The sequence below is a fragment of the Sarcophilus harrisii genome, chromosome 2 (genome assembly GCF_902635505.1).
Source record: "Sarcophilus harrisii chromosome 2, mSarHar1.11, whole genome shotgun sequence".
Lineage (NCBI taxonomy): Eukaryota > Metazoa > Chordata > Mammalia > Dasyuromorphia > Dasyuridae > Sarcophilus > Sarcophilus harrisii.
The window spans coordinates 75,960,025-76,032,113 of NC_045427.1; the positions used below are offsets into that span (position 1 = coordinate 75,960,025).

General features: G+C 36.9%; 1 protein-coding gene across 1 annotated transcript; it reads right to left on the minus strand.

Moving 5' to 3' along the window:
• Positions 1–25,606: 25,606 nt before the first annotated feature.
• CDC42EP3 (CDC42 effector protein 3) lies at positions 25,607–57,559 on the minus strand. Its single transcript, XM_003758352.4, has 2 exons — positions 57,483–57,559; positions 25,607–27,685 (listed from the first exon to the last, which is right to left on the minus strand). Exon 2 carries the CDS (start codon positions 27,431–27,433, stop codon positions 26,666–26,668), a length of 768 nt encoding a protein of 255 aa, XP_003758400.1. The 5' UTR covers positions 27,434–27,685; positions 57,483–57,559; the 3' UTR covers positions 25,607–26,665.
• Positions 57,560–72,089: the final 14,530 nt, after the last annotated feature.

Sequence of the window (72,089 nt, forward strand, 5' to 3'; positions counted from 1 at the left end):
AGTTACAAGGTGGAAGATTCAAGAAAATTAAGTTTTGTCATCTGAAATGTCCAGCCTTTGACACAAAAATGTCCGAGAGGCTGGAGTTGGGCCAAGTAATTTTGAATTACTGGCCATTCTAAAGTCACTTTGGGGAACAGGATTGCTTATGATCTGTTTGTTTTTCTTTCCATATTTCTTTATAGCAGAGGAGTCTCCTTGAGCCTTATGGTTGGCAGGCATGTGGGCAAATGAAATACCCCAAGCAATAGCTACAGCTGTGAAAGCTGCTGAGAGGATTAGACATTTGTCCATTTCTGTGAGGGTAGGTGGCAGTTTTCTGCCCCCCCCCAGGGCATTTTCTGACCACCAGAAACAATGGAGCCTCTGACAGAAACATAAATCTGCAGCACCTGCCTTATGAGTTGGTTGATTACAGAAAGGAGATATTTCTCTGTGGTCCAATGAAACCAAGATGGTTGAAGTATGTAAAAATTCACTAAACAGGAATGAATAGTGTGAAGTTTCCTCTTGCCCCAAATGTATGGATTTCAGGATGGAACCCTTTCTCTGTCTCTGTGCCCCTTCCCTTAAGGTTAAGGAGGAGAAAAGTGTTCCCTAAGAAACTTCTGAAAACTGGGTCCTTTCCCCATTTTCTACCTTCATATTACAATGTGTAAGCATTGCCCTAACTCCACCTCCGCTAAAGCTGGCCCTGCCAGCATACATGTTAACCATCCAAAATCAGCTCCCCAAATGGGGAAAGGAGCAGGAACTCTGTGTTCTGTGCCAGCACTGTGGTTCAGCTGTGCCAATTACCACAGGCTCACATGCCCAGGCCCTGAAGAAATCAGACTGGGCCCAGGACTCTGCCTTCCTACTCAATGAATGTTTTGTTCAGTTTTCATGGGAATGTGTGTTTGTGGAGAAACTTGGAACACAGAACATTTCTTACAGGAGATACTCTTGGTCTCTTACTGAGACTCATAGCATGAACTTGGATTATATGCAGTTGTTCAACAAATACTCAAATAACGACAATGATAACAATAGTAGCTTGATGTAGTTCTTAGAAATTTGTAAAACACCATATTATTTCATTTGATTCTCACAATAGTCCTAGATTCTTCTATAGATGAGGAAACTCAGGCTGAGAAAGATTGAAAGATTTGCCTAGAATCATACAGCTAATAAGTTTCTGAGACATCATTTGAACTCAGGTCTTCCCAATTCCAAGTTTAGCACTCTTATCTAATCAACCACTTACTAATTATGATAATAATAGCTATGATTTATATAATATTTTGACATTTGTAGAACACTTTAGATTATGATCTCACTTGATCTTCCCAACTATTTGAATTAGTCTTTATTTATTTATTTTGTTATTATTATTATTATTATTCCCATTTTACAGATGAGCAAACTGAGACTAAAATAGATTAAGTGACTTGTTCTGATGCAAATTACTAGTAAGCATTTAAGGACTGCAATTCAGGTCTTTCTGATTCTAGACCTCTATCCATTATAGCTCTTGGCATCTATTATATATGTGCAAAGCATTGTACTAAGTCTGGAGAAAATTCAAAAATGAAGAGGAAGTACCTGGTAGGGAAGATAAGACTGATATTGAAATACAGAAGACTATAGAAATAATACAGGATACAGAAATACTGAATAATATGGAAATATAGAATAATATGAAATGAATGCCAGAACAATACAGAAATAAATTCAATAAGTCAATGGTAATGAGAAGAACATAAAGTTTTCCGACAAGACCCTGTGTGTTGTTCTAGATGGGAGTCAGGCTCTGGGAAGAGAGTGACTTTTAAAAATCAATGCAAAAATTGAACTTAGCCCCAGGCACATTGTCCAGAGGCTCCCCCTTCTCTGCCAAAAGACTCCTGTTCCATTCTTTAAATAGAGTGAAATGAAAACATGTGTTGGATTTGGAGCTCCACTCTGCTACTTGATCAACTCTGACCCTAGTGAAATTTCACTTCATTTCTCTCCTTCAGTTTCCTCATCTGGAAAGGAGAATTGTGATGGATTAAGTCACTTAGGCATAGATGATTTCAGGGAATAGTTGGAAAAGAATGACAAAAACCACACAGCTATACCTTGACAAATAGTAGGTGTCTGCTGTCAGATGGAATGTGGCCCATGGAATTGTTAAAAAATTTCTATTGATATCTTTGGTTTCAAAAATCATCTTTAGAGCCCTCCCTTTCCCTACTCTGCAAGCTATTCATCATAACAGAGAAAAAAGGGAAGAGAAAAAACAAAGCAGTTCATCAAAACTAACCAACATATTGAATTGAGAAATTCTATGTGTATGTTTGTAATATTTCATACCCATAATCCTTCATTGGTGCAAAAAAAAAAAAGGAAGGGGGAAAGAAGGTAGAGATGTTCTGGAGCCAGCAATAGAGGCTCCTGAGAGCTGATTGCTAAATTTTCAGGGTGAGTATTTACCTGGAGTCCTGAAAATACTACAAATTGGAGCTTAATTTATGATTTTTGATGTCTAGATTTAACAAAGTGATGGAGAATATATATTAATGATGTAATTTAAACTTAATAGTGTGTTGGATACAGTTTTTATAAGGAGGGAGAACCACTGGTTACCATTTATCAGCACCCCACTGGAGAAAGATACATTTTTTTATCTTTTCTTTGGGACCAACTTTGTTACTATTATAACAAAGGAGTGGCCCCCATGAGTGTAAAGAAGTATATTTGTAGCTAGGATTCTGTCCTTATATGCTTTCAGGGAGGGAGGATAGACATCTCTAGCTTCTTCTCCTTTATCCTTCTCAAAGGGAAACTTTCATTCCTTTATTTTTTTTTTTTGAGGTTAAGTGACTTGCCTAATATACAACTAGTATGTTGTGTCTGAGGCCATATTTGAACTCAGGTCCTCCTGATTTGAGGGAGCTGGTATCTACTGTGCCACCCTCGTTGCCACAAACATTTCCATTCCTTCCATGAAGAGAAGCAGAAAGTTGGTGCTGCAGGTCATAATTCTCCTCAAAGAGATGGGGTATTAGGCTAGAATTATATGTTTCTACTCCCTTGAATATTATTAGTCTAGAGGAAAGGATTTGGATTGAGATAACTTCTGATCACTTTGTCATTTGGGAAGAAAGGAGGGGTTGGGTTTGAAGCCCTATATTCAGGATTTGACCTTAATGAACAAAAATAGAGAGTAGCAAAGAAAACCATTCATCCAGTTATTAGCAAACTAGAAATAGTAAAGGTATACATAAGAGAATATATACTAGACAATCCAGAGAAAGAACTCTCTCATTGGGAGTTCAACCAACTGAAATTGTCCTTGATCTTATCCAAGAGGAAATTTCTGTATTTGTGGAGTGGTAAGCTAGAAATAGGTGCTTGATAGAGACTAACTGCTCTTTTCATGTACTTCTCAGCCTATTGAAGTGAAGTCGATCCTTTCTATCTTCTTAAAGTTTGCATGGAGAATCCCCAAAGAGACTGGCAAAAGCTGGAGGTCTCTCATGTCACATGAGCTTTGCCTCACTTCTTTTATAAAGTAGAACTTTCATCTCCACCAATATGGAGAAAGTCTCATACCCATGGACTTTTGGATAGGGGTTACACAATAATTATACAAGGTTCTATTTGTGTTGTTTTTCTTTTTCTTTCTATTTATATTGCTTTAGTCATTGTGTATATAATTTTCTTGATTCTCCTTACTTTATTCTGCATCAGTTCATGTCTGTTTTCCCAAGCTTCTGCTTTCCCTGTCTCTGAAATCTGCATGCCCCTGTGACTTAAGGGGTATCTGACCAAGCTCACAAACTGCCTTTTGCTATATATAGCTTATGCAGTGTCCTTGATCCACAAGTGTGTCTGGGCTGCTTGATAGGTGACCCGGGCAGGTCTTGAGTGGGGAAGTGGGAGCAGGGCTCTGGATAAGTGTTCTGGTCAGTCCTTATGAACTACAAAACCTGGGCAATCTGCCCAGCACAAATCCTGGGATCTGCTTATTTTCCTTTCTACTCCCTTCCCTAAAGCATAAAACCCAAGGGAATTGATGACCTATGAAAGTGTGCAAACATAATTCAAAAAAAATCCTTTGCACACACACAAAAATAATCATATTCATTATTTCTTGAGTGAAATAATATTCCATTATGTCAATGTATCACAATTTATCCATTCCCCAGTTGATGTCACCCATGGATTCTTATTTTTGGCTAAAATATAGGACCTTGGAAATATTTGACCCCTAAACATAGTAAGGTCATAGATTTAGAACTAAAAAGAACCTTAGATTTCTCCTAATCCTAGACTTCATTTGACAATTGGAGAAACTGAGGCCCTGGGAATTTGTTTCTTGCCCAATTTGAAACAAGTCATAATTAATAGAATAGATTTCTTCGACTTTAAATCTAGTCTTTTTTCTTCATGTCACAAACAATATAATAATGTGAGATAACAAATTCTTTCAAATGATATCTTGTATCTCACAAAAGATCTCTGACTAATAATACTGTGAAAAAAAGGTTGTAAATAAAGGACACAGTAACTAGGAGAAGATAGAGTTAATACATGTTTAGTCACTTTCTCTCTTAAGGACTCAATTTCCTCCTCTGTAAAATACAAGGTTTGACCTGGATAACTCTCAAATTTCTTATTCTCTAACATCTTATGATTACTTGAAAAATGATCTCATAAATAGGATAGTATTTAATAGATTATAATGCCATACACAAGCACCAAGGTGATAGAAGTAATTGTGATTGTCCTCAACTTTTGAATAAGTGCTTAAATCATTTGGTCAAAAAGTATCATTTTAGCATTGTCTGTGTTTTATCCATTGGTACTAATTCACTTTCTTTTTTCTTCCTTTCCTTCCTTCCTTCTTTTCTTCCTTCCTTCTTTCCTTCCTTGCTTCCTTCCTTTCTTTCTCCCATTAAAATGAAATATAAAATGCAAAATTGCCAACTATTTCTGATTTGTATTTGAACTAGTTATTAAAATGGCAATGAATTTTTTAAATGAACCCCAAATTTTTAGAGAGTAGATTTCAATGGGTTTAAAGAAAGGAAAGGGAGAATTCCACAGTCTAAAATTTTAAATGAGAAAATAGCTTAAGAAGGATGAGAAGCTCTTAGGAATAAAATCCTGAAGATACCAAGAGAAATTGTCTCAGTAAGAAGAGAAAAGGGGAAAATGTCCAAAACACCTGATCTAAATTCATATGGAGCTTTTAGGCCAAGATAGATTTTTTAACAAACAAGAAATAAGATGGAAAAAATGTGCTAAAAGCCCAAAAAAAGCTAAAATTAGACAAGGAAACTAGGAAGAGTGTATGTGGGGGGGGGGGGAAGTATTTTTTTTTTGGTTGTTAAAGACATAGAGAAAGAGGAGATGATTAAAGAAGGGATAGTATCTCATTCTGCTTAGAAGAGATGGAGTGATGACAATAGAAAATGGTACTACTCAAATCTTATTAGGCTTCTGTTCTCCCTACTAATGAGAAGGAGCTTTGAACTGGAAGACCGACAATTAATAAAGGGGAAATGATAGTAAGAGTGCAGTGTACTGCCTTTAATCAATCAGCTATCATTTATTAAGTGTCTAGAGCCAATCTCTCTGTTTTGCTCCAGTCAACTAACGTATTAGACTCTGGGTATACAAAAAACAAGGTAACCCTTCTTAAATTAGCCCCTGTAGAGATCAGGTCACCCAACTTCATCCCAGAGTTAGTGAGTAGGAATGCTGAACCATTTTTTAAGACTGTGAAAAATGAGAAAGTTGTTGCAGGATGGAAAAAGGGCAAATGTTCTATTGTTCAAAAATAGAGATAAGAATAGTTGACAAAATATGGACTAGAGAGGTTGATTAAAATTCCTGGCAAAGTTCCAAACTCTATTATTAAAAGGTTTGGGGACCTATACCCTTAATCTCTTTAGAAAAAGAAGAATCGATCACAAAAACAAACAAACAAAAAAAAAAAAAACTGATGAGTCGCCAACAAACATAAATCATGCCTAACTAGGCCCATTTTCTAATTTGACAAGATTGCTGGATTAGTAGATGGAGGGGGAGGGCATATCTTGGGATGTGGCTTATCTGGGTTTTAGCAAAGAATTTGACAACATATTCTTCTCATCAACTAGATAGAAAGGAGTAGAGTAGTCATTAGTACAGCTAGAAGATTTAGAAAAATGACTAGAAACAAAGTGCAGTTGTTAATGGCAACTTGATCTCCAGTAAGCTTGAGATTGGCTCTGTGTTATTTAATGTATATATTTTAATGTATATATAAATGTATATAAAATAATGTATATATTTTAAATCTATGACTTAGATAAAGGCACAGATAGAATGCCTGTCCAATTTGCAGATGACATCAAACTCAGAGGGATAGCTAACATGTTGGATGGTGCAGACAGGATTCAGAGATCTCAATAGGCTATAACAAAGCTTTTTAAACTTTGGGATCTTAATAGACTATAACAAAGCTGCTTAAACTGTGGGTTACAACTCCATATGGTAGTCCCATAACTGAATGTGGAGGTTCATGACAAATTTGGCAACAGTAAAAGGTTCCTGAATGCTCTATATCTTGGAACATCAAATATTCTGTCAAGATTTAATTCTTTATATAAAAATAAACAAGCATAGCTATATCATTACTATACAAATCTGCTTTTGTCTTTAATAAATGTTTAAATTATATGTATACGAAAGAATTGTTTTAAAATAAGTTTCCTTGTGGTTTATTTTCAGTAAATGTTTGATCTATATATCTACTTCATGTACCTCTATGCTCAGATCACCTAAAAATTTCTTGGGTAGAAAGAAGAAAAAGTGTAAGAAGCCCCAGAATAGAACACCCAGGCAAAGATACAAGACAATATTTAATAGAAATAATTAAAAACTAATTTGGGGGGTTTTGATGAACTGCAGTTAGAAAAAGTTAGGAAGGAACATCAAGTTGCTAAGAAATAAATGTAGGGAGGATGAATATCTGAGAAGCAGGAACACCTGTATAAAGAGCAATAATAGTAATTAAGGTCCACAGTTTCATTTGCTTTATTTCTAGTCCCTATAGTCCTGAATTTTAGACCACAGTATGCAAAGAATGCCAAGATGACCATTTCTGCACAAATGGAAATTCTACTACCAGAAATGTACCCTTCAAGACCTAAGGTTAGTACTGAGCCCATCCCATTGTGGCTTTCTTGATGACCAAGTGAATTGTGACTTGTGACAGCTGCAGCTCTGAGTGAGCTCATGAGGTGCTGTGTCTAATATGTGGCTTTGGACACAGTCTCCATTCTGTTCTTAAGTTCTTTGTACTTGAGATCACACAGACTTTCAGACCCAGCTTGTAAATCCCAGCAGGAGAGCTGTAAGAGAAATTTCAGTTCCTTCCCTAGTCCTGTTTTGTAGGAGTCTTTAAAAAAGGTCTCCACTGTTTCTTCTTCCTGGAAGTGATTCACATTTCTCATCTGATAACAACTTGCTGTCTTAGAGAAACTCAGAGTCATTTTAGGGAAAAAAAGATTAACATCTGCAGAATTCAAGGTCTGGAAGATAACATAAAGGTCAACTAGGTTGCATCAGTGCAAAAGGCAATAGGGGGGTGCCACCATAGAGCTGGGTTTGGAATCAGAAAGACTCTTCTTCCTAAGTTCAAATCCAGCCTCAGACACTTACCAGCTGTGTGTGATCCTGAGCAAGTCACAACTCTATTTGCCTGAGTTTCCTCATCCATACAATAGGCTGGAGAAGGAAAGGGCAAACCACTCTAGTAATTTTGCCAAGAAAAATCTCAAATAGGATTACAGAGAATTGGACATGACTGGACCAAACAAGGAAAAATATTACAGAGGAATAAACTGATTCCTAGAAAAATGAAGTAACTTCTCTAAGATTCGTTAATTAGTGTTGAATTTAGAACCATACCATAGATAGATAAATATATATATATATATATATACATACATATATATATGTTTTGTTACTCAGTAGTTTCAGTCAAGTCCGAGTCTTCATGATCCCATTTTAGGGTTTCTTGGCAAAAATGCTAGAGTGGTGTGTAATTTCCTTCTCCAGCTCATTTTACAGATGAGGAAACTGAGGCAACCAGGATAAAACAACGGCCAAGTTCACATAGCTAGTAAATATCTGGGGCCAAAAGTGAACTCAGGAAGGTAAGTCTTCCTGACTCCAGCACCAATACTCTACTCACTGTACTACATAGCTGCTCACATATATTATATTGTATTTACATATGCATATATGCTTTCATTTGCTGCTTTTGTAGTCTGATGGCACAGATTATCTCTCAGACAGGAAGATGTGGCTATGCATGTGGGCATCTACATATATCCTTGTATAAATATGTGTATATGTATGTGAGCATAAAGGCAGTACAAATGTATATCATGTATTATAGATACAGATTTAGGTATGTGTATATAAATATGTATATAAATGTATATGCATATATTGCATGCACATATAAACATAATTCTTGCCCAACTTAAACATAACAGTATGTCCATGAGCAGACAAACACAATTCTTGAGTGTGCATTGCTTAAAAATATTTGTTTTAGCTCATGCTAGATTCTAAGGGCTGCAAAAGTAAAAAAAAAAAAAAAAAAAAAAAAAAAAATGTTCCTGCCCTACTTTAAACAAGAATACATTTTTTAAAGTCTTGATGTAATGTTTTCATATACCATTAGAACACCATTAGAACATAATAATGATTTCATATAGGAATAGTTCATTTTACAGCAATTAGTAAAAAATTTATTAAATGCTTATTATGTACATTTGCAAAGAAAAGGAAGAAAGAAAGACAGAGAGAAGAAAAAGGAAGGAAAAGTAATAAATTCATCAAAATCTCCTTTGAAGAATTCTATTGTAAAAGATATTAGTCACACTTGTCATTTTATTTTTTTTTAAAGGAATGCAAAGTACTTTTCTCTTTTTTCAAAAATTTTCATGCCAGAATTTATGACATTTGTAGATTAGAGTTAGATATCTAATAAGCCCTTCACTCTGGACTACTGAAAGATCTTTTTTTTTTTTCTTTTACAATTGGCATTCATTTCTCTGCCTTTACTCTGAAAAGAATTTAAGTAATATTGAAACTATGTTAGTATTTCTTAATAATAGCTTATACTTACATAGTACTTTAAGGTTTAAAAATGTTTTATTAATTCTTTTTGTTTTTATCAAAATTGTCTTCTTTCTACCCCCACATTTGAACTCTTTCTTGTGACAAAAGCAAACAGAACCAAAAATCTTGTCTAGCAATGTATGTAGAATTCTGTCCCAGTAGACTACTGGGACACACTCCTTTTAACACACACACTCTGGTATAAGAAAGTAAATGTTCAGAACCATCAATGGCTTTTTCATTACTCAGAATTCAATTTCCTTTTGGTGATTTGTTCATTTGTATTGTGTTTATTGTACATATTATTCTCTTGTTTCTGTTTATTTCATTCTGCATCACTTCATAGACACCTTTCCAAATTTCTGAGAACTCCTTGTATTCACTATAGTACACTATTATGTACTCTAAATATAAATCAAATAAATAAGGTGACAACATACAGCTGTGTCATAATCCCTTCCCAATCTTAAACCAGTCACTTGTTCTATATATGGTTCTAACTGTTGCTTCTTGGCCCACATATATGTTCTTCAGGAGAAAAGTAAATTGATCTAGTACTCCCATCTTTCTGAATATTTAATCCCCTTTTGTTGTGATCTGCATAATCAAAGATTGTAGTTTAATCAATGAATCAAAAGTAGATTTTTTTTAATTCTCATTTTTTCCATAGTCCAGAAAATTTGACAGTTTGAGCTCTTGTTCTTCCTCATCAAAAATGAGTCTGCTCTTCTGGTAATTCATATTGTTCACATATTGCTGAAGTCAAATTTGCAGAATAGCAAGCATAACCATGAAGTCATGTGAAATGAGTGCAATTACTTGGTAATTTGAACATCCTTTGGCATTGTCCTTCATTAGAATTGGATGTAAACTGATCTTTTCAATCCAGTGGCCATTGTTGAGTTACTCAAATTTACTAGTATATTGAATACAGCACATCTTTTGAATTGCATCAAATTTTAGGATTTTAAATAGTTCAGCTGGAATTCTGTCCCATCCACTAGGGACTAGCCTTATTGTTAGCAATCTAACCTAAGGACCATTTGACTTCATTGTCCAGGATGTCTGGCTCTAGATCAGTAATTATTATAGTTATCCGTAACATCACTGATCTTTCTGATGTAGTTATCCTATATATTCCTTCTTGTTTAAAAAACAAACCCAAACCCCAAAACTCTCTGTTTAAACTCCTATCATTTTTGTCTTCATGTCCATTTTTACATGAAATGTTCCCTTAATGTCTCTATTTTCTTGAAGAGATAACTCATTTTCCCCATTGCATTGTTTTCTTTTGCTTCTTTGCATTGCTCATTTAAGAAAACTTTCTCCTTTCTATTGTCCATTCTCATTTTAATTGGGTATACCTTTGCTTTTCTCCTTTCCCTTTCCTTCTTTCCTTGTTTGCTTCCTTGATCTTCTTTTTCTTTGTAATGTTCTTTTTTATTGCCTCCTGTACAATATTATGACCCTCATAATTCTTTAGGCACTCTACCAGATCTAATCTTTTAAATCTACCATTTTCATTCATAATAATAATTTTGAGTTTCAGGTTTTATCTATAATATTAAATACAAATATTTTCCTGTTCTACTACTTCTCTTCCAATTCTATTTTCATTAATTTTATATGTGCAAAAGCTTTTTTATTTTATGTAATCAAAATTGTCCTTTTTTAATCTTTAATGATCTCTCTCTTATTAAGCCAAGTTCTTTCTGTAGCTTGCTTGTTTCTAACTTTTTTTTATCAAATTCAGTTTGAATATTCATTTTGATTTCATTTTGGTATATGATATAATATTTTTAATCCCAAATTCTAGCAGCTTGCTTGCCAGTTTTCCCAGAAGCTTTTGTCAAAAGGGAATCTTTTCAGTAAAATATGTTTTTTTTTTTCATTTTTCAAACCCTGGACTACTGTGTTCATTTACTTCTGTTTCTTTCTTATATAATCTATTCCACTAATCTATTTAAATTTTTAAAAATTTATTACCCAATAATTTTGATTGTTTTAGAATTTAATATAGTCTTAAATTCTAAATGATAAATTTTCTTATTAGTCCTCTTCACATTGATATCTTGCTTTTCTAAAAGTGTTATTTTGTTTTGCTCTGTTCTCTTTATTACTGCTTAAGTCTATAAATTGATTTAGATAATATTGTAATTTTATTATATTGGCACAGCACAATCATGGTTAGTATATATTCATTTAATTAAGTATATCTTCTTTAGGTATGTTTATATAAATCTAATATTTCTCATTTGAATCAGTCTAGAATTTGGGAATCCACAGGATTCTGCCACTCATCAGATAATACTGATTTACTTTCCTTCATATTATATTTATTCAACATGCTTTGGTTTCTGTGACATTTTATTCATTCTTGTTTTGGTTTGCTTTTTATCTTAGGATTTTATCTCTTGGTTCTTTTTCATATGTTGGTGCTTTAGCTTTACTTTTATATTCCCTGTTATTGGATCTACAGTCATCACTTCCAATGCCCTACAGACACCAATAACAGGATTTCTGGGTAGCCTCTACTTCAAATCAAGAGATATGGGAGTTGCCTTAGACTGGGCCCCTTCCCAGAGTAACTTCAAGGGATAAGGTCTGACCTTAACTAGTTTCCTAGCCTTTTTTTCCATCAGGCCAAATATTCTACTCCCTTTTAATATGTACTCTGAACATTCCACTGATTTTTGTTTTGTTTTGTTTTTACTTAGTTGAATTATTCTATATGTTGGAAAAAAGCTACTCCAAGGAAACCTTTGGCTTTACTAATCTCCTAAAATTTACCCTAAGGCTTTAACATTACAAACAATGTACACATACAGTATTGTGTGTTTTCACACCCTACCCAGTTCCACTATATTCATTTTTCCTCTCTTTCAAGTGGCTGGACACAGTGTCTGCCATTTCTTGTGAGGTCTAGGGTGGGGTTTGGGAAATACTGTTGCTATGGGGATCTCAGTCTGTGCTCACTGTATTAAGAACATGAATTTTGTGGGGGTAGGGATGTTGAGTAAGACTTTTAAATATTAAGTTCTCCAGTGTTAACTCAAAAAGATTTTCCTTGTAGGGAGAGAGGTTTTTATTTTATGAAGTCAGTTGTCATTGATTTACAGTTGGAATGTAATTCCTTCCTTTGAGGTTTTGGGGTTGAAGTGGTTTGCAAAAAGTAATGATTCTGCCATCTTTCAGTTAGTGTGACTATATAAATTCCTTTCAATCATTGGTGACTTTCTGGTATCCTTCCTGATCTCCTTTATTCTACAAAATTCACACTTTTCCATAGATATCCTTTTGCTTTTTGGAAGGCACTTAAAGCTTGTCTGATTTGCAGACCTCAACTTACCTTCATAGTGAGTTTCCCTCAATAACACTCTTATTGGCTTAATTCAAAAATTCTGGTACCCCAAATTATAACATATATTCAGGTTTGGTAGGTACCTACACCTTGGGTATCTAAGTGGCACAGTGGATGGAGCTGGGCCTGAAGTTAGGAAAACCTGTCCTCAGACACTTACTAACTGTATGACCCTGGTCAAGTTACTTAACCCCAATTACCTCACAAAAAACCAACAAAACCAAAAAAACTGACTCCAAATTGCAGTGGCCACAAGAGTTATAGGGTCTCTTCTATAAGGGGTAGAGAGCCATCACTAAGCTCTGGAAGCTGGTGAATTGGGCTTCAACATTTTTGTATAAGAATTATCCTGTGCAATTTCCCTTAATAAAGTGTTTGCTTATTTTTGGTTATTGGTAAGCCTTACTCTTAATTTTGTTTTGTGTTTTTTTTTCATTCTAATTATTCTCAGTGTTGAGAAGAAGCTGTCCCAAGGAAACCTTCCGCCCCACCAACTTCTCAGGATTTCCCCTAAGATTTTGACATTACAACAATGTCACAACAATATTTTCACAACAAACATGTGAGGTAAGAAAGTCTAGTTTTATACCCTCTATTTAGTAATGAGAGAACCAAAATCCAGGTAAAGTAAAATTGACTGAATTGATTGTTTAGTTCAATCAATTCCCACACTTATATCAATATAGTCAAAGATGATGTTTTGTTTGTTTTTAGAGACAGGTTTTTACTCACATGTGTCTGTTTGGTTTTCTATCTCAGATATCCCAATTAGTGATATACAAGGAATTGTCCATCTGCATTCCCCCAAATCCCTGATCCCAGAGCAGGCTGGGGGAGAAGTCTGAGTTCAGAGTAGAAGCAACCTGATCTTAGAGGCACCCTAAAAACAGAGAGTTAATTTTTTCCCTCTTTTTAGTATCGCAATAGAGATATGTCTGCTTTGTAGACATGGCAACTAACCTTTTTCTCTCTTTCAGGACTGACATTCATTTCCAACCTGTCCTGATGCTGGCAGGCTAAGGGTTTTTATATGGGGAATTCAAAGCTACGATCCACAATCTGGTTGTGGGGTTGGAGGAAGAAGGAGAGAAATGCAAGTCTGCTACTGTATGCTCTAGATTCTGAGCTTTTCATTTAACAAATCAGCCAGCTAAACTCTGTTAACTTTTGATCAAAAACATGTACTAAACAGAAGACAAAACAAGAAGAAAAACAACATAACAGTCCACCTATAGACCACGGACATACTCTCCAACAGGGCAGAGAATGAGCACAAACTTAGAGAACCAGAACAGACATCCATAAAGAACAATGGGCTCCAAAATTCTGGAATATGGATCTCAATATCCTCTTGTCTCTCTCAAAAACTGTCTACACAACAACCTATTAGTGGAAAATGATACTTATCCACTGACTCCTCTGTTCTAGCTGCTCCTCTTCTGGGGTTCTGTGATAGTGTGTGGGACAGAATTATCCACAAAAACTATCAGAGTAAGAAAAAGCAAAAAGAGGTTTATTACGATCTTGTGAGAAAAGGCATCTTTCATCTGACCAGGGGTTTGTCAGAAGGGAGTGCAAAGCATAAACTGCAAAAACCAAATTAAATAGCCTGCAAAGCGCCCACCCCCAGAAAAGGCTGGACTTTTCTCTCATTACTTTTGGGGGAGTCCAGATTTACATTCTAATCAAAGAATTCTAACTCAGAAACAAAAAAGAAATGTAAGTCAATAATAATAAACTCTTAATTTAAGTTTCCCTAGAGAACTGATATACAAGCAGATATAGAATTTAAAGCCATCATCACCTTTAAAAGAAGTACTTAAATGCTAATTAAGAAGTGGTGGGAAATAGGAGGGAACAACACCTGCAACTTTTTAGCTATAGCTCTATTTGTTATTATAAAGTCTCAAACCACAATTAAAGAATAGTTTTAGGCTATATTCCCATTAGAGGCCTTTCACTTAGTTAATTCCTCATAGTAGTAGAACACTTTTTTCAGTAAAAATAGAAACCCTGAGCCTGGAATCTTTAAGGCTTCTTCTGGTGAGCTCCCTTGACTGGGTTCTGGGAGATTCGATCTTTGAGGCAATGAATGAATGAAAACAAAAACAAAAAGGCCTTATATTGGGAGCTCCTACAGGGCAGGGACTTTCTTTCCTTTTTTTATATCCTCACTGCTTAGCAGAGTAGCTGATCTATTTGTTGTTTAGTCATTTATCTGTGTGCGACTGTCCCAGCTGTGCAGTGTAATATGGAGTTTCTATCCATGGGGTTTTCTTGGTAAGATAGTGTGATTTGGCATTTCCTTCTGCAATGGATTAAGGCAAACACAGTTTAAGTGGCTTACCCAGGAACACACAGCTATTAGATGTCCAAGACTTGATTTGAATTCAGTTCTTCCCGACTCTAGACCCAGTGCTCTACCCTCTGAGTCACCTCACTTCCTCCATGTAGCACAGAGTAAATGCTTAATAAATGTTTATTGACCAACTTTTTTCCTCCAATTCATTCTTCCAAATATGACATGGTCAATGCTAACTCTGATCTTTATTTTCATACTCAACTATCAGATATGGGTTCAATTACTTTTCAACCATATCTGACTCTATGACCCCACATGAGGTTTTCTTTGCAAAGATACTGGAGTGATTTGACATTTCCTTCTTCAGCTTATTTTTTAGATGAGGACATAGAGGTGAATAGAATTAAGTGACTTGCCCAGAGTCACATAGCTTGAAAGTACCAGAGGTCAGATTGGAATTAAGGAAGATGAGTCTTTCTGACTCTAAATCCAGCACTCTATGCACTGAAGGGGGGGCGGGGGGGAAGAGAAAACAAACAACTATTAAACACCCAATGTGTGCTGGGCACAATGCTAACTATTTTACAAATGTCATCTCATTTTGATTTATAAATTTTCACTATTGTTATTAGGATAATTTGGCCTGAATGAAGAAGTTAAAAACAGGAGTTTCATGTCATCTGGCAAATCTCTGTACTCTTGGTACAGACCAGACACTAGGGATATCCCTTCTTAGGTCCAGCTCATGGCCTCTCATCCCTCAGTAACTGTAGACACATATTTTGCCGAGAGAAAACATGTCTTAGACCAAATAATTCAGTGTGTTTGGATATACTTGCCTCATTTGGACTGAGCTAAATATTATTCACTGCTGTTTAGAATTGTGAACTGGTTAACTCTTTCTTCTCAAGTGAAGAGAATAAGAGGGGATATTTGGAGAGAAATTCATGATAGATTTGAGAAGAAATAGATTTATTACAGAATTTTAGGATTTTAAAGCACCCCAGTGACCATTTACTCCAATGTGCACCAGAGACAGATTCCCTACCATAATATATCTGACAAATGGGAATCCAATGTATGCTTGATGTCTTAGGGTATACTCTTAGAAACAAATACAGCTTCAGTGGGGAGGGAGATTACACAAAAAAGTTATAAGAAGGAAAGTAGCCATGTAAGAAGCTCTTGTGAAATTTTCTACTGTACCACCATCTTCTCAATTACCAAAGTTTACAACTTAGTGTCATCCTCAATTCTGCACCCCTCCTTGATATACAAGCAGTTGCCAAATGTCATTTCTACCTTAAAACATTCCTCTGATATGGTTCCTTTATTGTATTCACACAGTTACCACTCTGGTTCAAGTCCTCATCAACTCTCACCCATTGCAACAACCTTCTGATTTGCTTCTTCCTTTGTCTCATCCTCCCTCCAATCCACCCAAAGTGATTTTCTAAAGTAGGTTTGAGTATGTTGTCCCTTATTCAACAAATTCCAATGTTTTCCCTTTAATCTCTAGACATATTCCACAGTGTTTCTAGGATCAAATATAAATTCATTTGTTTGGCATTCAAAGTTCTTAAACAACTTGGTCCCTCCTTATCTTTTCAGTTTTCACAAACATTACTCTCTTTAATGCAGTTTACATTAAATTATGGGACTATAGTCCCATTTAGAAGCTGGCATCAGAAATAGACAGGTAGACAGACAGCAGCTACAACAGACACCTGACACGAGAGACTGAATGGAGTTGAAAAAAGCTACAAAATACAGATAGAGGAACTCAAGAAAGCATAACAATGTAGGGACTCATAGATTGTTACATTTCAAGGAACCCTAAGGTTGTCTGCCCTAATTGCATACCTCATCCATGCAGTCTCTTGTCCAGAGGCCTGATGCTTGGATTAACTGGCTTTGAGGAAGAATTTGATAAGCCAGCCAATACTGAAAGCAATAGAACCTTTCATTTGGCTGTTTATGGGAAGGTCTTAAAAGAAAGACAGTGAGGTTTAACTGGAAACATCTATGGAAGTCTGATGAATTTTAAGAGCCATGAGCCTTTATTGTGTTTTTGAAGTCCAAAAAACCATCCTAGACAAGTACATTGTGATCAGCTTTGTTTGTTTGTGGTTATTAATTTTAAAAGGGTATTGCATTGTTCTTCTTCCAATATCCTGCTTTATTTGTTCACTGTAGTCATTATTTCCCTCCTACCAGGATGGGAGACCTTCATCTTTTTAATCTAATATCTAAGATTAAATTCATCTACCCTCACTTCTTGTCATTTATGAGGAAGCAGTTATGCAAGCACCATAAATACAGTTTCTGGGTTATTATTAGCATTATTATCCTATTATTTTTCATGTACTGGGAATAAGGGCTAGAAAACAGTCATTTCCTACCCCCTAAACAGACTTTCAACCCCGCTCATGTGTGGTTTCCAATATTAATTGAACATTCTTGTTTATAATGAAAAAGTCAATATGTAATTTTTAATGTTAGTATTTCTGTCTTTTCAGAGCCTCCAGGAGTTTCTGGGGAATTCTAATGGTTTACATTAGAATACAGAAAGCTCCAGTGAAAGGGAACTGATAAGATTAAATCATAATTACAAGTCACTTAGATTCTGGTGGGAGAAAAAGAAAGAGAGAGAGGGAGGGACCAAAAGAGGGAAGAGAGGGGGAGAGGGGGAGAAGAGGAGACAGACAGAGAGAGAGAGAGAAAAAGAGAGAGAGAGAGAGAGAGAGAGAGAGAGAGAGAGAGAGAGAGAGAGAGAGAGAAGAAACACACAGAGAATGTTAGCTCATATTTAGAAATGCCAATATTTGGTATAAAAGTTTATATGACTATTCGTAGAACCAAATCAACAAGATTTTAGAATAGGAATTCTTTTTCTTACAACACTTGATTTAAAAAGTGCTTTTGCTCTAACCACCCTATGAGATAGAGAGTACAAATAATCCCTTTCTGAGCTGAGAAACCTGAGATTAAGAAATTATTTACCCACACAACTGTTAGCAAGTGTTAAAATTGGGTCTCCAGGCTACATTGAACTAAAATTCCCTATCTCTGTCAAATCTAATTTTTGTCTATTCAAAATGACATTTTGTTGGACTCTCCTTCTAAATGTTTCCTGAGGGCAGATTCTTATTAATCTTTGTATTCATCTCTGTGTGTTCTAGAACATTAGTAATGAATAAATGTTTTTGAATTAAAATTAAAAGAGGAAATAATAATAATATAATAATAAACAAGCTTGACCCCAAAGAAGAGAGATGAGATTATATTTTCCTTTGTTCTTTGTAGGAATGGAGGACTATGAATGTGGTATATAATGTCAGTTGTGATTGATGTTTTTGGTGAATTTTGCCAAGCTAAATTTTGCTTCTTTCTTTTTCTTTTTTTTTTTTTTTACTTCAAGGGATAGCTTTCTGAATGGGAGAAGAAAAGGATGGATATATACATATATATGTGTATACACAAATGACACACATATTATTATACATACATATATGTGTGTATATATATACATATAGTATGTGTATATATATATATGAAATAAAAACCAAAGACATTAATTTTACACACATTCATATTAAAGAAAATCAGAAGCTAAATAGTAGCAAGCTTTATCATCATGTCCTTACAGGAGTTGTGATGAGGGAACTTAAAGAATGGTGCCTTTTTATTGCCTAGGTAGAACCATAAGACAGACATAGGAGGCTGGCATTCATTGTCCTTACCCCTATATTCCTGGATGAGCTCCTTCTTCATTTCAGTTTCCTTCCTCTCCACAGTGTTTCCACATTCAATAAATTCAGCCCCCTCAATTTGCTATGGGTTTCTCCCAGTCATTAAGGAAAAGGATTTAATAACAAATTTGATAATCTGATAAACAATTCCCAGACACTGACTTCTGTATGCTAACCCTTAAATCTCTCCTATTTTAAGAGGACAATAGGATCAAAATTATAACTAGGGATTGTTTTACCTCATGTGGGGAGGAGGTCCCAGACCATTGGCAGGGGATGAGGGGGAGATTGGTGGGGAAGGGCAGCTTGGATGTTGACATCCACACAAAAACAATAATCCAAGAGGAAGTTATCATTATCAAAGATAATATTTCTACTTTATAAGAGCACTAGAAAATGAAATATCCTACCACCCCACAGGAATTTGGGAAAAAAGAGAAGCCCCACGAAAGGAGCATGAGTAAGGTGGCTTAGTGGTGGTAAAGGAAGGGAGATATCCATATGGCACAGGCTGACAGGAAACTGACTTCAAGGTGTGAGGGAAGAAGCAAATCACTGGGGAAGAAGTGTGCTCCCTGAATATTGGTGCTTTGGAGCAAAGCCTCAGTTAACTTACCTTAGTTATTGGCTCTGTATGTGACTTTGAGGTGAAAGGGACCTTAAAAATCATTGAGTGTGACACTATCATATTTACAACTGAGTAAAGAAAAACCAGGTGATGTGATTCACCCAGTGTTACACACATATAGTAATTAGCAGTGCTGATATCTGAACTTGCGTAAATGGGGAAAGTGAAGTTAGGAGGTGAGCACTGACTCCAAATGTAGTGTTCTTTCCACCATATAAACCAGCATGTGGAGAATTTCTGAGGATGTAATTTAACCCCCTGAGGCAGCTGCTTGAGGGAGATATTTAATCAGTGGGGGCTTCCAGACAACTCCTCTGTCATGTGGGTGAACCAGACTTAAGGGGAGGGGAAGTTCCTGGAGCAAATGAGACTGATCCCTATCTGCCTCCAGAGTACCTCATAGAAATTTGTGGGGTGCTACTTCTGGCGAGAGCTCCCCATCTGATGATAAAGTCCCCTCATTATCTGCTCTGTCAGAAGAATGGATTACCTGACATCATGTAAAATCAAATGGTCCCTCTAGGCCACTTTACTCATGTTACACTTCAGATCCTCTTGCTTAGGCTGCTGTGTCTACTCTGCCCATACCTAAAGTCTGCTCTGCCTAGGAAGATACCATCATTAAACATTTTGGGTGTGTTATCTTTGGTGTTTCCTGAATCACTAAAGGAATTCTACTGGGACACAGCTGACTTCAAGGAAAACTTTGGAGGGATTTCAAAGGAATCAGGAAGAGAAGTGAATGCTAGAAACTAACAGCAATACTATAGGAAAAAAAAAAAAGAAAAACATAATAACAAATAACAGAAATTGGGGGTATGCAGTGATCCCAGTAGTCTGTGAACCCTCTGGGGCTCTTGTTGTTTCAAAGGGCCTGAGAAGCTAAATTATTTTGTGAATTTAAATTCACATCACCATTTGGATTTTATTTAGTGGTTGTAACACAAGAGCTCCTGCTTTGACATTATTTGGCTTCAGTAACATAAAATGTCAGTTACATGTAGTTGCAGTTGTGATTAATAAAATTCAAATTCATTTAAAAGTGTTACTAAATTCATATTATCTTTTTGCACTGTGAATTATTTTAGCTGATGATTATAAATAGTACATGTATAAATATTATAGTGAGGTGTTGAAGTGGATAGAACATTGGGCTTGGAATCAGAAATCAGGAAGGCTCATCATGAGTTCAAATCCACCCTCAGACACTTACTAGCTATGTGACCCTCCTCTATAAAATGAACTGGAGAAGGATATGGCAATCCCTTCCAGCAACTTTGCCCCCCCAGAATTCAAAAGGGCTCACAAAGAGCTTGACACAAGTGAAAAATGTGTCAACAACAACAAAGAAATAGAGCTAAAATATTTTATGGTTAAAAAATGGTAAACAATTCCAATTGTTCAGTGATGAAGAGAGCCATCTACACTCAGAGAGAAGACTGTGGGAACTGAATGTGGTTCGCAACATAGAATTTTCACTTTTTTCATTGTTGCTTGCTTGCATTTTATTCTGCTGCTTTTTTTTACTGGTTTGATTTGATTTTTTTTTGTGCAGCACAATAATTGTATAATATGTATGCATATATTTGATTAAACATTTATTTCTACCATGTTTAACATATATTGGACTACTTGCCATCTAGGGGAGAGTATGGGGGAAGGGAGGGAAAATTGGAACACAAGGTTTTGCAAGGGCTAATGTTAAAGAATTGTCCATACATATGTTTTGAAAAATAAAAAGCTCTAATAAAAAATAAATAAAATAAAATAGTTTTGGGTCTGGTACAGCTAGACTACCTTCAAAAAAATAAAATAAGTAAAAAATGGTAAAGGTAGGGGAGGTTGCTTGTGCTTTGAAAAAGTAGACAACTATTGGTTGGGGGAGAGGAGCATTAGTTAGAGATGTTAGGTTCTGTCACTAGTATGATTAAGTCACTAGTATGTCAATGAACCTTACAATCCATTCATACCATACCATATCATCCTCCAGTGCATTCACTTCCTTTCTTCTCTTTCTTTTCTTTACTCTCTACAATCTAGATTCTGACCTCATTATTCAACTGAAACTGCTCTCTCCAAAGTAACCAAAAATGCCCTAATTGCCAAATAACTTTTTTTAATCCTTCTTTTGCTGGATCTTCAATTCAGATCACATCAGATAACTCTGGGTTTTTTCCAAGATTTAGTCCTGGGATCTGTTTTGTCTGGTAATTTCATCAACTCCAATGGATTCAATTATCATCTCTATGGAAATGATTCTAAAAGCTATTTATAAGCCATAATCTTCCTTCTGACCTTTAATTTCAGATCTTCAACTTTCTATAGACCCCTTCTCAGAATATTTTTACGTGTGTAAAAGCCACAATTGAAGGAAATGCTAAATTACAGTTAGAGATTGCAATTAGATTTTCTCTGCTTCTTATAAGTTCACAAGTCCCCTGAAATCTATCCATGAATCTATTGGGGATGGTGATGGGAAAGTCCATGGATCCTAAGTTAGAAGATCCTGATTTAGTTTAACCCCCTTTATTTTGAAGATGAAAAAACTAAAGCCTTATATTTTGATTGATGAGAGGTCCAAGTAAACTGTTTGAAAGCAGATCTAAAAACTATGTTGGCCATTCTGATCCACGTGATCATTCTTAGCAGTCTGTTGTTTCTTTAATGACAATCCTCCATCTCCTACATTGAGACCCTGCCCTCTGGGGCATCTGACTCCTCATGCATGACCCCAAAGGGAGTTCTCACTTGAAACTCCTCTAGAACCCATTCTACACTATGAACTTCCACAATATGGATCTTGAGAAAATTTGCATTCCAGTTTGAAAGGAAGGAAATTTTGACTCTTGGTACTTTAACATACTTGAGATCTCTCCATAATGCTTTTCCATCTCTTACTCAGTGGCTTTCTCACACTAGAGACATCAACATTTTTTTGGCTTCTTCTTACTAGCAAGTCCTCTCAAGATCTATATGAAGAAATACTAAAGCCCATCCAGGCTCATTTCTAATTGTTTTCCTTCCCTAAGTTTTATATCTCCCTTTTATAAGTTGATTGTTCAGTTAGACTGTAAGCTTCTTAAGGACAGGATCCATGTTTTTTGTGCTATGTTTACATTCCCAACATTTAACATGATGTTTAATACATAGCACTCTTTCTCTACCTCTTCCCTCCCCACTTTGAGTATTGCTCTCTCCTGAAAGACTCTTCTATTTCCCCTCAACTTGGCTAAACTAGCCCAGGATTTAAGACCTAGATCAAATCACTTTTATGAAACTTCCTTAGCTCACTCCAGTCCAGTCCTCTGAACGGATGCTATTCACTTTCTATATGACTTATATGTAAATTAATCACACATATGTCTTGTGATGTAACCCCAAAGCTATTTCATGGTGAGCTTTAACATTTGTTTCATTTATTTGGCCTGGTCTAACTTTGTCTTGCTGCTAACTTCTCCTTTTGCATGTCACGGGGTATCAAACTCCCACTCTAGTCAGCGGCCTGAGCTCATGCACATGTTTTTATCCATCATTGGTGACAGCCCGTTTTCCAAGAACAAAATTTGGCTGGCGTTCAAAGGATGACGGTTATTGATCCCTGTTGGAAGCAAACAGATGTGACACTAGGGTCTGACTTTCAAGTTCAAATGGGAGATAATTGAATGCAGTTCGGTAGTTGTAAAACCTCTGCTGTCTTATTACATGGCACCTCATCAAGTAAACCTTGTTCTCATCCTTCCACATGCCAATCTCTATCCAATCTTGATTGCAGAATGAGGAAACTGTGACGACTCAAGTAAGGAACACTTTCCAACTATTTTCCAGCTAGTCCTTCTTTTGTGAATAAGGTGAAAATTAAATAGCTACACATGGTGAACATACTACACGAAAAAACATTCTTCAAGTCATTGACAACCTGTGCTTCAGACAGAAGAGGGAAACAATGGTTGGATTAGACACAGTGATCTCTCCTTCATCGAAAAATGATATCCTGAGTGGTGGTGGAAATTTTTTTAGTTGGCTAAACTGGAATTGAATGTGTGTGTAAAAGACACGAAAATTCAAACTCCCTTCTCTGACTGAAAATGAGATTTTAAAATGTTTTCTCTAGATCTAAGAAAATAGATCAAAACACTTATTAAATAGTTATTATGCCTTGGCACTAGATTACAAAAACAAGACAACAGAATAATCCCTACTCTCAAAAAGATTATAGTCAAGGTAAGGGCAGATGGAGCAGACTGGAGAATAAGCTAGAAGTGAAATGGGCAGGAGTGAGTCTGGTGCTCCTCCTAATATATAGTGGTTTTATTCAAGCACTGATTGATCACTCATCCAGTAGGTCTCAGGGTGGAATCATCCACAAGGGTCCAAAGCAGCTGGGATAGATCGGTACGAGAGAACACCTCACAGGTGACAGTGGCAGAAGGATCTACCTTAGCTCCTACCCTGCCACCACTTGCCCATGAACTCACCATCTCCCTTCTGTTTCTTTTGTCTTGTTTCTTCTTTCCTTATTTTTTTAGAATAAATTTCAAACATGTAGACTCAAGTTTGAAGTTGTTGTTATAAAAGATTAAAAAAAAAAATAGATATAAACTGGGTGGGGTGGAAGGAGAATAGTACTTCCTGGCTCTGAGAACACTTTTCTCCCTTCACCGAGTCCCCATAAATTCAGTTCTGGGTGTGGCAGTATGGATTTTTTGCTCCCTTGTTTACAAGACCTGATGTCTCAGCTGCCAGGTCAATTCCCTACGAGGCTGGGTGAAGGAGGTTGCTCCTCACTAGACTCACTACTGTTCTTACCAGCTCTGACTGATGAAGGGATTTTTGATGAATTTATTGACCTTTTGCAGTTCAAAAGTCCACAAACTGTTCCTTTCTGTTTTTAATACTCATTCACCTAAGATTAGGAAAGAATAAACACAATACATTATTAAAAAAAAAATGGAGGAAGCCATTCAGTCAGGGCTATGTGGATGCCAGGTGAGACAAAGTAGCAATAATAATGTTCATAATTAGCATTTATATAGCACCGTGAGATTTGCTAACAGGCTGCCTGATACAGTTAAATTGTTACCTTTTTCCCCCACCCAAAGACTTACAGTCATTTTTGCTCGCTTAACATCAGGAACCATTTATTCATTTATTCCTATTTTTGTACTCATATTCAATTACAGATAAACAGCCATTTAAAAGGCTTTTCTTCACTATGTAATTGGGCCACAGATATATTCTGAAATGAGGGAAAATTCCTTTCTACTGGGATTCTCTGAAAGCAGGCTCATGAAGCTTAGATGGGCATATTTTACAGATGGAGTCTCATTGGCCAGTCTCTCCATTACACTAAAGGCTGGTTAAAATGAATGGACTCTAGAGTGACTAGGAGCGCAAAGAAGTCCAAGATTATGAACTTTTGTACTGAAAGTATTTCCCCTTTGGGGGTGATAGTATAGTCCCAAATTTAGCAAGAATGAATATGTCCCTTTCTAGTTCCCTCAAGGCAATAGCCTCAAAGCATATGAGGATCCCAGCAAAAAAAAAAGTGGATTGTAGTTTTTGTTATCCTCTTTACCTCTTAGTTCAAGAAATCAAGGTCTTCTGGATAAAGCCCTTCCTGGATACCCTGTCCCAACCCCCAAGCTGTTCATGCCTTCCCCTCCCCACTAAGATTGACATGTGTCTGTTTTATGTATGTTTCACCTTTATATTCGTATCTTCAGAACGCAGCACATTGCCCACTATAGAAATGTGTTTATTCATGTATAACATATATTGGATTGCTTGCCATCTAGGGGAAGGAGTGGGGGGAAAGAGGGGGAAATTTTGAACATAAGGCTATGCAAGGGTCAATGCTGAAAAATTATCCATGCATATGTTTTGAAAATAAAAAGCTTTAATTAAAAAAAGAAAAGAAAAAAGGAAAGTGGTTTATGAAATGATTGCTTGTGTGATAAACACTTTGCCTCTTGGTCTATACATCTTGAAAGAATACTTCTTGCACAAAGAAAGGAAAATCATGTCAGCTCATGATTAGGCTATATTTACATGCCTGAGAAAGAAGGAAGCAATGATAGAGAGGCAAGATCTAGATTCAGGTAGTGGCAATGAAATTTTGTTAGCCCATGTTGGCCATAAATAGGATTTCTGTTTGCCTGGGATATTCTCCTGAGTTTAATAAAACTAATTTCTGGAGCCTAAAAAAAATCCAAGTAACAATAAAACTTACCTTTCCTTTAAAACAAACAAATGAAAATTATTTTTCTGTTGGCCTACTTTAAGAACTTTTATAAAATTTTTCAACCCTGGGTTTAAAGCAACTATTTTATCATCTGCCTGCCTCCCTCCCTCCCCTCCTCTCACCCAAAGTACTTTCCCCACCTCTACAGGACAGTCAAAAGTCAGGCTCATTTTAACATTTACTTTTTTATTGTGTTGCATGAAATACCTATGTAATTAATGCAAGTATTGTATCGAGAGCCACATTTCCCCAACTATTAGGTGGGGTAGCTCAGTCTCTGCAGAAGCATCAGTGAATATAACCAGTGCCTTTTTTCTTTTTTAAATTTTACAATCCTGTTGCTTGCAGTGCTATGCGCTTATGTGATAATAGATGAAGAAACAAAAATAATGCTAAATATTAATACATCTTCTCAAAAAACACACAAGCACACACATACACAATTTACAATGGATACCCCTCCCTCCCAACAGAAACGAGGCAAGCGATGACTTTTAGATGCAATTCCTATAAAATGTAGACTCTGCAATAAAAAGCCAAAGGCACATAAAAATATATTTTAACTTTAAAAATAATTTAGTTACAGTAATACTTTGCTTGAGTCATCTTCCCAACATGTATTTGACGGTCCAAAAATCAGAGATATAGAATATATAGGGATATATGAACTGCAAAGAAAAAAAATCCCAACCCCATATAGTTGTTCAAATATGAAACCATACAAATAGTTTAACACTGAAGACCTAGCTACAGTGTAGTGCAGCCCAAATAGATAGAATTCTTAGAAAACTGTCTATATTGATTAAAAGATTTAGATGTTAAATATTAGGGAGAGAACTAATGTTTCCTTCTTTCTTCCCTCCTCCTGCTGTTTCTCTGACAACATTCTGAGAATGTCAGAGTTCTGCAAAGTTCCATATGATGATTGAGGCAGGCAGTCTTACCAAGAGCTATCCCCAACTAGATTCCTTGCGTATTTCCTAGCAAATTCTTGATCTGCCCATCAAGAATGCCTGCAGAAAACTGTTCTGACTCATTTCCTCTGTTTCGCAAGGAGAGCTCTGAGCATATCAAACAGTAAACAACATAACAGGTAAAAAAATATTTTGTAGAAACACTAATTTTAGAAAACCCATTGTATAACTGCAAATGCAACTAGTGAAGCTTTTTGTATGTTTCTTTCAGCTGGGGTTGATTTTGGCTTGTCAGTACCTTTATGCCTGCAGTTCTATAATTTATTTTTATCCATGACATTAAGAACCTCATCTAAAAGTGAGGGTCCAAGGTCCAGCTGCAAGGAAAGCAGAGAGCCCGTGAGCTCAGAGAGGGATTCTTCTGAGTTTGTCTTCTCCTTGATGAGTTCACATGGAACAGAAGTGTCAAACATATCCTCTGTTTGCCAGTCACTGTACTGTTCAGAGAGACTAGAGGAGTGGCTGTCTCTGCCATTACTGTAGTGGGATGCCATACCATTGCCTTTCCATGGGACATCCTCAGAGTGCACAGTTCCGTTCTCCAAGTGGTTGGTTTTCTCCTGAATTTTTTCTTCTATGACTGGCTCACAACTAAGTCTTGGGAGCTTTGAGGGCCCAAAGGAATCCTGTTTGGTATTAAATGTCACAGGAGATAATAAGGGCAACATGAGAGCTTGGGAACCACCAATGGCTGGAAGTGAGATAGCATTTTTGAGCACTGGAGAAGGTGTCTCTGAAAACATGGAATCAGAGGTGCTGTTTGCCCTCAAGAACTCACTATGTCCGGGGAGCTGGCCAACTCTTATTTTCTCCTGGTTCCCAGGTAACAATTCATAATTCCCTTGAAGAAATGAAATATCCCCAAACACATCATGCTGGCCCTCTTTTCCGATGTGAATCGTGTGTCGAAAGTCCCCTAGTGGAGGACTGATCATATCGGGAGACAAAATGTCCCTTAGTTTAAATTTCTTTCCTTTCTTGTTATTGGCAGCTTTCAGGTAAATCGGGGTCTTGGCTGGCATCTTTGAATTGGAAACTGTCTGTTCTGCAAGGCAAGAAAAAAAGCCACTTTCCTTTTGGGGTGAGTGGGCACTTTTCCAAAAAGAGCTTCAATATGCACTCTTTATCACATCATTTTCTCCAATGGCTTAGACAACAAATAAGGCCACTGATGTGAAAGCAGGAGACTTTTCCTGAGGTTCAAGACAGGTGGATTCAGATGCCAGGTCAATCAGCCACAGGATAGTCAAAGTGATTCTGGGAAATGAAGAAACCTGTGTAGAAAACCAAAGCAGGTGTCATTAATTGACTCGTTATGGTTCACTCAGTATTGTGCTACATAGTTGTTTTGTTAAATCCCTGGGAATCAGAATATGGGCCTTCCATCCACCCTTAAAATCTTTGGACTCTTCCATCTACTCTCAACTGGATCTTCCCTTCAATGTGGTCCCCCCCAAAGAGAGTATGACTTTCTTAGAAGCAAAGACTGTTCAGTTTTCTATTATAAACCAAGCAAGAAAGAGTAGGTAACTTTCCAGTTCCTTTAAGTCAATTATCCTCAGGATCTCAGCAAAAATTGGATTGTCCTCTTTGCTATTCTTTTAAGCAAAGGATTTCATAAATTTTTTTCATTCATTCAGTCAACAAAAAATCCTGGGCAAAACCCAAGATCTGATCCTTTCCTTGGTTGATCAATAACTTTGTCTAGCAATCTTAGATGCTGATTTTAAAACTTAAGATGTGTGGGACAGCGAGGCAGCTAGAATTGGAGTCAGGAGGATCCGAGTTCAAATGTGTTTCAGACACTTACTAGCTGTATGATCCTGAGCAATTCCCTTAACATCCATTAACTCCTTAAAAGGAAAAAAGATGAAACTTCTTAAATGTAAAAGTTAGCAAGTTTTTAAATGAGAGGGAAATGAATAACCAATTCCAAAATATACTGTGCTCCTCTGTTGGCTGCACAGAGAGTACTTTAACCCCAGAATAGCTTATTTGGAAGATCCACTTGTTGCTAGCCCTCTACACTATGTCTTTTTTGTCTAGCTACACTACTAGATGGGAAATGAATGCATGAGAACTAGTAAAGACCTTAAATGAATTAGGCGGGGGAAGGGAGGGAAGTTTTTCAGGACTTGGAATCTGAATGAGATGCAGGAAGTCAGAAAGAATCAGTTATTGGAATATTAAATAATATACTTCCTCCTTCTCTAACAAAAACAGGAGATAAAACCTATGCCTGTGAAATCAACTGGTATAAGGAGTTCCCAGATGAGGAAGTTCTCTCATAATACATCCTTCCCTTTGTTTGAGTCTTTCTCAAAAATGATTAGTTAATTTATTTTTGACATTCATTTTTTAAAATTTAATTTCCAAATTTTCTCCCTTCCTCTTCCCCTCACCCCTTTTAAGAAGGTAGGTAAAATAACAATTATTCATGTGAAGTCATGCTAAACATATTTCCATAATAGCCATGCTCTGTATATAGTCAGCAGATCCTGGGTTCAAATCCCAGCTCTTTCATTTCTTACCTGTGTGTCTTTGGGAAAGTTATAGAATTTTTCTGGGCCTGAGTTTCTTTATTAGAAAATTACAGTATTGAACTCAACAAACTCTAAGTTCTCTTTCTAGCTCAAAATCCAAGACCCTTCTTTTCCAGGAAAATTATCTTACTAGCTAGTCCATGTACATGACTTTGCACAAGTGATACCCCATCCCTGGAATGTACTCCACCAGAAGCCCTAGCTTCCTTCCAGGCTTGTCAGGAGACATTTCTTGATTTCCATTTGTACCCTCCCTCACCTAGTTCTTAGTATTCTCTCCCTCTAGAAACTACTTTGTATTCATTTGCTTATGTGAAGTGTATATTCTTTTGGGAAAACATAAGTTTGTCAAGGGAATGTTTCCAATTCAATTTTGCATGTTCTGTGCACACAACAGGTGATTAATAAATGTGTTTTATGAAGTTAATATTTTACTGCTTCTCAAGATCATCTTATCAGCCTGGAGTCAGCAAAAAACCTAAAATTCTCCTTCTTCTCTTGAAGTACCATAAAAATTTGAAGAATACTATCAAATTTTAACAATATTCTTTTAAAAGGCAGGATGGCATATTGAAAATCGCGAAGACCTGAGCTCAAGTCTTGCCTCTGCCACATACTAGTTATGTGACACAGGAAGTTTCTTAATCTCTCAGGGCCCCAGGCAATTCTTTAAGGCTTTATATAACAGAGGAGAGGGGGACACCATCTACATTGGTAGAGTTTCTTCCTTGAAATTACTCTATACCAATGAATTAACAGGTTTGATTAAAAAAGAAAAATGCTTGCAATCAAACATAATCAAGTGTGTGAAGTCACACTTCTGACTATATTAATCATGAAGTTAATTTACTGTCTTTCTTTGGATCTGTGAAGCAGAAACATATTTACATTCCACCTCCAACCCTGAAAACAATGTCAGAAAAAAAAAAAAACTCCCTGCAAATCTTCAGATTTCTGTACTCCTCACTCTATGAGACAGAGCTTCCATGGGTGGTATTTCTGTTTCTGCCATCAAATATAAAGTTGTTAACATGATTAGCGGCTGAAGCTCAAGCAGCAGCAACTGTGAGCCAATCTCTATAAAAGGTTGTAGGAGATCCTTGATTAATATCCCCTTAGGGAGGCAAAATCCCTAGTTTGACAGCTACAGAGAAAAGACCCTGCAGTGTGTTCCCCCCATCTCAGAAGCTTTACAAAACCCAAGACTTGTGGAGTGTGAGTTATATGGGGACAGAGAATAGTGCCAAACCAAGATTACAAGCAAATCCAAAAGTGGAGGAAGATGGAGCAGCACCAATCATGTGGTAGAGCATTGTTTAATAATTCTAAAAACTGAATCATTTACAGAAGGATTTTCTAGAGAGTCACACTGACATAGTTTTTGGCAGTGTATGAATGAATGATGGACAGAGAGAAAGTGAAGGAGTGCAGAAGAAAAGGAAAAGGGCAAAGAAAGAGACCCTTAGTACACAGTGCCTTGCACACAGTAGGGGCTTATTTTTGTTGAGTTGTCTATTTATATGTAAAATAACCAAGCTACCTTGGTTCTGAAACTTGAGGGGAAAAAAGAAAACAGGAGAGAAGTTAGCATTTATTAAAACCCTTATTATGTATCAAGCATCTTTTACAAATGATTTCACTTTATTTTTAAAATGTTAGGAGATAGGTACTATTTTTATCCCAATAGATGGATGGCCTTACAGATAAATGAATGGAATCAGTGAACTAAAGAAGGAAAGGTACATTTATACAACATCTATTTTGTGCTAGGCACTATGCTAAGTGCTGACAATGATTAAAAATCATTTTGATTTTTATAATAATTCTGATATAATGGGAGCTCTATAGCTTCATCTGTTTAGGTATTTTTCATAACCACTGATGTTCAGCTCACCAAGTAAAAGCAAAAAAAAAAAATCTCTCTTTGGCTGTTTGGCCCATATAGAACATTTGCATTTAGTAGAAATTTCCACTTAGTAAATGTTATGAACACATTCAGAAATCTCAACTTTAGATTTAGAAGGACTTGAAAAGCCTTTCGTTATGATCCTGACGTTTACATATCTATAGCAGCTCTTGGTGATGGCCAAAAATTAGAAAATTAGAAGATACCCATCATTTGGTAATATTCAAACAAATTATGACATATGAATGTGATGAAAGACTACTGTATTATAAGAAAGGATGATGGGCATGGTTTCAAAGAAACCTGAGAAGACTTGTATGAACTGATGAAGAGTAAAATGAACAGAACCAGGATCACAATTTATACAATGACAACAATACCATAAATACAAACAACTTTGAAAGACTAAGTGATTCTGATCAGCACAATAACCAACCCCAATTCCAAGGAACTAATGATAAGGTGAGCTCTCTATCTTCAGATAGAGAAGTGATAGATTCAAGAGTGCATGCAGACCAAAACATTTATTTTTTTGGACATGGCCCATATAGTCATTTGTTTTGCTTGACTATATATGTCTACAATAATTTTGGTTTTCTTGCTTTCTCAATGTTGAGGGAAAGAGGTGGGAGGAAAAGAAGGCAGAATTTCTTTGATTTTAAAAATATCATTATAATAATGAATTTTTTCAAACCCATAGGGCCAAAAAAAAAACCCATCTAATCACTTTCCCACATAATGTTGTTGTTTGATTATTTCAGTTTTGTTTGACTCTCCCATTTGGGATTTTCTTGGCAAAGACACTGGAGTAGTCATGTCTTTCTCCAGCTCACTTCACAGATGAGAAAACCAGAGTAAACAAGGTTAAATGACTTGCCTAGAGTCACATAATAAGTAAGTGTCTAAGTCTGGATTTGAACTCAGATGTTTTGATTCCAGTCCTCAGTTCTCTATCCACTGTGGTATTTAGCTATCTTCAAGCACTTGAGCTGATTTTCAAATGGCAAAAATTTTCAATTCTTTCACCATTCTTGTTACCTTCTTTAGGGCTTGATCCATCCTGTTAAGATCTTTCCTAAAATATTCCCAGAGGTGTCCACAATACTGCAAACTTAACCAATAGCTTAACTAAGGAAGAATATATTGGGACTACACTATCTCCCTCATTCTTGAACATACTACCTCTATTAGTAGAGAAAAGATTATATTAGTTGCTTTTTTTATTTTTGACACAAAACAACAATAAAAACTACCCAACAGCACAGGGTGAAAAACAGAGCTTTTGGACATTCCACTAGAGAGCTCTTATCACACTGCCATCAATACACCAAAGATTGTTCTTTAGATATAGTCATTCTACCAACTGCTTCTTTTCATTGTTTCCATACAGCCAATTTGAGCAACTGTCAAATGCTTTGCTAAAATCCAAGTCTATATGTCCATCAATTGGAGAATGGCTGAATAAATTGTGGTATATGAATATTATGGAATATTGTTGTTCTGTAAGAAATGACCAACAGGAAGATTTCAGAAAGGCCTAGAGAGACTTACACGAACTGATGCTGAGTGAAATGAGCAGGACCAGGAGATCATTATATACTTCAACAACAATACTATATGATGACCTGTTCTGATGGACCTGGCCATCCTCAGCAATGAGATCAACCAAATCATTTCCAATGGAGCAGTAATGAACTGAACCAGCTACGCCCAGAGAAAGAACTCTGGGAGATGACTAAAAACCATTACATTGAATTCCCAATCCCTATATTTATGTCCACCTACATTTTGGATTTCCTTCACAGGTTAATTGTACAATATTTCAGAGTCCGATTCTTTTTGTACAGCAAAATAACGGTTTGGTCATGTATACTTATTGTGTATCCAATTTATATTTTAATATATTTAACATCTACTGGTCGTCCTGCCATCTGGAGGATGGGGTGGGGGGTAAGAAGTGAAAAATTGGAACAAGAGGTTTGGCAATTGTTAATGCTGTAAAGTTACCCATACATATAACCGGTAAATAAAAGACTATTAAATTAAAAAGAAATCCAAGTCTATGACTTTTCCCTGATCAAACAGTTTTGAAGTAACTGTCAAAAAAAAAAGAGATTTAGTATAACACGACTGTTCCTGATAAAGCTATATGGCTTTTAGTAAATATTGATTCTCTTTCTAAATGCTCACAAGCTATCTTTTAAATGGAGGCAGCTATGTAGTGTAATGGACAGAAAATTGCAATCTGGATCTGGAATCAGGAAGTTGTTGTTGTTTTTCACTTATGTCTGACTCTTGGTGACCCCATTTGGGGTTTTCTTGGCAAAGATACCTGAATGATTTGACATTTCCTTTTTGCACTAATTTTACAGATAAGGAAACTGAGGCAAACAGGATCATGTGTCTTGCCTAAGATCACACAGCTAGAATGTATTTGATGCTGGATTTAAACTCATAAAGATGAGTCTTCCTGGCTCTAGATATTGATGAGGGCTCAAATGATATATTTGTAAAATGCCTAGCACAGATAGATATGCTTATTACTTTCTCCTTTTAAATAAGTAAATCATTTAAAATTCTTTCAGGAATCCAAGTCAATTTCACTGCCCTACTCTCTTTTCTTTTGAAAATAGGGACCTTTGTCTTCCTCCAGTCTTACATTCTCAGGGATTTTTCTCGATCATACTTGCCAGTTCTTTCAGGATGTAGAATTTGATCTCAGTGACTTGAACTTAGCTAGTCAGTAAGAGAAGTCTGATGTTTTCCCCTTTATTTTTTCCCTTATCTTCAGTTCTGATTTTAGGACTTGGAGTTAGATGAGGGTTCAGAGATCAAACCCAACCCTATTATTTTACAGATGAAGAAGAGAAAAAAAAAAAAAACAGAAGCAAAGTAGGATTTGAGTAGTTTTGCTTTCAGTCATCAATTATCATTAACTCCTCTACTCTGAAGCTTATTGTTGAGCTTTCTCTTGTCATCCATATCTATCTATACACACACACATACATATGTATATGTGTACATGTATACATATGTGTATGTAAGTTATAGTCCATTTCTGTCTTATTTGGCATGGAGAGATCGCCAAAGTTGGTGGTTAGCAGGAATGCTAAGCAGAAAAGAACAATCATAAGAGCAGAATTTAAAACAAAGAATTTGAAGTGAAGATTAACAACCTCTATAATTTCCCTTAAAAAAACACCTGCTGTTCCTTCTGGTTTTTGTATAGCAAGAAGGAACATTAAGGGGGCAGGAGGGATACCTGACTGGCCCCAAATAATCTTTCTGGTTTTGTTGGCTGCTGTCATGAATGAAGGATTTTCTAATTTCAACTCATATGGTTGGCTAGGCCCAGAAATTTTACATGAATGTGCCAGAAGGACAGATAAAAGGCAATAAAACCTTAACCAGACCCTATCTGTTAGCTCATGCTATCTTTCTGGAAGTGTGCAGCCATACCTGCCTTATGTTATATAGAGCAAAAGAATCTTAGCCCTTTCTTAAAGGGTGAGGTTTCTTAATCACCGGATCCCTGCAGATGATAAAGGAGCCCACACAGGCTCTTTAAGCTAAAGATCAGCAACTGATAGAGAACAACTTAAGCAAACTAGCAAAGATACAACACAAGACCCAGAAGAAAAAAGAGAGACAATAAATACCCAGCAGAGGAAACACTGAAGTAAAAAAAGCACCAGAGGACAGTGTCAAAGGTGTGAACTGACCCAAGTCCATCCTGAGTCCTGACCACATACACGCATTCCCTGAATATATACCTCTAAGGAATCCTGGGCACTCAGATGTTATGTACTGTAAACACACACATACACACACCCCTTCACACAAACATTCCCCCGACTGATGATATAGTAAATTTTGGAAGAATGTACCCCTGTGGCTATAGGGGAATCTTTTGTTATTTGATTTATTAGAAGTGCTATCTTACATGCTTTGAACTAATTTTCTTTTTAGTTTAGTAAAGTAAAAACATGGATGAGGGCTCATGAGCTATGGTTCTGAATGGATGTTGAAGTGCCTCCAATCTGGTGCAGCTTTCTGGTAATCTATCAATTGAGTGGGAGGGGGAATGGGATCACAAACCGATTAGCTCTTATCATTAGAATGTGTTCTTTTTAAAAATATTATATCTTCAGTTCCAAATTCTCTCTCTTACTACCTCCTCCTCTATCCATTGAAAAGGAAAGAATTGTAATACTAATTACACATATGAAGTGCAGCACAACATAGTATTATTAAAATGTTTGGAGGAAAATATATTAAGCTTGGATTTTGCCATTTTATATTTGAAATGTTGGTGTTTTATAGTTAGAAGGAAATGGAGATTTTAGGAGAGAGAAAAAGTTTGGAAATACATATTGGGAGGTATCCATACAAGTGATAGTTATAGTCATAATAAGATTGCTGGAGGATAAATAGAAGAGGACCAAGACAGAATTTTGGAGGATATTCCCCTAGAACAGCTGGTGAAGGATCAATTAATAAGATAGAAGAGCCACATAAAGGCTGATATTGTTAGGCTCAAGGGAGCTGGGATTTAGCATGAGTAATAGGTAGGATTCAAATCAGCAAAAATGGGACAGATGGAATCCCAGAATGAGGGCAGGATGGTAGGGGAGGAACAGGATTGAATTAGTGTTTCTGTTCTATGTCAGACTAGTCTGGCTAGAGTTTAGGGTTTGTGAATAGCATAGTGGAAACTGTAGATTGTAGAGGACCTGGAATGACAAACGAAGGAATCCAAATTTGATTCAATGAACAATGGAAACCACTCAATCCTATTTGCCTCAATTTCCTCAAGTGTTAAATGAGGAAATGACAAAATGTTTCAGTATCTTTGCCAAACAAACCCAAATAGGGTCACAGAGTCAGACAAAATTGAACAACAGCTTCATGGAAGATTATGAAGCATAGAAGAAGGAGCTATATCAACAAAAGCCATTAAAGAATAACACTGACATCAACAGGGTGTCCCAAAAGTGTTGGTTCAGTACTGAGGCTTTAATTGTTTAATTCTGTGCCAAGACTTTAGACATTTTAAGACGGAGAAACTAAGGCACAGAGATCCCCTGGTGACAAAGCTATTGTCAGAGGTAGGATTCAAACTATTCTTAGTATTCTATCCAGAATATGGTACAATACAAGAGCAGAGTAAAGGACAGGCAAGGGCATTCTGTGATAACATATATCTGACAATATTGAGGCACCATCTAGGAAAGGTATAAAGAAATCAGCCTCGTAGAATTATTCAATAGCATAGCATGTCACAATGTAAAGACCATTACTTGTGTTATTTAAGCCATAAACTTTCTTGGGCTCATTTCCTCATATGTAACATAAAGGATTTGGAACAGCTGGCCCGAGATTCCTTCTAGCTTTCTATGATCACTTTACATGAACTGAACTACTAAAATGTGTTAGACCCTATCTTTGGAGTACAGATTTTTTTTTTGGTAGTTTTTTTCCCCCTGTTGTTGATATCACTTGAGGCACTAAGAACTCTCTTCCTTTGTCCCCTTCTGTTCTTATCCTTCCCCTCAGCTCCTTCACATTACTATCATTCCTTTGCCTGAGCTATCTCCCCCCAATCTTTAAAATCTTCTTATGTCTCCTCTGCTCTCTCAAACCCTCCTCTTGACCCTGAAATCTGAACTCTCCATAATCTCTAATGCCTCTCTCAGAGTGCTTGGGAACATGTTTGCTCTTTTCTTTCTTCCCTCCTCTAGATGACACCCTAGATAATATTCATCCTGGAAATTAGACTCCTTTGAAAACAGATGCCTACCAAAGGTCCTGGGCGCTGGGTAGAAAGACCTTGTCAACAAAAAGATTCAAGTCACAGCTAAGTTCTTCTTCTGCTGTAGTCAAGGTCAGAAAGAAGTGGCTGCCTTTGCTTTAGGGCAGGTCCCCCAGATGAAATGCACAGACTTTCCAGAAAAGCATTATGGTAGAAAGCAAAAGTATCAAGGGCATGGGGCATCCTGAGAGAAAAACTGAGCCAACTTCTGAAAGGGAAGGGGAGAGGGCCAGCCCATGATTATCACAAATGGAGCTGGGGATGATACACAGCAAAGTGGACTGGACCAAACTCCTTCCAATCTGGAATTGAACAGAGACTTTAATTATGAACAACAATGGCAAAACAGCAGGTAGCAAATAGTCCAACTGTTGGTCCATTTTCTTTCTTTAGTTCTCTCTTGCCTCCGGTAAAAGAGGAAAAGGAACACTGAAAAGGCCAACAGAAGGAAGGAGGAGGAGAAGCAAGGAGTATGGATTACTGCCAGGCTGGATAAATCAGTCACTGAGTAATTGAAAGTTGACTATATTGGTAACTTATGAAGGTTGGGGGAAATATGTCGGTATTCAAAGATTCCACTTATTTTAAGAAATGCATCTTTGTTCTGTCTTTCAAGTTAAAAAAATTTATCCTCTGTGGAGAGAGAAGAAAAGGCATTTCTTCCATCTTACAAAATAGGTTGAAATGTTAATTTAAAACACATATGGAGAGAGAAAGACAAAGACGGAGAAGGAAAAAGGAGGAGGAAGAGAAAGAAAAAGGAGAATGAAGGGAAGGAAAAAGGAGGAGAAAGAGAAAGAAAGAGGAAAAGAACAAGAAAAAGGAAGGGGAAAGGAGAAAAGGGGCAGAGGCAGGGAGGAAGAGGAGGAGGAGGAGAAAGACAAAGGAGGGGGAGGAGGGAAGGGGAAGAAGAGAGGAAAAGAAGAGAGAGGGGGTAGGAGAGGGAGAGAGAGTTAGAAGCTAAGAGACAGAAAGGTGGGAGGTGTGCCTGTGGTAGAGAGGAGTACAGTTTTGTTCTGATTTTCCCCAGTTTTTGTACTTGCAAAGTCAGCACTTATTTTCTTATGGCTCAGACTTTCAATGCATTCTGATCGCTTCTTTAATGGATACTGCTTTGTATCCATATAGACAGCATCACAAAAGTCTTAGTACAGTTTTAAAGCTTTAATCGCTTTCCTATTCTGCCTTCTCTGAATTCTAAAGTCCTTCCTTTAGATCTCATCTTCACAGACATGCTTTATCTAATGCAGTTTGTAAAAACTGATAACTTGTTTGAACATCACCTACATTTCCTATAATATTCCATTCTTCTCCTCTTCCCAGAAAATCACCCCTTCTAACAAAGAATAAACTCAGGGATCAAACTGTGCATACCCTTTGATCCAGCAGTGTTATTACTGGGCTTATATCCCAAAGAGATATTAAAGAAGGGAAGGGAACCTATATGTGCCAAAACGTTTGTGGCAGCCCTTTTTGTAATGGCCAGAAACTGGAAATTGAATGGATGCCCATCAATTGGAGAATGGCTGAATAAATTGTGGTATATGAATATTATGGAATATTATTATTCTGTAAGAAATGACCAGCAGGATAAATACAGAGAGGCTTGGAGAGACTTACATGAACTGATGCTAAGTGAAATGAGTAGAACCAGGAGATCATTATACACTTCAACAACAATACTGTATGAGGATGTATTCTGATGGAAGTGGATTTCTTTGACAATGAGAAGATCCAATTTAGTTCCAATTGATCAGTGATGGACAGAATCAGCTACACCCAGAGAAAGAGCACTGGGAAATGAGTGTGGACTACTTACATTTTTGTTTTTCTGCCCAAGTTATTTTTACCTTCTGAATCTGATTTTTCTTGTGCAACAAAAGAACTGTGCAGATCTGTACACATATATTGTATTTAAGATATACTTTAATATGATTAACATGTATGAAACTGCCTGCCATCTAGGAGACGGTGGAGGGAGGGAAGGAAGGAAAAAGTTGGAACAGAAGCTATAATAATAAAAATAAAAATAATAAAAAAAACAAAACAAACACACACACAAAAAAGAATAATCTCAGGGGTGGAGGGGAGTGGGAGGGGAAGGTCAGCAAAACTCACCAACACATCAAAACAGTCTGATTATTATTAAATGCAGTATTTCATATTCTTACTCCTGACCTTGAAAGCATTTAGTAAGTGCTTACAATGTGACAGGCACTGTGGTAATCACTGTGGGAACAGAAAGAAAGGCAAAAGATAGCAAGTCTCTGCCTTCAAGGAGTTCCTAATCTAATGCGAGAGACAACAAGTATTTGTATGGACAAGATATGTTCCAGATATATAAGAAATAATTAACAGAAGGAAGGCACTAGAATTAAGGGGAATTAGAAAAAGCTTCCTGTAGAAGGTGGGATTTTAATTGGGACTTGAAAGAAGACACTGAAACCAGGATGCAGAGATGAGGAGGGGGAGAATTCTAGACATGGGAGCCAGTAAAATGAAATGCTAGGAGCAGAAACATGGAGTGTTTTGCTCACAGAACAGCTAGGAAATCAGTGTCAACAGACTGAACCCTGATGGCAGGGAATAAGGTGTAAGAACCCTGGAAAGGAGGGGAAAGGTGAAGAGGGATGCTAAACAGGATTTTATATTTGATTCAGTAGGTGATAAGGAGCCAGCTGGAGTTTATTGGGGGTGGGGTGGGTAGGTTAGATTCCTCCTTAAATTTATTAAGACTAAAAGAAAAATCTGACATGGGAATTCAAGGGCAAGTCAAGATGAATAAATAAAAATAGCTATTGCCAAATATTCAATAAATAGCATTCTGGTGGAATGCCTTTCATACTTTTGGTTATTCTGCTTTAACCTCCTTGGAGGATGGGGGAGCAGGTGAAGGGTGGGGAGTGGGTAAGAAAATGCTATCAAAAGAAAATTTATGCTCTTTCCATACCCATATATACTGATCCCCTATCTGTATGATATAGGTCAACTGTCTAAAGGAAATCATTCTCATGGATGCTAGATATGCAATTGGAGTTACTTAGGTTCAAACTGTAAATTTCATAAGTTATTAAAAACAACAATAACAATGACATGTGTGACCTTGGGAAAAGCCACTTTCCTCTTAATCTCAGTTTCTTCATATTAAACAAAGAAAGTTGTCTAGAACAGAGGTGTCAAAACAAGGTTAAACTGGAATTACATTAAAAATGTAATGTTTAATAAAATAAAAGTACAATAAGACATAAATAATATTAATTTGTTGTTTTCTAAGTCAATAATCAGTTGTTTCTATTTGAGTTTGATACTAGAGTTCCCATAATTAATAACTCTTGTCTGGATTGTCAAATGGTGTGGGAGGGGAAGGGTTTAAATCTTTTTTGCAATGGTCAATCTCTTAGGCAGTTTGGGGAAACCCTGAAGCCCTCCTTAGAAATTTTTTTAAATACATAAAATAAAGCTCATAGGATTATTCTATCAAAATGTTAAACTATTTTAAAAATGAAATTTAGGGCCCCCAGGTTAAGGACCTCTATAAAGGAAATTGTGAATATTGCAAAACACTGATAATGTAATGTCAACAGATCACTTATTCTGCCATTCTTCCTTGAGAATTTCTCACTGTTGTTGTTTAATTGTATCATTTGTGACTCTCAGTGATCTCATTTGGGATTTTTTTTTTTTGACAAAGATACTGGAGAGCTTTGCCATTTCCTTGTCCAGCTCATTTTATAGATGAGGAAACTGAGTCAAACAGGGTTAAGTGACTCGCCTATGATCACAGAGTTAGTAAAGTTCTAAGATCAGCTTTTGACTTAAGATGAGTCTTCCTGACTCCAGGTGGGGTATTCTATCCACTGAGCCACCTAGCTGCCCAATTCTAATTTCTCATTAGACTAGATAATAATCCCTCAGGAAAATTGACATTTTTGAGTAGGGAATTAATAGTATTTCAAAGCACAAACATTCCATCCATTCCCTTTTTTCCCCATCCCAAACAATTCAATTAAATAAACCTATAATATTCAAAGCATTGTGATTGCACCTTACAGACTTAATTTTTCAACTACTTACATTTGCTTGGGAGAAGATACAAAAATTAACCAGGAAATAGCCTCTGCCTTCAAAAAGCTTTAGGTCTAGTCTACTCAATAAGCGTTTATTGATCATCTGCTATGTATCAGTCACAATCAGCATACAAAGCAAAGCAAAAAAAAAAATCAAAAACAGTCACTATCCTTAGAACACTTAGCATTTCATGGGAGAGACAAGATGAAAATTGATTTCTAAAATTAAGATATATATATATATATATATATATATATATGATAAAGTAGAGGTAATAATCTCAAAAGGAGGAGATTAGGCATTAAGGAGGATAGAGAATATCTTCATGTAAAAAATAGGATTTTAGCTGAGGCCTGAAGGAAGCTCCAGAAAGTAAAGATGAGGAAAGAGAAAATTCCAGGCACTGGAGACATCCAGTATAAATACCTGGAGCTAGGAAATGGAGTGTCTTGTTTGAGGAACAACAATAAGACCAGAGTTGCTGACTTGTTGAGTGCTTGGAGGGAAGTCTAGTAATAGGATATGATATATATAGAAAAGACATTATAAATACAAAGTACTACAAGAAGTTAGAACAGATGAAGGCCATTATTGACTGGAACTATTAGAGGATGGGCTTCATGGAAGAAGTATTGAGATGAACTTTAAAGGATAGGTTATATTAGAAGAGGCAGAGATTCTAGGGAAAGGGAGGGGAAAGCAAGACATGTCTAAGACAGAGTTTTAGGATCAGCATATGGATGATAATGCAAGCAAAAGAGATTTAAGAGGAATGCTGGCAAGGAGGAAAACCAAATGTGAGGTGTTATTGAAACCAAAGAAGGACTGAGTAGTCAATACTGTCCAGATCTTCAGAGATATATTGAAAATATTCTTATTATCATGATCCAAGTCCCAAAATATAATCCTTATGTTAGGACCACTTAAAGCATCACAGGTCATCTTAAATAGAAAAGTGTCTGCTTTTCACTCTAACCAGAATCCAAAGAAAATCTGACTTGGAAAGCTGAGTAGAAAACTTTTGGGAAGTATATCCCAAATAGATAAATCAAAATTATGAAATTCTCTCTCAATTCATTCAGCCTTTAAACCAAGAATAAAACATGGAGCTTTTGGACATTAGTGCTCAAACCATGGTCTTTTTTTATATATCTGTACATCAATATCCAACTGCTTCCTCCCATTTAAAGATAAGACCACATGCAGATCAACAACTAGTTGGCAAAATTATACTCCAGCTACTTAAATAGAAATTATAAAAGTAATTTTATGGAACATGGTAAGCTTTTGCCACCAAAGGTATTATAACTAGTTTTCCCTGTCACTGTTTCAACTATTATTCCCCATATCTTGGCATGGCAGGACATCATTCTACTAAATGACACTCATGTAACTGCACCTGGTTGGAGCTTCACCATAGTTTCATTTTCTTCCAAAGTAGGAAGAAAATTACTATTTCCTAAGATTTCCTAGGGGCAGCTAGGTGGTAGAGTAAATAGAGCATGGGGCCTGGAGTAAGGAAAACATCTTCCTGAGTTTAAATCTGGACTCAGACACTTAATAGCTTTGTGACTCTGAGCAAGTCACTTATATCTATTTGTCTCAGTTTGCTCATCTGTAAAATGAGCTGGAGAAGGAAATGGCAAACCACTTCAGTGTTTTTGCCAAGAAAACCCCAAACTGGGTCACCAAGAAACAGACATGATTAAAAACAACTCAAAAAAATTCCTAAAATGACTACATTTCCTAGAAACCCCCATCATAAGGCTCTGAAGACTTTCTCTACCTCTAGAAATCCATCTGCCCCTTGTAGTCCCAGTTTTTATACAAACAGGAAGAAAAAAGAACACCCACATACCAGCTGCTCCAGTTGGTGTTGGGTCTTCAATTACTCTTGTGTGTGCCCACTTTCTGCTCTGGGAAAGCTTAGCTGGGTATTGCTCTTTTCCCAATCTCTAGCTGTGCTTCCCACCCCCCTCCTCCAAGTCCTCTGGGTTCCCTCTATCCTGGACCTCTGACTCTTTCTGTCATTTTGTCATTGCTCTCCTTTATTCTCCTTAAACCTTTAAGGCCATCAGGAATGTCTTTGTCAATATCAAATAATGGATATAGATGTACACAAACACACGTACACACACACACACACACACACTTATTAGCTGAGTGATCAGTAAGAATGAAGTACTCTTTGAAAGAATAGAAGAAAGATTTCAAGAAGACTAAAGAGAATTAAAAAAAGATTTGAAAAGGGAAATTCTAAATTATTTGTGAGTTTGGAGGATAGATAATAATAATAGCTAACACTTATAAATCTCTGACTCTATAAAATTTTAAAAATATATTCTCACATGATTCTCACAACCTTATGAAGTAGAGTCTACTATTATCCTCATTTTACAAATAAGGAAACTGAGGCTGGGGATTTAAAGTGGCTTGACAAATAATTATTTAGACAAATGTCTAAGGTGGTGTTTAAACTTGGATTTTTCAGTTTCCAAGTCCAACCTTAATCCAAGAAACTTAAGAAAGAGGGGGGAGTACCACCAGAAAAGGGATCCAAAGGCTTTATGTGGAGTTAAATACCAGAGATGAGGCTCCTATAGCAGAAGGAGCTGGAATACCTAAAGAGGAAACAGCTTCTAGGACTCTGATAAATGATGAGAGGATGCACAGGTGTCATCACTAGAGAGATCATCCATGAATCATCAGAAAAAAGATGAATAATGGTGACAATGAACTTCCTAAGGGCACTGAGACAACTATTTGTCAACCAAAACTAAATAATAGAAAGGTCTAGCTTCCTGCAATTCTTATCCTATCCCAGACAATAGTTCCTCTAAAATGATTAAACCTGATGATTACTCACTTCTGGTCATTTATTATTTTGGGGAGGGGAGGAATGCCACTGTAAGAAACCTAGAAAGCATTGTTAAAGATTATGAAAATCCTAGACAAAAAATTTAAGGCCTTATGGACACGTGTATTTAAACATGTTGCCATTTGAATGTTGAGGATTCAAAAGAGAAAAGGATTTGGAAAATGAACAGCTGATCAAGATGTCTGAGAATGGGGTTTGGATTTCAGGACCCCAAGGTAAAATATCATAACACAAGATTCCTGGTCAGAGATGGATTGCACAGAAAGAGAAAAAAACGGCAGGATTTTTGCAAAGTTAATTAAGAAGGCTTTAAGCCAAACAAAGAAAGGGGAAGGAGTAAACAGCTCCTGCTAGTCTTCCAAGCTTGGAATCAAAGAGGAGGTGAGGTTTAACATAAAATGATGGCTATCCTAATTCGGGTCGTTATAGGGGAAACAATATCTTTGAAGGCAGCCAGGTATAAAACTTATGACCTCAGATGTCTAAATGTGAATGATTTAAGTTCAGGTAATAAAAAGAGTAAACAGCAATCTTAAAACAAGGAAGCAAATTCTAAACCAGACTCTTAAGTGACTAAACATGCTTTTCTAGAACCATAAATGATTTATTTAAAACAAACAGGGAAAAGAACAACACTTTTATATCAAGACCCAGAGGAAGTTGAGGTGGGCAGAAATATAATAGCAAATATTTGGGTAAGGTTTGATGTAAAGGGAAGGCTGTGATATACTGGAAAGGAGTATAAGAATGCCTATATCCCCAGGAGGGACCATTTGCCCAGAATCACACAATCAGAACGTGTTAATGTAGAGACTAACAGGAGAAATTCCTCCATGGAGACATATTACAGATGACGGAGACAGAAGGAGGAATTGGGATCAGAGTTCTAGAAACAGATCACAAAGCTGGCATAGAAGCATAAGACTATGGTGATGGGGGACATCTGCTGCAGTTCACTCTGCCAAAATCAGTCACTAAACAATGTGGTTAGTCTTTACAATCTTTTCATTATTAGAAAGGTAAAGCAAATGACAAATGGAACTGCTCTTCTGGACCTGATTGTAAGCCATAAGGAAGAATGAGATATAGGAGAAGAAATTATAAGAACCTTGGTAAATCACTACTCCATTATAGATCTGGGATAGAGAAGAGAGGGAAAGCCAAATTATTCTCTCATATGTACTAAATTTGTGATTAGTCTAGCTGAAAAAAGAAAAATAAAGCATGGCATAAGTAATTATGATTAAATCAGAGATGGTTAACATGGGGAAAAGTCTACTGGGTCAGGTAGAAAACCAACGTCAGAGGAAAGATCCTACTCCTTTGTACAAAGGACAAAATTAGAAGAACTGGGTGTGAGTTTCTGAGAGGTCATTTAGGATTAATGAAAGGAAAAACTTCCTAATAAGAGTTACCTGGAAAAAATATGTTGCTTTGGGAAAGAGTGAATTTTCCTCCCTTTATTTTACATGGAGCAAAGACTGGATAATGACTTACTGCAGATGCCATAGAAGTGATTCTTATTAGATAGTCAATGAGTATTTATTAAAAGTTTCCTATGTGCCACATAGTGGGTTAAGGCAGGGCATCTTAAACTCTTTCCATTCATAACCCCTTTTAAACCAAGAAATTTTTATACAACTCCAAGTAAACAGGTATATAAAATAGGTATACAAATCAAACATTTATGACAATAAATCATAATTTCATGATCTCCACATGGAGTTTCAAACCACAGTTTAAGAAACTTTGAGCTAAGGGATGGAGATCCAAAGAAAGTCAAAAACAGTCCCTGTCTTCAAGATAGCTTAAATACAAATTAAATTAAATGCTTCATGCATCCTTTCTGGCTTTTGATTCCATGATTACAATACGTGAGGATTTTCATGTCAAAGAAAGATTTGATTTCTTTGGAGTTTTTTAATAGGGTGGATTTAGTACCACCACGAGAAATCTGAATAGAGGTAGTTAGGTGGTTCTGTAGATAGAGCTCTTAACTTTAAAGTCTGAAAATCCTTAGTTGAAAATGATCTTAGACACTCAATGCTGTATGATCCTGAGCAAGATGCAACCTCCTACCTTTCTCAGTTTCCTCAAATGCAAAATGGGGGTAATGATAGCATTTACTTCACAGGGTTGTTGTGAATCCCAAATAAGATATTTGTAAAGAATTTAGCACAGTGACTGGCACACAGTAGTCATTTCATTAATTAATGGTTACTCCCTTCCTTCTTTCCAACCAGCCCTTAGCAGTGATGAAATTGTCTTCCAAAATAGAGTATTAGCCAATGAAGAAAATTTTCAAAAGTCAGACATGCTGATGGGATTACTTCAGAAACAGATGTTCCTTCCAACTAGGTTCCTTCCAACTCCAAAGTTCTACAATCTAAGATCAAAGCTGATTGATTATTCCCCAGGATAGATTTTAAAACAAATCAGGTAACATTGTTGTAGGATAGAATTGTTTCCAATCTTTCTCATCCGGGTGATGCAACCCCCTAAGTGAAACACTCTATCCCAAAGAACTAAAACAGTTTTCTTTAGAACAGTCCGCTCCCTGAGGGAAAAGTCGATTTCTATTCACCTTCAAGGGATATCAGTGCTTGGAACTAAATGGGAAATTAACAAGTGTTAGTTCAAATGACTTGAAGAGCATAAAACCTTTTAAAGTGGTTGTAAAAGAGATCCAGTTTGAGAAGAGACCTGAGAAAAGGAGAGTTTTTTACCACTTAATCCCTTTTCCATCTTGGAGTCATCTCCAGTCATCTTGATCTATATCTTGTTACTAGACCCAGATGGCTCTGAAGGGAAGTGAGGCAGGTGACCTAGCACAGCCCTCCTTCTCAGAAATACAATTCACTTGCATGTGATATCATCTCCCTGATGTCATGTTTCTCTTCCAGAGATGTCATGTTCGTTCTTCCAGAACGAAGGACCAACAGTAACCACCATAAAGGTTACAAAAGAAGAATCTGTAAAGCCCTAGGTCTTAATTTGTCCCTTGATTTTCTCTGTCAGAATGTTGGGGAGACGGAAGGAGTGTAAGTTTCAAAACCTCTAGTTTCTAATTTCATTTTGGAGGTCCCAAGATAAGCTTCAAGACTTGAAAATGCATCATTGAAATGAAATTTGTTTTTTTTTTAAGTGAAAAAACTTTACAGCACTGGTTCTAATCCTTACCAAGATATTAGAAATAAGGACCATGCAAGTGAGGGCTAGTTACTTTAGTACATGTACTTTAGTACATGTCTCCAAACTTTTTTTATTATGTCCCCAAAGTTATTGGGGGGAGGGTCCTCAATGGCACCAGCTTCTGCTGAGAGCACCCAGATATGGTTTTATATTATAAATATCCTAAAAGACTAATAACAGTCTATGAAAGGAACACTTGGGAACTGACCAGTAGGGAGTGTTGGAATTGGTCTATAATAGATGAAGAATAGGTGTGGTTATTTAAATAAGTCCTAGGATTGGTTCTCAAGAGAAGAAATTAAATTTCTTTAATCATGTGGCTGGGGCTTGAAAGGAAAAAAAGTGAGTTCAGTTTTTAGTTTTTAAAATGTTATTAAAATTTAAATATTTCCTTTTTATAATAATGATCAATCTATTTCTTTCAAAACCTTAGGGACAACTATGTTGTGTATATTGTGTGTAACACACACATATATATAGTGTGTGTGCATATATGTATATATATTGTGTGTATATATGTATGTATATGTGTACACACACACACATAAAAAAAACTGTCCTAGTTTCTCCCCAGTGTAATTTTTTTACTTCAGTGTCTTAGAATCCCTAAGTTCTGGGAGGGCTCCAGAGCTACTACCTCAGAGCTAGACGCCTTTCCAGATAGCTCCTTCCCAATTCCCTAAATGATATTTACTTATCTTAGTGTGTACTTAGTGTGTTTCTCCCTCAGCCTTCACTTCCACAGTTAATTCTTAGAAGGCTAGGATCCATTTTGTTTTTACCTTTGGAATCAGAGGCTATAGCAGAGCTTAGCAGTGGAGACACTAAATAAATATTTATTTTATAAAGTCAAATACTAATTGAATTACATCATTAAATATTCTGCTTCCTAATACAATACCTCCCATTTTCTCTACATATCCTATAGGTAGGTATATATCTTGTATTCTCAGCTGTATCCATGTAGTCTCCTCCCTGGGGGAGCTAGATAGGTGACTCAGTAGATAGATTTTCCAACCAGGGGTCAGAAAGACTGAATCAGGTCCCAGATATTGGACCTGGGCAAGTCACTTAACACCATTTGCCTCAGTTTCTGAAAAATGAGTTGGAGAGGGAAATAGCAAACCACTCTAGTTTCTCTACTGAGAAAATGCCAAATAGGGTTATGAGGAATTGGATGTGACTCAATAACAAAATAAATTCTCCTGCATTAGGGGAGAGATTATTTTCTTTTTTTCTGACAATGCCTGGCACATAATAAGTAACTTATTTTGACACGTCTTCATTTCAAGGAAGATTTTAAGCGTCAAGAAAACACTTAAAGGATACTCAATATATTTTTCCTGATTTAAAACAAAAATGATTAATGATTAAAGATACACACACACACACACACACACACACACACACACACACACATCATACCATCTGAGTGGAGACAAGGAGGAATAGTGGAACAGAGGAACCATAAGACTAGGTTCCAAGACTAGTCTCTTATATCATTCATTCTCTCAATTTCCCAGGCAATTCTCTAAGACTATGAATGTTAAGTCGATAGTGTGCACTGTTGGGGCATGTAAGTAGCCCAGTGGATAGAGTATTAAGCTTTGAATCAGGAGAATCAGGATTCAAATTCAGCCTCAAATACTTACTAGCTAGGTGACCTTAGACAAGCCTCTTAACTCTATTTGCCTCAGTTTCCTCATCTGTGAAATGAGCTGGAGAAGGAAATTGCAAACTACTCCAATATCTCTGTCAAGAAAACCCCAAATGGGGTCACAAAAAATTGAACATGACAGATTGACAAAACAATAATAGGTAAATGGAATTTCTAGGCCTAAGGTCCTTCCATCTATTTAAAGCACAACTGCCTTCCTCCCAAGTTTCACCCCACTAACCAAAAGAAACATGTCTTTGGAGGAAAGCTACCCTAATTCTTGTATTTCAAATATGAGACTCCCAGGGCCGGTCTTTGCATTCCTTCCTATCTCCACTCTCAGACTTCCTCTACTTGCTCTTGCTTCCCAGTCCCACCCCAGTGAAACCCCCATTACTAATGTAGCAAGGGTATATTTGTTTAAAGGCACCTAGTCACTAAAATTAGAGTAAGAAACTCTAAGAGAAAACATGAAACTAAAGGCAAATAAGACCACAAAGCAGCATCTTAAACTGGAGTTCTACTTCTTCCCACCTATTTTGGGATGCATTAACTTTGGAGTCCCTTCTAAGAGATAGTAATGGTTACAGAGATGACACTACCTACTGCCATCATCGTTAGGATGACATAATTTCATAGGATCATTTATTTCATTTAGAGCTGGAAGAAACCTTACAAGGCCATCTATTCCTATCCCCTCATTTTATAGTTGAGGAAACTGAGGCTCAGTGTCACAGAGCTAGTAGTAATGTAAACTGGTTCTCTGTCCAATGTTTTCAGCAGTTAGATGATATAGTGGCTAGAGCCTTGGACCTGGAGTTAGGAAGATCTGGTTTCAAATCCAACGTCAGAACCTCAGTTTGCTTCAGTTTCCTCATCTATAAAATGGGAATAAGGATACTGCCTATAAAAGGTTATTGTGAGGATCAAATAAAGGGCTTACTTAGCTCAGAGCCTGCCATATAGTAAGTACTGTCACATATAATTATTTATTCTATACCTCCTTTCAATTTGAGGCAGTATCCACTAAGGGGTGGGGGGAGGGTTAAATTTGTAAAGATCTTCAGATAAATGAAAATCCAACTTATTTACCTTGTGACCAAAATGCCATGCATATTTGAAATAGCTGATTCAGGTATGGAGTACCATCTGTGACCAAGAAACCCAGAAATGCTAATCCACCTCAGCACAGTGCTCTATCCAGTCCAAATCCTGTTCACAGGGGTTTGGATTCTGGAGTGAGTATCCCCGGCTTTTATTCATTGTCATTTAGCATCCAATGCTAAAGCAACCTGTTGGTGGAATTTAATGTCCTATAGTCTAGCCAAGGCAGCAAAAAGTTTGGTTTCTCTGCATTTAAGATGAATGATGTCCAATACTCACATGAAACCAGATAAATGACAGGGACATGTTCCCACCAGATAACAACTTCAAAGAAGACTTTTTCAAGGGAAGGAACAGATAATCATGCATCTGGTCTGGTTGATTTGTGGGTCTTCACACAAAATAATCAAATATTAGAATATTCCTTCTGCTAAGTGTCATAGCAAGTAAACAGTCCAATCTCATAATTTTATAGAAAAAGAAAGTGAGTCTAAGACAGGTGAAAATAACTTGCCCACATTTATATAGTGGTAGAAAGAGACAAGGGCCAGGATCTGTTGATTCTCCAATTTGGGGTTCTACTAAATATTGCACTGCTTTTACTCAGAAACTTGTGTCCTGTTAATTTAACTTGCTTTTGAAATTTAGATTAGTCCTCAGCAAAACTAAAAATGAAAAAATATTTCAAAACAATAGTCCTAGTTGGTAGACAAATTTCATAAGTTTTATTATTAGCTATTATATTACTCTACAAAGTCCTGTTCCATTGTCTCACCATAATGTAAGAGTGACCACAGTTTCTTGAAGGTAATGCCAGTAGACTTGACAAGGGAGTTGTGTCAAATTCTTTGACACTTCAAGTGTTTCAAAACAGATTCTGTTGTATAAGAATCATATGTCCTGCTAAGTGTGAGGCCTGTCACCAAACCCTGCTCCCACAACACCCCCCCCCCCAAAAAAAATAATGGGATTCTTTGGCAATGGCAACCACCTAAAGAAATATACAAAAAAGGGTACCCTTTCTCCCCTTTTTGTTACTCTATTATTCATTGTAGAAGGGAATTCTTGAACTACCTATAAATACTAATTGTTGTTGTTTAGTCAGGGGGGAGAAGGAAGAAAGAAGGGAAGGAGAGGAAAGAGGAAGAAAGAAAGAGAGGGAGGGAAAGAGGAAGGAAAGAAGGAAGGGAGGGAGGAAGGAAAGTAAGTAGGGAGAAAGGGAGGGAGGAATGGAGGGAAGGAGAAAGAGAGGAAGGGAGAGAGGGAGGGAGGGAGCGAGGGAGAAGAAAGAGGAAAGGAAGGAAGGAAGAAGGGAAGAAAGGGAAAGAGAGAGAGAGAGAGAGGAAAGAGAGGGGGAGAAAAGGAGGGAGGGAGGGAAGGAGGGGGAGAGAGAGAGAGAGAAAGGAAGGAAGAGGAAGAGGAAGAGGAAGAGGAAGAGGAAGAGGAAGAGGAAGAGGGGCTAAATTTCATTTGGCAAAACTGTGCTGTGTTTTCAATGATGCCAAACTGTTTACAGGAACAGCTAGGTGGCATAGTGAATAGAGTAAACCATCTTTCTGAATCCAGAAAGCCTCAGACACTTAACAATTGTGTGATCACCCTGGGCAAGTCACTTAGCCCTATTTACCTCAGTTCCTCATCTGTAAAAATGATCTGGAGAAGGAAATGGAAAACCACTCCAGTATCTTTGCCAGGAAAACCCCAATTGGGGTCATGACGACTCAGACATGACTGAACCACAATGACAACAAAACTGTTTTCCTGCACAAAAGTCCATCTGTTTTGTTTTTTTAGAAAAATGGAAATGATGCTGAATGGTTACAAAACTTGGAATTTTCTGAAAAGTTACAGTTGTGGATGATTCAAAGAGTAATGGAGAGATGCATGGTGAGCATAATAAATGATGCATATTTTTAACTATGCACAATAATTGATATAAAAAATATGAGGAAATGAATGACTAGAAAAGGAGCTGAGCATGCAGCAAAAGGAAGGGTCAACAGATAGAACATACAATCACCCAACGAATGTAAAAGGCCTCAAGAAAGCCCACAGTACATAGGCCAGACTCTCTAAGGAGATCCTATGAAAGGCAATGGCTAAGAATTGCACAAGATGAAAAAAAAGGCATAGATGAGTCCAATGCACATGAGGAAAGTTGTACCATGCTAAGTAACAGATCAGTCGAATTTTTTTGACAATTTATTATAATTTTTATGATTCAAATAAATTGTAAAGTCCATTTTAACAGAACTATAGACTGTTCAAATAGCCACTTTACACTGTTGTTCTCTGCATTTGCTTTATTTAGCTTCCGCAAAAGCTACACATGTGTTTATTTGTTCATACAGGTAATTGCATACTACTTTAACATCTAATTTTGCTATATGAAACAGGCCACCGTTCTCCTGAGATTGGGAATCAGAGAATTTTTAAGTTAGATGAATCTTAGAAATATGATGTAACTACTTATTTTCCAGGTAAGGAAACCAAGTCTCCAAGAAATTAGGTATCTTGGTCCAACAACAAATCTGAGACTAGACTGTAGGTTCTAGGACACTGAAACCCATATCACCTTTGAATCACTTGCTAGCTTTGTCAAATAGAAAAATGTTAACCAGAATCTACCTAATTAGAATTTTCTTATTGTTTATTTTCTAGCAAATAATTGCTAAAACATTCATAGATTCCAATTAACATATTAACCTACCTGATCATTACTCATAGGTACTTTTTTTGTACAACTGTTTAATAAAGACTTCAAAACCAGATGACTAATCCCCAAAGAAAATTTAAACATATACACGAAACAATAAATGAAAAATCCCTTTCTTCTTCACCTAAACTTGAGGTCTGAGGTTTCCCTTAGAACTCATATGCCCAACAACAGCAAACATTAGGTATTAGTGAACAACATCCATCCTCTTTAGAGAAAACCATTTGTTTTAAACTAGAAACCCATCAGTTTTTATTTCTAGTTATTCTGAAAGTCAACTTTTCCATTTAATCTTTGTAATTTATGTTTTTAAAACGAAAGAAGGAAAAGGCATATAAGTCTTACTCAAATTCACCTGGAAGTACCAAACATACTGTCATGAAATCTAAATTGTTTTTGGAGATCATTAAAGGCAGACATCAAAGAATTCTTAAAGGGAAAGAATATCTCTTAGAATACTGTTGGATTAATTATATTAGGTAATTCTCTCTGTCTTTGTCACTCTTCTCTCACAAGGATCCAAATAGGACTGGACAGCTCCATTGCTTTTCCATTCCTTTCTAAAGGCAGTGTTTCTGCTTTTAAAATGTTACTAAACTTTAAAATTGCTATTAAATTGTTAATATAACCATGACCTGCATTGGTACAATCCCAATGTTAATCACAAACCTAAGGCATCTATGATAACAATGGCCAGAACAGGCCACTAGGGTTATCCAATTTAGTTCTCAGAGTTTCAAAGAATTTTCTTTCTGTATCTCTCATAGCACCCTCTTATCTAGTCAGTTTTGTGGCATTTGTCTATTGTAATATCTAAAGGATAGTGGATCACTGAGTTACTCTCCATTCTCTCTTATATTGCATCTTATCTTAGGAGTCAAACATCTGACAGAAACATCTGCAGAAGGGCTATTGCTAGCTCTTTTTGCAGACTTGTTTATTTTATTCCAAGAAAACTACTTCTCCTTGTTTTCTTGGTCTTGAAAAGGAGTCATCCCTTTCCCTACTAAGATGCTAGCTACAACAGAATTCCCTCAAATATCTTTTTTCTTAATCCTGGCATGGCGCCCTTTCCAAATTCACCATTGTTATTGCTCTTCATTTTCTCTAGTCTTGTTCCATCCCATCATACTATAAGCTTCCTACATCCATAAGAAAGACACGTATGTGGTATTTTGTAGTTACTAACTAATCTATACCACATTGTCAAATGCTGGTAACTTTAGCACAAATAATGGCAAAGAGAAGTTAAAAGCTAAAATAATTTAGCACAAGTAATGGCAAAGAGAAATCAGAAGCTAAAATAATGTGAGTGGATGATATAACTGAAGCTCTTATTCAATGATTACTTTTCATACATGGAGAACTATGCCTGCACCAGGGAAGACTATCTCAGCATTAACAGGTCTTCCTTAATTTCCCTCTATTTTTATTTTATACTCTTGTAAAGGCAGATAGGTGGCCCATTGAATAGTACACTGGGTTTGGAATCAGGAAGAATCATCTCCATCAGTTCAAATATGCTTACTGTGACCCTGGGCAAATCACTTACCCGTGTTTGCCTCAGTTTCCTTATCTGTAAAATGAGTGGGGAAAAAGAAATGGCAAATTACTCTAGTATCTTTGCCAAGGGAACCCCAAATGGGGTCAGGAAGAATCAAACACTACTAAAAGGAACAAATAGCAACTTAACTCTAAGTAAACTTCTTAAGAGGAAAAACTGATTTTTGTCTTTCTTTGTAATCCCAGAGCTTAGATAGAGTTTGGTATATAGTCATTCAGTCATGTCCACTCTTTGTGACCCTGAGAGCCATAGCACACCAATACTGTCCATGGGGTTTTCTTGGCAAAGATATTGAAGTGATTTGCCATTTCCTTCTCCAGCTCATTTTACAGATAAGGAAACTGAGGCAAACAGGGATAAGTGATTAAGTGACTTGTATAGAGTCACACAGAAGTATCTGAGCCCAAATTTAAACTCAGGTTTTCCATACTCCAGGCCCAGCACTCTATTTGCTAAACCACTTGCTGAGCACTTAATAAATGCTATAAGAGCTATCTTTGAAAACCAAAAGAGATCATAGTATTAGAATACATTTAAAGATGAAAGAGATGGCAAAAAAATCATCAGATCCAATTTCCTAGAGTTTAAGAAACCAAGACCTAAAAAGGTAAGCATTTGAGCAAGACCACAACAAATCTGGGATTTGAACCCAGGCCTCTCTGAGACTCTTTCAACCATTCCAACCAACCAGAAAATCAGTGTATTTATAATACTGCTATGAGGACCATGTTGTAATTCCACTTAAACTGCCTCCCAAAAATTCACACACACCCTTCCCACTTATAATTAATACTACACTAGATTCTTATTCTAGGATATTTTTGGCGAATTCCAAGAATTCAATACTTGGCAAAAAGATTTAATGGCTGATTCGACAGAGGTATTTTTTTTTTAAATAATACAGTTAAATATAGTTTTAAGTTCTTGTTCCTTTTTTGAAAAAACAGGAACAGACCCACTGAGTGATGGCCAGAAAGAAAATGGGCTAGGCCTAAATGAATCCAGACTCAAGCAATAATTTAAATTACAATAGAAGATACAATCCAGAACAGTGGTCCTGGGCTTCTCATGCTCCTTGGCATTGCCATTTGCTGCATCACTGCTATGGCTGACAAGTGTCAGATGAGCTTGTGAAAATTCTGTGGTCTGGTAAAAAATTTCTGGAGGATAAGTTAAAACAACTCTATCGGCAAGGCTGGCTAACAACACGGGCTTCGTCAGCAAGAAGAGTTGCTTTTAGGAATATGCTGGATATAAAACCAAATACCACATTAAAGAAAAGACTACATAGCAGATAGGGCAGTTCAATTTATGTAAGGCCCTTCTGCAGGATTTTAAAAGGGCTGAATGTTTATTTATCTGTATCACATGTAAATTTATTATAAAGAGACCTACAAAATCTCTAACCAGCATTTTAGCTGACTGAAACTGATCCATTCTGACTTTTTTTTTTTTTTTTTTTTTTTTTGGTGAAAGTTCTAATCTCTGAATGCAAGATAGATGTTAACCTAGAATTTATCAGGTGTTGGGACCTCCTGGGAAACTCTCAGGTGTTGGGACCTCCTGGGAAATTGACACTTGGCAGGAAACATAATAAAGAAACGACTATATAGATTATATGAATATAAAGTTCTTCATCTTTTTTACATAAATTATGTAGCTTCCTTAGGTTTTAAAAATGTGTTCAGAAAGTTTATTAAGTACACATTTAAATAAAAGCCTGCATATCCTTAAAAAAAAAAAAAAAAAAAAGGAATGATAATTTATCACAATCAGAGTTGTAGGACCCTCCTGACTTCCACTGTTTGAAACACCTAGCTCTTTTTAAAGATCACCTTAAGTATCACTTTCCATGAAAGACCTGTCCCAATGCCTAGCAGTGTACCTGAAATACAGGAATTGAACAATTTTTTTTTGCTTAAGTTTCTCAAGCATTTATTCTCTCTCCAAAATCTCCAGCATCACTCCCCCTCCCAACTAGTATCTCTTAAATGACTATATTTTATATATATGCATAAACACATGCACACATATTTGTGTTACTAACAAGTGTACATGTCTTTCACCACAAAACATAAGCTCCCTGGGGGGGAGGGGCACTAAATTAGATTTTTTTTGTTGTTGTTTTTGTTTTGGAATCCCCAACACCTAGCAAATACTTGAGCAATACTTGTTGATTAACTCCAGCAAAACTGTAGGAGAAATAGAAGTACCTTTTCTCTGACTGCTAAATGAGAGAACTTTCACGAAAAATGTTAGACATCTGTTTCTTTCAAATCATTACTCTGAAACACCAAGAAATCTTTCATCAATTCTTTACTAGAGGACCTTCAGCAGCTTCCTTTGTCTTCCTGTCACGTTAGGACTTCCTCTTACTAAAAGGGAAGAAACCTCTCACGGATTGCTTTATAGATAAGCACCCAAAAGAAAATTCTTCACTGACTCGAGAGATCTCTGAGCTTTGAGTACTTGCTTAGCTAACTAACATTCTCCTAGCTTCTTTCTCCTGGTATCTTCCTCCCTTGGGTGCACACAAAGCATCCAGTTCACCTCAACATATGAGGACATGGTGGCTTCATGATCCTAGACAGCGCTGTTGCTGCTGCTGGAACAGCATTTCAATTCATTCGCTTACTGTTTCTTGTTTTGCTTTGTCTTAAAGTCAATGGAATAGCTTGGCTGTCAGCAGAGTCCCAGGGTATGGGGGTCTTGCGCTTTTCACCACAATTGTATTCTTGGCTTTGATCTTCCTTTAAGCTGGAGCCTAAAGTCACAGCCTTAGTCTGGTTAGGTAATGTAACGTTCAAGCATGTATTTATTTTTAAACTGACCCCTTCCGTAGTGAGCAGTAAGAAGGACGTCCTGCCAAAAAAATATGCTCCTTTCTATTTTTATGATGAAACACATGCTTCTCTCAAAGCAGGAAGGGGGAGTGAGTGGATGGAAGAGAGGAGAGCCGGTATAATAATCCCTCCTCAGTAAATGGCTCTAATTAGATCAACTCGCCTCTCCATCTGAGTAATGGTCCTTTAAGACAAGCCACTTAGAAGTTTTGGGGGGAGGGGGAGTCTTTCAAATTGCTTCAGCTGTTCCGAAACCAGTTTTTAAAAGCACAATTCAGCGATCTGGCCAGCAGGTTAGAGCACCAGGCTGTATTCCCTCTCTCTCTCTCTCTCTCTCTGGGAGGATACAATAGAGGCGCCCTTGGCCCAAAGAGAGCCCCACAGCCATGTGTGGTGCTACAGAAAACACAATGGGCATCCAGGAATGGTTCTGTCCCCAGCCCAGAGAGAGCGCATTGTACCCAGGCAGCCGCACCCTGAAAACTGGTGGGCATAAATCCTATAGCTCTCTGGCTTAATGCCTTCAAACCTTCTCCCCCTCTAAGCTGTTTTATATGCCCCCTTGTGTCCTTGTAGGATCATAGGAGACAGCAATTCGTTTGGTAATGAAAATTTTTCAGCTGCCCTCCCTGAGATCTGAGCTTTGCAACCCTCTCCAGCAAAGAGAATTTCACTCCCACCCACCCCCCACCCCCTAGGAAAGCCAAGCGGCTGCTGGAACCCGACACCGCAGCTTCAGATCTCGGAAGACTTATCGGGAAAGGGTGGTGAGCTAGGAAGCAACTTACGGGCTGTCTGTCCCTGGGGATCCACAGCCACCGGCTGAGCTCCTGCTCCGGCTTCTGGATCTGGCTGCCCCGCCCAGCTGCCGCGGCCCCTAGGGACTGGCAGCCCCCAGGCTTGCTCCCCGGCTGGGCTGCGGAGCTCGCGGACTCGCCGGCAGCCGCTGTTGCTATAGAGAACCGGTGTCGCTGCCTCGCTTGCTTTCCCCTCGGGGAGACCGGCACCGAGCGAAGGTGGAGGTACGGGATGGTGGCAGCTGACACCGAGTTTATCGTGTCGTCTTCTGAAGCTGGCTGGGCTCGCCCACTCTCACCAGCGGCGCGGACGACGGACAGCACAGACGTTTAGACGAAGCCAAGAGGGAAAAGGTGGGAGGGAGACTGAGGGAGCTTCAGCTCCAACACTGAGGACAGAACCTGAAATGGGTGGAGGCAGCGCGGAGAAGGGGAGGGACCAAGACGAAGATAGGCGGGGCGCTGGGGAAAGCAGCTCAGAATCACGCCCACTTCACCTGGGCTGCGTCCTGCTGCTGCCAGGGTCAAGCGGCCGACCCCCTGAGCCCTGCGCCAGGAGAAGGGAGGGCGCGAGCATTCGTCCCAGATCCCAGGGGGTTCATTTATACCAAAAAGGGTGCTCTCCCGGAGAACAATGGGACTCCATTGTTAGTCCCTCGAGGTTCCGCTGTATCCCTAAAATCTGGAGGATCTCCTAAAAACGGAAGCCCCTAGCAGGCAAAGAAAGCCACAATTCTCCTGTTCCCGTCTCCCTTCCCCCACAAGTTTCCTCTCTAATCAAAAAGACTCATCTTAGAGATACCTTTGTTTAAAGAGTAATCTCCGGGAAGTTGGTCTAACTGTTCCCTAAGATAACGATGCATCTCTGATTACCTTCAAATATATCGTTCTGTTAGCATCCGTGTGTGTGTGTGTGTGTGTGTGTGTGTGTGTGGCTTTGCAAACCTTACATCTCTAAAGAAATGCTGGATTAGCATTATTACACAAAAGCCACTTCTTAGAGGAGCTGCCATTCTCGCGACAAACCAACTCTACCGGCTAACATGGGGCTTGCTGGTGAGATGGGTAAATCTGTTGGGGAAAACTGTATCCTGGACTGCAAGGAAAGCGCTTCAAGCTATGCCAGGAAAACTCAAACCATCGCTGCAGCTTGGCTTCGAGCCTATTCGTCTTCCATTCCTCTCTTTCCCGGCTTAGTTCCCGCGTAGAAGCAGCCCAGTTCTGTCAGTTTGTCGAGCCTTCCCCTGCAAGAGGCCATAAAAACGTGGAGAGGTGGATTGCTCGCTGCTGCTAGGGCTGGTGTAGTGCGGGCGCTAGCAAAGAGCGTGTTCTGTCCTGCTTGGATTGTGGGTTTCCAGGAGGAAGCATGTGCTCTCCTGAGATGGATAAGTTGTCTCCAATTTCGGTAGCACCCTCAGGCAAGAAGGCTCTGCCTCCTTCCTGCACCTTAGACTGCGGAGGTGGGGCAGAAGGGTTATTGGTGGGGGGAATGATTACGCCGGAAGGAGAAGCTTTGCAACTGGTCTAAAGTGGGTGCCACTATGGGTGTGAAGAGCGATTGCAGCGGGAGCACCTGTGCCCTCTTACCACTTTGCAAACTTCTGCTTATTTCCCCTGTTGCCACCGCAGTCTCTAGAGGAAATAACCCTTGTCATTGCAGGAACTTTATAACCATAGCAATTCTCTGAGCTGACTATCAGCCTTATCTGACAAGTAATAGAAAAGAAAGATTTTCTGTCCCTATCTGCAGGCCAAAAAGATGTGTAGTGATGTGATAGGTAGTGATTCTAGGTCAGCAGTCCAGGCTGTTTGGGGGCTGCACTTGAAAGCAAGCAAGACTAGAGAACATGGTTAGCATGGTCTGGCCTTGAAGCCCTGGGACATTCAATCAAATGTTTAGTGTTTAGCATTGTGCCGGCAATACAAAAATATTGTATCTTTTATGGGAAAACACCCATGGGGAATCTGGACAGCAGCAGCCTGTCCAGTAGCTTCCTATCATTGAAATTATTTTATTCTTCTAGATACTTAGGAAGTCTGATGACCAGGGCCCTTTTAAAAACACCAGCGTTACAAAGTAAAAGTGACAAGAAGCATGAAACAACTGTTCTGAAAAATAAAATCTGTGGGTGAAGTGTGAAAGGCCTCAAAGAAAATAATAGCTGGCAAAACAAAACCTTTGTTGAAAGTCAAGTAAGAAACTATACTGAGTTCATGCTAGAAATTTCACAAGAAAAACAGCTAATGACGATAAGACTCCCGTGGCATTAAAAGACAACTGCTTCAGTTTTCTTTGGCTGATACCTGAATTTAACCCCAGGCTCCTGACAGTTTTATTTATGGTTCATTTTTCTTATTTTCTTTTTTTCCCCAATTATGGGTAAAGATAGTTTTTTGACATTCATTTTTAATAAAATTTTGAATTCCAAACTTTTTTTGCCTCTTTCCCTCCCATCCTCCAATTTGATTTCCCTTATATATGTGTGTAATCGTGTAAACATATTTCTACAATAGTCATGTAGTGAAAGAAGAAACAGAACAAAAGGGAAAAGCCAAGGAAAAAAACACATTAAAAAAAAAAAAAAAGGTGAAAATAGTATGCTTTGATCTGCATTCAGACTCCATAGTTCTTTTTCTAGTTATGGATAGCATTTTGCATCAGGAGTCTTTTGAAATTTTTTTGAATCATTGTATTGCTGAGCAGAACTAAGTCGATCACAGCTGATCATCACACAAATACTGCTGTTATTGTGTACAATGTTCTGATTTTGTTCATTCCATTAGTGTGCGAATTTCCTCACATCATCTCCAACATTTATCATTTTCATTTTCTATCATATTAAGTAATCTGAAAGGTATAAGGTGATGCCTCAGTTATTTTAATTTGCATTTCCCTAATTAATAGTGAGTTAGAGCGTTTTTAAATATAACTATAGACAGCTTTAATTTCTTCATCTGAAAACTGCCTTTCATATCCTTTGACCATTTATTAATTGGAAAATGATTTGTATTCTTATAATTACATTATAATAATATTTAAATTCTTATAATTTTTTAAATACCTTACTAGCCTTTCAGTTAGTTCCTGTAAAGAGTATTTTTTTCTCTCTTTCTTTTTTTTTTTTTTTTTTTGTTCATTTATTCTCATTTTTTTAAATGTCAGAAATTCTTTTGTTGTTCTTTAGGCAATTGGGGTTAATTGACTAACCCAGGGCCACACAGCTAATAAGTTTTAAGTGTCTGAGACTGGATTAAACTCAAGTCCACCTGACTCCAGGGCTTGTACTCTATCCACTGTACTATCTAGTTGCCCATAATCTTATACATTTGACTCAGTTCTCTCCATAAGCCTTTAACAGAAATATAGAAACACTGGCTTTAAAAAATGTTTCCTATTTTTCTGCTTTCCTTCTAATCTTGATTGTATTGGTTTTGTTTCTGTAAAACCTGTTTAATTTAATGTAATCAAAAGTATCCATTTGCATTTCATGCTTTTAGTTTCATTATTCTTTTGTTTGATTTTCAGAATTTCTTATTTAGAATTTAATTGGGGATTTTAAAAATTTATTCTTTTTTAAGCTTTTTTAGTTACATGCCGAATTCATAGATCTCCTCTCCCTCTAATTTATTCATATAAGCATTTAGAGGTATAAAATTTCCCTTAAGAACTGCTTTGGTCACATCCCCATAAGTTTGGTAAATTGTCTCATTACTGTCATTCTCTTTGATGAAATTATTGATTACTTCTATGACTTGTTTGACCTCATTCTTTAGGATTAGATTGTTTAATTTCTTATTACTTTTTAGCCTATGTTTCCATGGCTCTTCATTACATGTTATTTTTATTGCATCATGATCTGAAAAGGATGTATTTAGTATTTCTGCCTTTCTTCGTGTGATTGTGAGGTTCTTATGCCCTAATATGTGGTCAGTTGTTATGTAGATGGTATATACAGCTGAGCAAAAGGAATATTCCTTTTTATCCCCAGTTTTCTCCAGACCTCCATGAGGTCTATCATATCTAATTTTTCTAAAATTTTATTCACTTCCTTAAGTTATTTCTTATTTATTTTGTAGTTGAATTTATCTAGTTCTGAGAAGCAAAGGTTAAGATCTCTCACTGGTATAGTTTTGCTGTCTATTTCTTCATATAACTCAACTTCTCTCAGAATGTGGAAACTGTATACAGTTTAATGTATATGTGTCTAGAATTAATATTGCTTTGTTGTCTGTGGTACCTTTTAGCAAGATATAGTATCTTATCTCTTTTAATTAAATCCATTTTTGCTTTTCCTTTATCTGAGATCAAGATTGCTACCCCTGCTTTTTTTTTTTCTTTTACTTCAGCTGTAATATAATGGATTCTGTTCTAACCTCTAACCTTTACTCTATATCCCTCTGTTTCAAATGTGTTTCTTGTAAACAACATAGTGTAGAATTCTGGTTTTTAATCCACTCTGCTATCTGCTTCTATTTAATGGAAGAGTTCATCCCAATCACATTCACAGTTATGATTACTGTGTTATTTCTCCCTATCCTATTTTCCTCTCTATTGATATTTTTGTCTCTCCTTTCACTAGTTTTCTCTTAATGATCGGTGTTTTACTTTAGAGACCACCATCTTTCTCTCAATCTATCCTCCCTTTCATCAGTTCCCTCCTTTTTCTTTCCCCTTTTCCCTCAAAGTTCCCGTAGGGTAAGAGAAATTGTCTTACTCAATTGAATGTATGTCATTCCCTCTTTGAGTCAATTCGATGAGAGTGTAAAGTTCAAACAGTGCTCCCTTCCTTGCTTTTTCCCCTCTATTATAATAGGTCTTTCATACCTCTTTGTGTGATATAATTTATCCCATTCTGCCTCACTTTCCTCTTCTAGTACAATCTCTTTGTACAATCTAAGCCCTTAATAATTTTTTTTTAATTTTCACATCAAAGGTAACTTATAACCAACCACATCCTCTACCCAAGTATTCTCCTAAATGCCCTGTTAGAATACAGCTCTTAAAAGTTATAAGTATCATTTTCCCATTTGGGGATGTAAACAGTTTAACCTTATTAACTACTATGTTGATTTTTTTTCTTTCCTGTTTACCTTTTTGTGCTCTTGACTCTTGTGTTTCGAGATTGAATTTTCTGTTCAGTTCTAGTCATTTCATCAGAAAAGTTTGAAAGTCCCCTGTTTCATTGAACATCCATCTTTTACCCTAGAATATTTTGCTCAGTGTTGCTGGGTAGTTGATTCTTGATAATAATCCAAAGTACTTTGCCTTCTGAAATATCATATTCCGAGCCCTCTGATTCTTTCATGTAGAAGCTTCTAAATCCTGACTGTGACTCCTTGATGTTTGGATTATTTCTTTCTGGCTGCTTGCAATCTTTTCTCCTTGACATAATTCTGGAATTTGGCTATAATATTCTTTGGAATTTCATTTTGGGATCTCTTTCCGGAGATGATTGGTGGATTCTTTGAAAACTTTTACCCTCTGGTTCTAGGATATCACAGCAGTTTTCCTTGATGATTTCTTGCTATTCATGTTTTTTTTTTTTTTTTTTAATGATGGCTTTCAAGTATTCCAGTAATCCTTAAATTATCTCTGCTGGATCTATTTTCCAGGTCAGTTTTTCCAATGAAATATTTTATATTTTCTTCTATTTTTTCATTCTTTTGATTTTCTTGAACTAATTCTTTGTCTCATAGACTCATTAACTTTTACTTGCCCAATTCTAATTTTTCACCGATTATCTTCTTCAGCTAGCTTTTGTAGTTCTTTTCCCATTTAGGTAATTACACTTTCAAAGGAGTTGTGGGGGTTTTTTTTCAGTCAGTTTTTGTGCTTTCTTTTCCAAGCTATTGACAATTTTTTTCATAATTCTTTTGTATCCCTTATTTTTTCCTCAAATTTTCTTCTGCATCTCTACTTTTTGAGTTCTTCTTAGAGGACATTTTAGACTCAAGACCAATTCATATATCCCTTTGAGGCTTCACATTATACATTTTGATATTGTTGCCTTCTTCTCAATTTGTATTTGGATCTTTCCTATCACCATAATAGTTTTCTATGGTCAGAACTCTTTTTTGTTTTTTGCTCATTTTTGAAAGTTGAAATCTGTTCCTGGGACATAGCAGGCACTATCTTAAGCTTCTTTCACTAGGATTCAGGGATCTAATCACTGGCTTTCTGTGACTGTGGCTTGCCCACTATGCTAGGGTGACCTGGTCTAGTTCCACCTGTTGTTTCCTAGGTTCCAGGGCTAGCAGTTTGTGTCCTATATTGGAGCTGGAGGTCTTACAGGTAATCCACTAGGCCAATGGCCTGCTGAGCCAAGACTGTGAGATCTTGGATGCTGATATGTATTGTGGTTAAGTGCCTCCTGCTGGTATGCCTGGAGACCATCTGGGCTGATCTCTCCTCCTTTTTTACACAAGTGAAGCAGATCATTCCTGAAGTCATTCTAAACTATCTTGGGCTGAAAAATTGTTTCTCTCCATCTTTATGTGGATTCTTTTACTCCAGAATTCTTTTAGAGACTTGATTTAACTTTTTTTTTTCCTGAGGGAAACTGGGGAGAGCTCAGGCATCTTTCTTGCTTCTCTTTGCCACCTTGGTTCTGCTCCCCTGGGGTTCACTTTTCAAACAAATGTTCCATTTGGCACTAACATACAGATTTTATACTTGAATTTATTGAAAATATTAAATGCTACAGGCCTACTTAGATGAAGGTATTTTTATAAATATTTACACATAGTTTTCATTACATATGGTATTTTTATAAGTACAAATGTTATGTATGTATATACTTATAAAATGCCATATGAAAAAAATTCCTTGTACTCATATAAAGACATTCTTTATACATATGTCTGTGTGCAAAGTTTATACACACACACATATATACATATACACACTCACCATCTCTATTGTTAGTTGCTGTTAGAGTACTTTATTTTCATGACTGAGTGAGTAGTTCTTTTTACAGTATCACAAATAGATCAAATGACAAACAGGTTGAAGTGGCAGTTTTATTCTGTCTCAATTTTATTTACCTATAGCATCCTTGTAAGGCATCATGGAATGTTGATAGGACTTAGAGTTAAGAAGAACAGAATTCAGATCCTGCTTTTGTCATTTACTGGTTGTATTAAGATGACCAGGTTATTTTACTTTCTGAACATCAGGCAAATCTCTAAGACTATAATTTAGAAATGGTACTTCTCCAAGCAGAGGGAGTTCTCGTACCAATGAAGTTACAGGTCCTTGATTAGACTGGACAACATTTGAACTTCTCTCTATTCTCTTCTCTCCCCTTTGGGGTTGTCAAAACTTAGTGATTTTGATTTTGGAAACTATTCCGATCTCCATAATGTGCTTCTCCAAAGATCTAATGGCCAAGGCTCCTTTGGCCTCTTAGTTCCCTTTGCCTAACTCATATTGTGCTATATCTTGGAAAAGATCAAAAGAATTGGAATAATTCTCTAAATCTCATTTGATATTCACAACAATCCTGGGAGATAGGTGCTGTTATTATCCCCATTTTATACATAAGGCAAACAAAGTTAAGTGATTTGCCAGAAGTCCAGTAACTAATAAGTGTCTAGCACTAAATTGAGCTCAGACCTTGCTGACTTCAAGCCCTACATTCTGTCTATTGTGCCATATAGTTGCCTTTAAATGTGAGATATGATTGTTATTTTGATGCTTAAGAACATGTATGTGACATTTGGTGAGTATATTATGATAGGACACTGTAGTAGTATTAAACCCAAATTGGCTTATGTACTGCCTTCCTTAATCCTGCAAAAAGACAATATGTCACTATATTAATTATTCAGCAGGGGAGTATAATATCAGAATTGTCTATTAAAATCATTAGCCCAAGAGTCTCATCCAAGTCTCTTTGGCTTATGCAGAAGGAGGTCTTCATCAGCCAGCCTTACAGCTCCAAACTCTAGAGTAATTTAAACCTGAATTTATTTGTGATCTAATATGAAATATAGCTCAAATGCAATTAAAAATAGTAAATCTCTAGTGCTTTTCCAACTTTACATTTAGAATGTTCTCCGTTGAATATTCCCAGTTACAGAATTGATATACTACTTGCAAGAATCAAATCATACCAATTTAGACATTTTTGTTATAAATAGTATCAGAAGACATTTTTAAAAATTGTACCCAATATAAGGAAGGATCATAGATACTCCTAAGGGAAACAAAGTAGTTGTAAAAGTTGGTTTCATCAAGCATTCACCAAGAGCAATAAAAGACATCGTTTCTTGAGATATTTGATCTTTTAAGTTTTACATTGCTCACAATCATCATTCAGAGACATATTATTCCAGCTAATGCACTAACATCTGAAATGGCTGAAATAAAGGAATCCAATGAACAATATGTTAAAAAAGAAAATTCCTCAACCCTTGGTGACTCAGCTTCAATATGAAAGTGGGTATAAAGAAGGATGATGAAAACTATACTGAAAGAGAGGCTTCTAGATCAAGTAATAAACAAGGTCAAAGACTGCTTAAAAGCCCACATGTCTATCATGACTTCTTCCAAAAAGTGACTTGGAAGGAGGTAGGAGTGTCAAATACTTAACAAGATCACAAAAAAAAAATTGAAACTGGTTATTTTTTAGGTATAGGAAATAACTTGGTACTGACATGAAAGTTATTTCAGAATCAATTGTCTAGTGAAAGTCAATCATCATCTGGTTAGAATAAAGCTCATAATTAATATCAAATTAGAAGACAAAATAAAGATGAAAAGGTTGCAATCATTGCAACTTCAATATGTTTTGTTTAAACAATTGAACTGAAAAATAGGTAGCAGGAGATGTACTGAGTGAATATGATTATTTCTTGAAGACATTTAATTAATATAAAACAATTACATTGAGAAGGCCAAAAAATTCAGCTTTGTCTTCTTCCCTGATTTAGAGCGTAAGCTCATTTGCAAAAAAAAAAAAAATAGACAAAATAAACTTCATAGACAAAAATGAAAGAATGTTATATCCAATATGGCCTCCTCAGGTGTAAAAATCTATTCAGAAAAGCAGCCTGCAAAAGCAAAATATAGCATGAAATCTCTTTGAGCTAGATCATCTCAAGAGTATTTGGAAATGAAATAAGAAGAATAACAAATATATGCAAAAATGGAACAGATCTGTCAGTATTTTACCATTTTCTGTTTTCGTTAGCAATAATAATAGAACCAACATATCTGGATTGTACCATCTCGGTCCCCAATATACTAGTTGTGTGACCTGAGCAAGTTGTTTAATCCCAATTGCCTCAAAAAAAAAGTCAAAAATAGTAGTTGATATTAGCCAAAACAAAACCATATTGATGTGGAAGGCAACAACTGACCCATATGTCTACTTTCTCATCTCCCTTTCCAAAGAACCAACAAAAACAAAAAAATGAAACTGATTACTTTTTAACATGTAGGAAATAATTTGGTGGATATGAAAGTTATTTCAGAATTAATTGTCTAATGAAGTCAGAACATCAACCAGTTAGAATAAAGCTCAAATTTAGAAGAAAAAATAGAGATGAAAAGGCTGCAAGCATTGCTACTTCAATACATTCTTACAGAATTTTTTCAAAAAAAAAATCAGCAAAGCCAAAGAATCTGATAACATAAACAATTCTCCACACAGGTGGTTCCTCTCTCTAACCCCTCACCACCATCTCAGCAAAGGGGGAGGGATCTTCTCCTGTACCTTCTTTGGGTGTTCTTTGTAATATTGCAGCATTCATTTTTAATTGCTAATCATTTTTAAAATGTCTGTTGTGTTCCAGGAACCATTTGATTCCTTAGAGTGAGTCACATTTTTGCCTCTCTGGAATGTTGGGGAAATGAGTGAAATGTTGTTTGGAGCTTGGAGTTTCCCAGAAGCCAGGTGCTATCAATTTGGTGATTGCAAACAAAGACAGAAATAGAAAACACAGTCCCTGCCCTCAAGGACTTCTCATTCTATTGAGTAATGGAAATCTATGTGCAGAGTTCAGTCATTTTTGTTTCTTTTCATTTTGTTTTTGTTTTGTTTTTCAATTGTGATCCTACTTGAGGTTTTCTTGGCAAAGATCCCAGGTTGCTTTGCCATTTCCTTCTCCACTCTTTTTATAAATGTAAACCCTGCAAACAGGGTTAAGTAAATTGTCTAAAGCCACACAGCTAGTGTCTGAGACCAGATTTGAACTTGGGAAGATGAATCTTGCAACTTCAAGGACTGAGGACTCTATTATGCTTTCTTGCTTCCCCTTGGGTACATAAGTATATACAAATACATAGAAAGTAAATTCCAATGTGGAGGCATTGAAGAAAGGAAAGAGCACTATCTCTGAAGCCAGAAAATTAAAATCTTGTCTCTGCTTCTTATCTTTATAGCCTAAAGCAAATCATTTGACTTCCCCAGGCCTCAGTTTACTCATTTGTAAAATGAAGGGGTTGAACTAAAGGACCTCAGAAATTTCCATCCAGTAAATGATTCAAGGATCCTGTAACAAAGTAAAGAGAGGTTCTTGGATAGAACCTAAATCATGGGAAATCAGAAAAGGTCTTATGTGAGAGGTAACTTTTGAATTTTCTTTTCTTTTAATAATAGCTTTTTATTTTCAAAATACATGCAAAAATAGTTTTCAACATTCATCCTTCCAAAACCTTCCAAATTTTTCTTCCTTCCTTCCCATCACTCCCTCCCTTAGAGAACAAGTAATTTAATATATATTAAACATGTGCAATTTTCTTCTATACATATTCCCACAATTATCATGCTGTACAAGAAAAATCAGATCAAAAAGAAAAAAAATTAGAAAACAAAAGCAAGCAAACAATTACAAAAATGGTGAAAAATACTATATTGTGATCCACATTCGACTCCCCATGTTCTTCTCTCTAGATATTGATAGCTTTCTACATTATAAAGTCTACTGGAATTGGTCTGAATCACCTCATTGTTAGAAAGAGTTACATTCATCAGAGTTAATCATCACCTATTTTTGTTGTTGCTGTATATAATGTTCTCTTGGTTTTACTCACTTCACTTAGCATTACTTCATGTTAAGTCTCTCCAGGTCTCTCTGAAATCATTCTGCTGATCTTTTCTTATAGAACAATATCCCATAACATTCACATACCATATCTTATTCAGCCATTCTCCAACTGATGGACATCCATTCAGTTTCCATTTCCTTGCTCCTACAAAAAGGACTGCTACAAACATTTTTGTTCCTATGGGTCCCTTTCTCTCCTTTAAGATCTCTTTGGGATACAGACCTAGGAGAGACAAAGAGTCTCTAGATCAAAGAGTATGCTTAGTTTGATAGCCCTTTGGACATATGAACCAAAGCTTAAGTAGAGGTAGAGAATTTAAGAAGTGGGGAGAAGAGAGGAAAAATCACAGGTATGAAGAATGGCCTGGCCAAAGGCTTGGTGAAAAAAAGGTAAAATATAAAGTTCAGGGAATATCTAGTAGAATGGTTTGGTTAGATTATAAATGTGAATGTGATTGATTGAAAATTGTCTTGCAAAAGAGATGGAAAGTATTAAAAATCAGGGTTTTTTATTTTATTTTATACTAGAGCTCAGGAAAACTTTATGAGCAGGAGAGTGACATTGTCAAACCAATATTTAATTTTATTGTCAAGTATATGGAAAATCAATTGGAGCAGAGACAGCTTATAATGAAAGAGGCTCTTGTTATAGACTAGGGGAAGGTAGTAAGGGCTTGAGTTAGGATATTGGTGAGAAAAGTAGAGAGAAGCAAGCAAAAGTGAAAGATAATATAGCAGTTTATGAGCTAAGGCGGTTGAATAAATGAAGAGAGAAGAATCTAGGATGTTTATGAGGATACAAATTGAGGAGGCTTTGGATTTTTGGTGGTAGTACTTCCCATAGAAATAGAGTTCTCTCTCTAGAGTCTCAAACAATTAGTCAAGATTTGAACCCTCTGTTGTTGTGATACAGGAGCCACCTGCCAGTGGCTGCTGGAGGGAGGAGGAGGAGGGAGGAGGAGGAGGGAGGAGGATGGAGGAGGATGGAGGATACAAGAGACTAAGAGGTAGTTGCTGTTCTCTGACCTCCCCACTGAGAGGCAACTGCATTGTCTGACCTCTCTCCTCTTCCCTCTGCCTCCAATTTATTTCATTCCAGACCACAAGCAACACCTGTGTCAGTAAAGGCTGCTTTGCATTTCCTTCAGATGTTATGATCTACAGCTGTAGAGGCTCTCGGAGAATTGATCTGCCCCTTCTCTTAGGCATGGTCCTTAACACTATGTCTTTCTAGTTTCAGTTTCAGAGCTGTATTTATTATATTGTTTGACTCTGTGACCCTATTTGGGGTTTTCTTGGCAAAGATACTGGAGTAGTTTGCCTTTTCCTCCTCCAGCTCATTTTATGGAGGAAGAAACTAAGGCAAACAGGGCTAAGTGACTTGGCCAGGGTCACATAGCTAGTAAACACATAGCAGAAACACATCTGTGGTCAGATTTAAAATTCCTGAAGGGGAGTCTTCCTGTTTTCCAAGCCCAAGGCTCCATCCACTTCTTCACCTAGCTGCCCATTCATTATATTAGGCTACAACTTTGTATATATGGTATTGCTAAGTCAAGTTTTTATTGACTCCAACTCCCTCAGTGTTCCTTCTTTCTGTTTAGTGGATTGGAGAGTGGGGTACCAACCTTCTAATGCTTTCCTTTATAGAAGACAGAAAGCAGACTCTGGAATCATTCCATTCTACATCTGTTGCTCTCCCTGATTTCAATTCTAGTGAATAAGATATACTAGTTCTTTTGTGTGTTACATCCCCCCACTCCCATTAGGTTATAAGTCTCTTGAAGGTATGGGCTGTCTTTCTTTTTTAATCATTGTATCTTCAACGAGGTTCTTGGCACATAGTAGGCATTATAGGACTGAATGAACTAGCTTATATTGCCTTATTTGTGTATACTTTGTTTTCCACTAGTAATATATCACTGCCTTCAGGTCAGGAACTATTTCAGCATTACATATGTATTCCTGAAGTCTTGTACATATTTAGCACTTAATAAATGCATATGTATTGAAAGGAAGAATACTGTGCATAAGAGATCTCTAACTATGACTAACACTGAAAGTGAAAGACTATAATACCTTAGCTCAATACCAAACATCAGCTGTAAGTTTATAAAAACTCCATGGCTACAGAAATAATTATGATTACGCAAAGCATTCCAGAAATATCAAACTGTATGCATTTTCACGTAGATTTTAATCACTTCTTTTGGCTAAACTGAGCAGGGACTACTCCAGATGTAGAATACTTCAAATTCTAAAATCCAAACCTTTTAAAGTACTGTTTCCAAAAGACATTTTAATAGTCTTCAGATAATGCAGATGTGAACTTTTTTTTCTTATGCCCCCAAAGCACATGACTGTAATCAGAGTCTTTCCTCAAAAGATCTATTTTCTGTAATAGTATGTAGGAACCAGGTTACCCCACTAGGGTTGCATTTTGAGGAAAGGTGAGACTTGAAGATTAAACTTTAAAAATTAACACTTTTAATTTGCTTAATCCCATCTAAAGGCATGCTAGTAAATATTTCATAGCCAACTGTCTGGAAGGGAAAAAATATATGCAGTACATGGTTTTAAATTTAATCAGCATTTTAATGTTTTCACCATTATCTTAAATGTAGATAACTCAACAACAACAATAAATTGTAATACTTCTGGATTTCCAGGGTGTGAATATACACACTGAAAATTTAACAAATCTCCCAAGCCAGCTCTAGCAAACAACAATCTCATTCCTTGCCACTCCTGGAGATACTTACCTACCACTTCCAGGGTATTTCCTCTATAGTTTCCCAAAAGATTAAGGTATTACTCAATACAGTTAAACCTTTCTGAGAACTCTGAAGCAAATCAGATGAGTACTTGATTCAAATTCTCCTTATTTAGTACTGTAGAAAATACTGTAAGGGCATATTGTATGTGGGTTCACTCTAGGACAAAAGGGCTACCAGAAGCACACTGTTACTGGAGAACCCACAACCATTTCTAAGAGAAGATGGGTAATCAGAAGTACTATTAAATCTCTTGGCTCTTTTGTCATACATATTAGCTCTTGAGTCCTAATAAGTGCCAATTTAAAACTTGTGGCTCATCCTTGTATCTATTTACTTATTACATATTAATAGTTAGAATTTTAAATTGGTGAATGATGATAATAATAATAGTAGCATGTCATTTTGTATTTATATACTTGTATTTTTACACACATTATCTCATCCCTGTGAGGGAAGGTTACTTAATTGTCCTATTGTGACACATAAAGACAGTAAGCCACAGAGCTTAATTTTCCATCTATAGGGAGAATACTCAGTCCTTGCACAAACTTTCTCTGCAAAGATCTCTTACCTCTTACCCCAGACTGCTGTACTTCTAAGAGGTGTATGAATATGCAAGGGGAGCTAGAACTTCTCGTGTGAGGACTTCCCAAGCCTTTTTCAGGGCTGCTCATCTATCTTTAGTATCCACCTTCATGCAACTCTCATCCTTTGTTCCAAGAAGCTTCAGTACACCCAGCAGCCATATTACAGTAAAACCGTCTTGGCA

Coding starts and splice junctions, on each gene's coding strand:
- CDC42EP3 (XM_003758352.4), bottom strand. CDS start 27,433: ATGCCAGCCAAGACCCCGATTTACCTGAAAGCTGCCAATAACAAGAAA.